The sequence below is a fragment of the Dufourea novaeangliae genome, unplaced genomic scaffold (genome assembly GCF_001272555.1).
Source record: "Dufourea novaeangliae isolate 0120121106 unplaced genomic scaffold, ASM127255v1 scaffold8, whole genome shotgun sequence".
NCBI classification, from domain to species: Eukaryota; Metazoa; Arthropoda; class Insecta; order Hymenoptera; family Halictidae; genus Dufourea; species Dufourea novaeangliae.
This window is the reverse complement of record NW_015373923.1, coordinates 3,383,654-3,452,803: the sequence shown is the minus strand read 5'-3', so window position 1 is coordinate 3,452,803 and position 69,150 is coordinate 3,383,654. Positions and strand designations below refer to the sequence as shown.

Here is a 69,150-nt window from a genome sequence, read left to right as displayed (position 1 = left end):
GAGGGGGACACTTCCGTGCCTTCCCTTTTTCCAACTTCTATGAACGCTGGCAAACGAACCGATTTTATTCCTCCAATTCGTTTCTGCCGAACGTTCGACCGTAGACGGCGTGATCTCTAGTGACTAGAGTCTAGTCCGTCGAAGCGCAGCTATGCAGCCGGGCAACCGCGATACCGGCGATAACGGGTTTTGTCTAACGGTTTCGAATTGGTTCGAGAGACACACGATCGATCGCCGAGACCGGCACGATGTTCGCGAATCGACTTCGGTTTTTCGACTTCGAACGGCAGTGAAAGACACGTGAAATTTCTTTCTTGGACGCAATCGTGTGTCTTCTTTATTTTTATACGTAATTATATTCGTAATTATATTCGTAAGTATATTCTCGAGTCACCGATTTTCGAGCAACGACCGACGATTCGCAACCGTGTCGTGCCGCGGCGCCACACGTCGATTCTCTGTAAATGAAAAACTCGACGTTGCGTAAAGTCGAAGAGAAAGTTCCTCGAACGCGTACACACTCGAGATGCTCGGACGCGCGTCACCCTTGGGATCCATCCGTGTTCCCATCCTGACGTCGCGATTGTTTACTCGAGGCTACGAGTATCGACGTTACCAGGCTCATGTGTACACTAAGTACCGTCCAGAAGAGACCGGACACTCGTATGATGATGCAAATCTGTGAAATCGTCCACCAATAATTTTACATATTTTTTATACAAAATGGTCTTTATCGATTTTTTTTTAAGGTTTGCTTATTAAGAGCAGATATATTGAAATTGTTATAGAAGAACATGAGTGATATTTATTAACAGATAATATTGATGAAATACTACGATCGAAATTCAATGAAAAAGTATATGTGAAGTGTATACAGAAGAAACACGTTTCACCTGTATTGTCTAAAATACTTTCTTACGAAACGCTTTGTTTTTCTGATATTTCCATGTCTCAAGAGAAATGCCCCACCCTGTATACCAACGGTGATCAGTAGACTGCGGATTTTATGCATTCATCACACACGCGATTATTTAATATTCAACACAGTTACAGTTTTTATAAAGTTTACTGAGATTCTTATTTTTTGCCGACTCCTCTAAAAGGCTATCAACTTTCTATCGCATTCCAATCTTTATAAATTAGTCCATAAAAATCGATATTTGCATAAATATCCGCAGTTCAGTAATCAGTAAAGGAGCGAGTACACTGGTTGCGAGGGCGGGGGACACGGGTCGACGGATCCGGACAGGTCGAGAACAGGTGAATCGGGAATGGTGGGAAGAACGCGTGACCGATCGGCTGGGATCGAGTACGGGATCGGTGTGGATCGAGGTCGCGGTCCTTGCGCGAAAAAGAAAGTCTTCCCCGCGGGACGCGGACGAGCCTGAGATCCGATAAATCAGGTGAGAGCGGGACTCAGCCCCGCGAACCAGCCCGTCAACCCGTTTTTGTCCTCCTCTTCGCTCGCGTTCTCTCTTCGCTTTCTTCGACGCCTCGTCTCGATGACCGAAATATTCGTTTAACGAGGCTCCGTGAACGGAATTCGTCAAAAAAAAATCCGAAAGTCGGCAAACGAAAAGAGCTCGCTCGCGTGCGCGCGCATGAACTGGCGCGACTTGTTCCGCGACCCGTACGTTATTACCGGCGTGCGTGCGTTCACCGTTCAGGAAAATCGAAACAGGCTAAGTATTCTCTGCGGTCCGATAGATTAATCCGTGGAATGCAACGGTTGGATTGTGAGAGGCGTAATCACGCGGCTGTTACAGGTGTACAGGATGATTCATAAATACATATCGTTACTTCAGGAGGTAAATCTACTCGACGAAACAGGTGAATGATGTTGTATGAACATTTGTCCGATATATGTTAGCACTGACGAGGTATAAGAATAGACCTTTCATCTTATGGGAGTTGGTGGCCCACCTAACCTTAGTACCGACACCGTGAAATGCTTATGATTTTAGCGACCTCTACGTTTTGAGAACGGTGAATCTGCGGTGGGTAGTGACACTAAAATGGAAATGGGGTGACCTAACCCCAGAAAAGTGGGCCGCAAAAATACATTGGATGAAATGTCTACTCGTATACTTACCTCGTCTGTGACCTTACTTTTCGAGTTATGGATGATTAAAGAAAACGTCGGATATGCACTCTTCGTGCCTGAACGCACACTACTGCACGCCGTGGTATTGAGTTCCGCACTTGTTCAAAAATACCAGGTATTCTTCGAATAGTCTGAAATCCATTCGCTGTCCTTTGTTACAGATCGTGCACATTATTCACTTGCATTGAATGCAAAATAGTTCTTAAATGGCCTCAAAAGTATAAATTATATGGGTTGAGACAGTGCACTCCGAACAGTTTCTTGAATCATCCATAACTCGAAAAGTTGTCTCACCCCAGGAATCACCCTTTTCAAGGACATACATCTATTTTGAGACACCCTGTATTTTGTATACGCACCAATCGATGCGTTTTTGTATCCTCCTTAAAAAGAAGTCTTAAAGTACTTGGGTGAAAAATTGATTAGTTCCGAAGTTATGATATCTGTCCCGAACGCCTGCATACTCAACGGCACTGTGCGACGTAACATCGGCCTAGCTCGCCGCTACGTACGTTATGTACATACTAGGCGTCGAATGCAAATACCGAAGTAACGCAGATACAATCCGCGCGTGTACACACGCACACACGGAGGATACGCGCCGATCTCTACGGCCTACATTCTCCTGGAACGTTTCTAAAGATCGGTGTTGCGTAAAGAGACGACGGGAAGCGCGAAAGTCCGTGTGTTTAAAGCGGCCCGTGTGTATATGCGACTCGTTCGAAAATAAAAAGAGTCAACAAACACGTCTGAGGACGGTTCTGGGACGTGGAGAGACGACGAAGCCGATGGGAAAGCGCGGAAGTAAAGGTGGACGATCTCGTCGTAGCGGAGCGATCGTTGCTGCGTGGTGAACATAGATCGAACCTGTTGTTCGCGTTGCACGTACGGTGATTAGACGCGGTTCGTTGGTTTCCGTTCGCGGAACGCGAATCGCTCGAATAGTTTCACGATCTCGGGAACGATCACGGAACGCGGACCTTCGCCTCGATTTCTCCCGTAACGGACCGGATGGTACGAATTTCAAGTGTACGTGTAACCGTAATCGATCGCAGATTCCCTCTGGAAAGCAGCACCCTTCTTGGTGCACCCGTCTTCTCCCTTTGTCTTGCAAAACGAACGAGGATTCATTGGTTTATATCGGAAAGCACAATTTTATTCGTGGAGAACAGAGTATATGGGATCGTCATCCTGGTCTTTGAACGGTTAATGAAATGAAATAATTGTTTGCCAAGTATATACCCGTTCGAGGAGAAAGAATTATGTTATTGTAAAAATTGAAATTTTCACGGTTATGCTATTAAAAATGGCGAAGCACTTTTTTTATTTTTAATTCGTTATTCGACATTTTGTACTTGGGCAACGAATTGCCCATCTTTGGTTTATATCGGTGCCCAAATTGTAGCACACGGACGACTTAAAACGGCTTGATCCTTTTCCTGCGAAGGGCGTATATAATACCCTCTCACATTATTTTTATTATTATGCTTTCGAATTATAACCTTTTCGAAAATACTCAAATTCATAAATTAACCAATTTCTTCATTTTCATAATGTTCGAGATTCGAAATTCGAATTTCGAATAATAAAAACCGACTAAACGCAGCTTTGTGATCCAGATCATGTGCGTCGAACAAGACGGACAAAGGGAACGGAACAAAACGTCCAACCGGTTATCATTTAACCGCTCAGTAATCCTTGTATCTCATCCCTACACCGGAATTTGATATTTTCTTTTTTGCTTCAGTCTCGTTCACGTTCCCCTAGTTTTCAAACTCGTCGTCTTTGCTGAAACGATTCGGATTCGTTCCGTTCGATCGGATGAAGATCCTTCTGAAAAATCGTTTTACCACGCGACCACAAGCAATATCGCGAGAAAAAGCCCGGCAAAATAGTGGCCTCCACGACGACGATCAGGTACGCCGGATATGTCCGATTCCGCCGGCTCGGTGAAACGGCTCGAACGAATTTCCTCGTAGCTCGAGGCGAATTCTTCGCGTTCCGAGACTCGCCCTCGGCAAAAACTCCTTTAGCTCTCGTCGAGCTCTCGTAGTTTGCCGAGAATGAGCGCGCACGCGCGTCTATTTGCTATCCAGCGTTTGTTTCTTAGCGTAGGAACCACAGAGGTACCCTCACGAGCAAACTCGGCTTCCGCTAGGGGAAAAAGTGGCGTAGAAGAAAAGTCTTCTACCACTTAGTAAATTTATTTCAAGTAGTGAAATAAATGTTAAACCGAATGTTAATTTGTCATATATTTCAGTAACTCCCAAAACTAAATGGTAGATGATCCTTCGCATACTTCACTTTTTCCCTTAACGGAAGCCGAGTTTGCTCATTTGGTCGATAGGCCGTCAAATATAATTTTTGATACAGCCTGACTATGAATCCTGGCCTATGGGAGATATTCAGAACGCGGGGTCCAGGTATTATACGTCTATGGTCGGAACTCATCCGTTTTTCGAAAATAAATATTCAGCTTAACCTCCCGAACGTCGTTGCGCTCGTTTAGTTGCAACGTCGATTATCGAGTGAAAGAAAAAAAACCAAGAAATAATAATTAAACGAACTCAGAATTACACGAGAGGAGTCGAGAGAAGATGAAGGAAAGAGAGAGAAGAAGTAGAAGCGGAGAAGAGTGGGGCAGAGAACGGCAGGTTGTGTCAAGAACCAGCACGGATGGGTTTTATTCGCGAGGCATCTGGGTCAGGCACAGTCGCGCAAGTGCACCGTGGCGCACCCATTCCTCTCGCACCTTGCGCGCATGCGCCTCATCCTAGCTCTCGATCGTAGAACTTTTGTCGACGAGCAAAATCGATCGGAAGGAAACGGGAACGAGGATGTATGTATGATTGGTGTTCGAACGATCGCCAAATAAAAGACGCGCACGGACTCCTGAGAGCGCAAAAAGTTTGCGTAATCGGCGATTCGCATCGCGATCCGAGTCGTCGTCGTCGTTAGAAATCGGCGAGTGCAGTTTCTCAGGAATTTCGGTATGCGGAAGGAAAGCTGCGCGAGTCGAGCCGAGGCAAGACAAGGCGAGGCGAGGCGAGGCATGGCGAACCGAGGGCAATGATTGAGCGAAAGGTGGAGGGAACGGAAAGGATCTGGGAGGCGGTAGTGGTAGAGCGCGAACGCGGGCGTATTATGGGGAAAGGGGTGATCCACGGAGTGCAAGGAGATGCTGGGAGAGAGAGAGAGAGAGAGAGAGAGAGAGAGAGGGGGGGGGAGAGAGAGAGCTGCAGGAGGACGCACGAGTGGAAAGCAACGACACGAAAATGGAAGCACGGAAGTTTCGGTTTATGAAGATAGCCGTCGAGCGGCCGCGAAATTTTCCTATATCTCGATTGGGTAAACGCACCAACGAATCAACTTCTAAATAGAGGGCTTAGGTACACTCCGGGCGTGCACGCCAATCAAACCTGTCAATTTTGACTTGCCAAACCAACCTCTTGATTTGATGTGTAACCGCGTGAAGTTCAATCGTTAAATACATATTTTGTTTAAGCCGTCTTCAAGGCGTCATACGTTCAGTACCGATATGTACAGATTGCTTCTGCCAATAGCAGAAGTTAGCAGTCTAGTATATGTACATACATAGAAGTTTGTGGAATGAACACTCAACAGATTTTGTAACTATGAAATTAAGAAGTAAAAATACAGACTTCACTAGTGAATGAACAATATTACTCAGGAAATGAACATTTCTAACCAATACCGTGAGAATTGTTTGAATATGAACCAAAGAATTGAATAATCCATATTTATTTATTTGGTTATTTTAATAACGTAATTTACTCGATTTCGTACATAATGTTCATTCACTGGCACGTGTTCATTTACTGGTGCACCCACCCTGCATGTTTTCTCGGGCAACTGCGTCACGACTGTCATCACCTTGGTGTGTACGCGTTCTATCCGGCATTGGTATCGACGTAGAATCGATCGTTTCAACCGTTCCCTCTTTCCTAATTCTCGAAATTTCGAACGTTGGAACTCGACGCGAAGAACGTGTGAGCGATAGGCAACCGTTGCGCGGATCGCCACAGCCCGTAACCCGACGAAACATCCTCGACGGTGACGAAAAAACCGATACGAACCGACGAAAAGTGAAAGTTGTTCGCGCGAACGATGAACGACGACGCAAAACGAGCGGGCTTGAAATTCGAACGAAGACTCGAACGGCACAATCGCCTAGCCACTGCAATATACACTCTGCGCGCTCATACCTCTGAACACCGACGAAGTATAAGAATAGACCTTTCATTTTATGGGAGTTGATGGCCCGCCTAAACTGCAGTACCGACACCTTAAAAAGCCTGTGATTTTAGTGACCTCTACGTATGAGAACGGTAAATCTACGGCGGGTAGTGACACTAAAATGGAAATGGGGCAACGTAACCTCAGAAAAGTGGGCCGCAAAAATACATTGGATGAAATGTCTATTCCTATATCTAGTCTGTGCTCTGAGGAAGCAGCGTATTCTCCTTGAAAATTCGACGAGCGGATCGTCGACGCGGAACTTTCTCTTCCACCGTGCTCCGAAACGAGATGCGAACGAAAAAAAAAGAAAGAAAAAGGAGAAACGTTCGTGCTTCGGAAGATTCTCGAACGGAAGGATAGCCGTGGAAACACTGTGGATGAGTGGAAACCGGAACTTAACGGGAGCGGCCGATCCGTCGCATTTACGGGTCTGTCTGAAAGGTAGCCGAACGAAACGAAAGGAATCGCCAGCTTAAGAAACACAGTGAATCCATCGCGATGGTTCGCCGACCGAGAGGACGAGCGCGTTCTCAACGAAACCGAGAGAAAGACGGCACTCGCGATGCGTGAGATACGTTCTCGTTAATAAGAAGCCAAGCTACGAGGCGAAAGCTCGTGGCGCGCACCATTGAGCCCGCAAGAATCACGACGTTCCAAGGGTATACCATATACTACGCGTTTTCTTTCCGCGTCGAGTCCTGTTTTCGTATTCGTTCGTTTATCCGGGCGTGACGGTCTCGTTAACGGGATAAAATCGGTCGAATTCGTATCAACAACCGAAGCTTCGACCCAGTAAGAAAAAAAGAAAACCACGGATCATTGCACTGAGGCAGTCTCGGAATTTTCTCCTCGAAGCCCCGCCCCCCTTCCACCGTCTCTGACAAAACCTGTTCAAACACATCAAATGTTACGTTATCGAGAGGAACCCATAACGTGATTCTGAATTCGATTTATTCGAAAACGTCGCTGGCGGGATAACGCTGAAACGATGAAATCGCCGTTTCGTAACAAAAATATACGCGTGTTACGCAATGGCAACGTAACGCAACACATTGGAATAATAATGTCGGCCTTGCGAAAAGTTCCTCGCCTTCTGATCTATCTCTTATTAAGGCTTTGTCGAATGTAACGTTACCATTGGTTTGCCAGGAAAGAGGTTTTTTATGGGCCTCGCATTGCCGGAAAGTAGAGAACCGTTCGTATTGGGATGTCTGACACGCAGCTACTGACCCGACATCCGTCACCGCTGAACGACACGGAACGCTAGTCCTGCCAAGATCTATTGTAAACAAAACTCGCGCACGCAGTCTCGTTGGCAGCTGGAACGTCGAACGCGCACCGCATAACGGGTCAACGTCACGCCGCGTTAACGTTCTTCCGATTTCGCTTTACTCGTCGTTCCCTATTTTCCTCTGTTTTTCCGATGCTATGTGTTTTCCGTTGTGCTTAAAACCACAGAAAATTACGATACACCGTGATAGAAAACAAATATGGACTATAGCGTCACGAACGTTAGTCGTGTATTTCAAACTGTCAACGCCGGATTAAGGGAGGGGGGCTAGGGGTGTTGTAGCCCCGGGCCCCACTTTCAAGAGGGGCCCGATCTGACAAAAAATAATTGAATGAAATTTTGTTTACTGTTTCCCCTTTGAAATAATTAAAAATTGTATTAAATATAGAAAAAATTCAGATCAAGCGTTAAATGATATTCAAGTTTACATAGAATAAATTTCAATTTTTGAAAACCCGTGGGCCTAGGCCACAAGACATTTTAATCCAGGCCTGTGAACTGTCGTTGAAAATCGAACAGCTTTCCATGAGGCGTGTACTACAATCGCGTACGAACGGAAACTAGAGAATCCTGGCTGAGAATCAAGTGTAGGCGACGTATGTTTTTTTCGCCGATGGTTAAGAGCGTCCAGTTTAACCGGACGTCCGTAATGTCTCAGCCGCTTTCGTTTCGTCGCGCTCAACGAAATTACGCGCATTGTCTTCCTAGAGACGAGAACGCGTTTTCTTCCGCGAGCATTGTTTCCCACCGCGAAATCTACGACCGTTCTCGCTACTGTTTCCGGGACACACTACAGTCGTCTCACCGTCGTCTGCTTGGGAACCGCGAAATAAACCCTGACCCGAAGGAACACATAATTTTCGTACGAAAAGAAAATTTAACATCTGTGCGCCGAGCACAGAAAACAGCGTAGTCGATGAATCGCAACTGATTTGGTGACTAACCTCATCGACGGAAGCAAACTTTATGGACGATCGATTTCAAATCATAGACGTATGTTTCAAATACAACAACGAGGAATGTTTATAATCCGTAACGGAAACGCATCTGATTGTCAGAATAACAAACATGGTACACACCGATTGTTGATTCCACTGATTCGTTGTTCCACTCGTCTTCCCATTTTGCCGCCTCATTCGACGTGAACGATCGATCGATTGGTCGATCGAAGTTTCATTGATGTCGCCTGCGAGAAAAATCGAACGCTTGTCTCGATCGGAGTGACAAACGAACGTAAAGGATAAGCCAGAGATCGAGTGTCCACCGTTGCAAGTTATCCACCAGTGACGACGTTCCTTTTCCGTACACTTTGGCACACGCGTGCTCGCACTCACCGAAACGATTTCTCCAATACGCGGGACATTCTAACACTTTGGCCTCTTACGACTTACTGTACTTAATAACTTCCGAACTTTCGGTCTTATGTTCGAATACGCGAACAGCTCGCTGTTTCCCGTCCTTTTCGCCGTCAAAACACAGAGGTCGTGGAGATAGAAAGCAGTATAGAAGTTAATCAAGAAACAGGGAAATGAAAACGGTAGAAAATTGAGAAGCAGGGAAGAAAAGAAAAAGGGAAAGAAAGAAAATAAAAATCGGAGACGTCAAACGGAACAACGTATCGAATGCTCGACGTCTCAAAGAGGAGTGCGATTCGCGCGTTCGCTATCCTCGAACGCGACGCGAAATCAGGACTGACCGGCGACCCTCGAATCCCCACCCGTAAATCCCCAATCCACAGCTAAAACCATTCTCCTACCTTTGCTCTAACTTCACTTACCTACCTACCAGCCTACTCCTACCTATCTTGCCCTATTCCCCACTACCGCGAAACGCATCGCATCGTCTCTTATTTTCACTGCCCCTCTCTTTTCCTCTACTTCTCGCCGGAACTTTTTCCTCCCTGCATTCCTTTTGATGCCCGAGCTTCTACTTGAGAATCGTTTCTCGTTCGATCGAGACATACTCTCGTCTCGCGCGTTGACTCACTTTTCTCAGACATTCGTTTCATTTTTTTTTACTATGCTGTACGTTTTACATTTTACATGAACCATTTTTGGATCTTTACAAACAACAATTACACTTCCAGAAGAAACACTGAATCTACTAGAGTATATATTTATTCCTCAAAGAGGCACTCGTGCTCATACAAATAAAGAAACCAGGTAGTTGCTATAACACTTATTTTAATTTAATGTATCTTATAAGCGATATAGGAATCTACTGTTTCAGCGCTATATAGAAACCCTGGCCATCAAATTTTGAGTTATTTGTGAGGTGGCCATGTCCACTGATACTTAGGAGCTTCCTCTACCAAATTTTCCCAAGGTTTCCATTTTACCATAGATGTTGCTAAAGTACACTCATTCTTGGCTTGCATTATAATTTCTTCGATCTGTCCGCAACCTATCTTTTCCTCTACGGCAGCCACATCAGGGTTCTGTAAAATTAACAGCATTGTATCACATTGCGCTAGGCACAGGTAAACAGAAAAATGTTCAATCATTACCTGCTCTACGATACTGCTTCTTTCTTTGATGAGTTTTTCAGTGTGTTTTCTATATGCAAATTCTGCTGGAAGAGAGCCTAAAATGCGTAAAATTTTTGCGTAGAGTATAGTTAGTTGTTGATGAGGATTTTTGCATACATCAAGACCCGTTAATCCTGTCGTCTAAAACAGAAAAATGTTAGAATGCAAGCTGTGTAAAAATCAAAACATTACACCACTATTGAAACGGTTATGTTTCGGAAGATTCTTTAACAAAGTGAGTAAAGAATCGCCAATCCAGGCGTTCATTCTCATTGATGTTTAGAGACGTATTACCTTCTTTAATGCGCCTGACATGATTGCTAACACAATCTAATCGGAAGAAAACTGATTATGCGATCGGCCCTCAAACAAATACACTTAACCCTATGAACCATATGCATGTGTAGTGGTACCACTGTATCGTGGCTCTACCATAGACTAACATGTTAATATGACCAGATACTCAGTATCTGCTTCTGGAATAATAGTCACTGCACTATAAATGCATTGCGACTGTTTATACATACACATATAACGAAAAATACATGTATTGATACTCCCTGTTGTGTCTCTTGAGAAGATATTATATATTACAGAACATAAAGTCTGGTGTTTTTAATTAATATTTAGTTCTATAGTACATAATATAATAAATGTAGTCAACAATATGTACAGTACCATCTATGATACAATGCTTAAATTACTAACTAACTAGTACTAGATTCTTGTCACGAGATGATGCCACCATACTCTTTGCTCAATTAAACGATAATTATTACTGACTTTTTAACACTTTCATGATGTTAGTAACATAAAGACAAAAATTATTAACTTCGTTAGTCGCATTATATCTTCGTTTGTTCTAAAAGCTAAACGAAGCGCACTTGATGACTTAATCCTGAAATGTTGCAAATGATATACATCAATAAATGATCTTTATGGATAACGTACATTGCATTAACAATCTTTAGTAAAAGGGCTGGATCATAATAAACAAAACCTTTTAAAGGTAGAACATTTATTTGTATGTTTTTACGAAAAAAAAGTGTTTATCGGTTAGACTTGGCGACGCGTTCGAGTTCGTCCTTCTTTTTAATCGCGTAAGAATTAGACGAACCTTTGGCAGCGTTAATAAGTTCATCGGCTAAGCATTCCGCAATTGTTTTAATGTTACGGAATGCAGCCTCCCTAGCACCAGTACACAATAACCAGATTGCTTGATTGACGCGTCTTAATGGAGACACATCTACTGCCTGTCTTCTGACTGTACCAGCACGTCCAATACGCGTTGAATCTTCCCTTGGACCAGAGTTAATAATGGCTGTCACAAGAACCTAATCAAATGCATACAAATTAATATATGCATGTATCAACATTTCCATAGGCAATAGTAACAATAGTATTACTTACCTGCAGAGGATTATCACCTGTAAGGAGGTGAATGATTTCAAAGGCGTGTTTCACAATTCTGACTGCCATCAACTTTTTGCCATTGTTTCTACCGTGCATCATTAACGAATTTGTAAGACGTTCCACTATGGGACACTGAGCTTTTCTAAATCGTTTTGCGGCATAACGTCCGGCAGAATGTGGCAGATATTTTGCATTCTTTTCTTTAACAGCGATGTAATCTTGTAGAGACATGTCATTCACCTGTACATCATCGCAATTCCAACGTCCAAATAACTTGATTTCTGGTAATTCAGCGGAAAGTGTCACTTGTAAGGGTGTTGTAGTGGGTACCACTACATCGTCAAACGTTTCCATGTCAGCCATGGTGTATCTGTAATATATAAATGGAAAGATTAAGCAATGCTAGGTTTCTTTGATCAAGAAGAATACATAGTGTCAGATGAATTTTCCAAATGTCGAGTAAAGTTTCTTCGTGTCAGATGTCAATGAAAGCAATACACTCGTGAAAAAACGCAAGTATATTTTATGCATAATCGAAACACAAACTATTATCAAATAATAGGATTATCGTAGAATTGTCATAAAAGTAGCCCACACATAAAATATAATTTGCTCTTAAGCAAAAATTTAATCCATAAAACACTTTATCCAAGTTTTGTTGATACAAAATCTACGAAAACGATGAACACATGTGGCCGTGCGGTCACATGTACGATATTTGTAACACTTTCGATTCCGAAATTTTGGAACATACACAGTACGTTCATTGTCACTGGCAATCTTTATACGTTTCTACCGTGATAATATTACTTTTTCTTGCACAACCGTTAGGAAAACTCATCGAACCTCTGAATTTCTTACCATACAACTTACGTTCACGTCTTCGTAGGAGTACGCGTGAACAGGAAAAGGCCATGACACTGGTGGCGCTTCAACCTGTGATTACCGGATTTCAATCACTCTAGTCAATTTCGATCCGTGATACTATAATAATTTAAGTTTCTAATATGTAGTGTTTATTTTGAGCGATAAATTTTGTTTTAGAATTAGTGTACATTGCTTCAGTGATTAAGCTGTTTTCTAAAAGATTCGTGAAGTCAAAACAGTTTCAAAGTACGAAGGTATTAATTTGACTACGCAGTGTTTACGGCAGTTCTGTAAACGCACAGAGACGATAGGTTTGTGAGTTGCCATTTTGTGCGTGTATTTACGATCAGTTTCGTGGGAAACGTGCACGATCCTCGGATTTTAGTGATTTTTCATTAAGCCCTCGTAATCTTCAAACAGTACAACTACGAAACGATTGTTTTTCGTGCGTGATATGTGATTCTTGTGTTGTGTCGAAGGTTAGTACCGGTTGCCGAGTAAACCGGTACATATTGTGGAGGGAAGTTCACGTTAAACTCGGAAGATGTCACTACTGAAAAATCCGAAGCAATTTCCGGTCTTTGGAAAAAAACGGTAAGATTCGTCTTTATCTTTCAATTTGTTTCGATGAATGGCGCTAGTATTAGTAATAAATAAAGCACGTGAAGACGTAATTAGGTTATTGTATGTCCACTTAGTCCCACATAAAACATAACACTCGAGGCATGGCAGCAAACAAACATGGTGTAGCAAAAAGAAATAACCAGCCCGTATTTCTATATTCCTTCGTCTACGATAATAACGTATTGTTTGGTTTATGATATATATCTCAAAGAATAATGTAACGAGAAATCGTTTATAAAAATGCCGTAAAAACAAACCTATTGTTGATTACTATTACAAACGCATTACCAAGTCATAACCAGTAAAATAATTATAACATCCTGAGCGGTATTTATCAAATGTATGGCCATTTCATTCTTTAAGGGTAGTAAAAACAACATCATAATATTATTTAAGATTAAATGTCGCTTACAGAATAGGGGTACTCTTTATTTGTACTCGAGGATTATAATGAGAGCCGTAAAGTCGTAATTTGTCATGCTTTGTCGAGCCTTCTGATCCGGAAGGGGTTCCCAGGATGATCCGAGAAAGAACTTTTGGCCTTTCTTCCACACCCTCCCTATAAATCCTGGATTCCCATCGGCCACCTAAATTCCGTTGAGCCTGCCTTGTAGCCTCCAGTCCCTTGAAACAGTTTTGGGAACACCTTACGAATTCTTCGAGTGTTTCACAAACTTCCGATGGTTTCTACCGATTCTTGGAAAATAAAGTATCGATGACATTAGAACCGATGAAAGGCCTATTGAGGGAATGAAAAATCGTATTATCAAATTTACACGAATAACAGAACGAAGAGAGAGATTCTATGTGGAATTTGAGGAACAGGAGGGAAACGGTAGGAGTTTCGTGCCGTTTAAACGTTTATAATGAAATGCGATTTATTATTCGAACCGGTACGAGAGACAGCTTCTGGGTCGTGGAATCTCTTGTACGACTTCGATACGCAGTTGGCGCGTAATAGCAAGGTACTATGAACACTACGAATTTCGTTCAACAACAAGTCCATAGATGTAGTCTTTAGAAACGTAAAGTAAAGTAGCTGGACGAGCACTGACAGTCTAACTGTGGGAGTTGGAGCCAAGGGTGTATCCTAGCAACTCGTCGAAGTCTACCGCTAGAGGGTGGTCGATCAGTAACGTAACCACAATACTCGGTGCCTACTGTACAATTTTTTCAATGCTATTTTGCTTAACTTCCTATGGGTATCGTAACTGCATAGATCAATTTATCGATGCATCTTATCGACGAACATCAAACACTACGACTAAACCGATCCCTTTTCCCGTTTATCTTTTTTATACAGACATCAAACTAACGCACCATTCCGGTGTTTCTTTCGCTACTTTATGTATACAATTTCCCGATCCATTTTACGCTCGATTACCTTTACTTTTTATTCTTCCCCTATTGTTTGAGTGCGACACAAGCAACACTATTAGAACAACAGTTTTACGGGTTCATCGGAGGATGTTCTGAAATGGAGGACGTTGAATATATTTCAGAACGTTTGTATAGAGCAGTTAATACTTACAAAGGGTGTAGTATGGGTGCATTAGACGCTTAGTGTAAACGCAGGGGAAAATACTATTCGAGCAACAAAAACAAGATTACAAAATTGGTGCATGGCGATAGACAGTAGATAGAAACGAAACAACAAGAGTGGAGAAACGAATGAAAAAGAATCGAGAAGGGAGGTTGACGAGACCACATGCTGCGAATACTCTGCTCCTCACTTTCTGTTCCCCACCCTTTGCAGATCTCCTCGGTCGCGGGCGCAGCTCTACACTTCCCTTCCGTTGGCCCACTGACGTTTAAAGGATACTCCGCGAACGGTCCACTAGCATCGAAACGTGACCAGATTTTTTTTCACAAGCAGTTCTTATTTTTCTTTTTTCGTCTCTTTCTCCCCTAGTTCATGTCGCTACTACGCAACTTGGGATTCTTTTTCGACCATTCCGCTCCAGTTTAGAAATAGAAAATACATAGAACCAAGATCGTATTCCCGCAATTCCTTTAGGGCCAATAAGAAGTAGGGAAACAAAGTGTCGGGTATGGGGCAAACACCGAAACCCAAGACAAAAAGAGAAGAAACACAAGGGTCATGATGACACGAGGTCGCAACGAACGAGTAAAAGCGATGGTTTGGTGGTCTAGAGGCGGAAAGTAAAAGGGCACAGTTTGCACAAGGCAAACGTGAACAAAAGGGGAGGGCGAAACCTCGTAACATCAAACGGTCTTCTATGTTACAGCGATGGTCACCGATCGTAGTCGAGTTTGAGGGCAAGATTTCACGAGATAAAGATGACACGCGATCAAGATTACATTGAGTTTCACGTTCGAGACCCCGCGTTACTCGATCGTGAAACTGTTCGGATTAGGTCGCTGAAAAAATCTGTCCGAATATATTTCTAAACAGACTAAATCTTTGGGGTACAAATATATACTGGCATCCAGAGATTTCACGTTGGTAATAGCATCCACGAAGAGATCGACAAGACCACGCCTATCCGGATATCGATTCGTTGACAGTGTTGCTCTTCGCTCGCTCTTCGTCCATGCCGAACTCGCAACCGACATCGTCTAATGTTTTCGTTTGTTATCCTTTCTCTTCTTCTTCTTTGCGTCGACGAATAAACGTCGAAGATTCGAAAGAAATCGAGTTGCCCCTTTCAGTTGTTTGGGGCAGCGAAGTCGGATGTTTGAACGGGCAACAATGATATTTTCGGATCGTAATGTTAACTTTCACCCGTAAAGAGACATAAATGAGAAGAATTAGGAGAGGAATTAAAGGAAGAGAAAGAACGAAAGGAAATGGATGCTGGTAAAGGACCAGTCGAAGATGAATCGACGTCGATGACTCCACGGAGAGACTCGATTCGACTCGACTCGAGTATGCGAGGATGGGTGTCGTTCTATCGAGGGGTGTTTCGTATCGACCGTTAACTCGACTCCGCCTATCGAGAGTGCTAACGCCACGCGATTTCTCACTCTTGTTTCCTTCCAAACTTGCTCGAACACAAGTATCAGCTATGCAATCTATTAGGCACACAAACACGATGAAATTCTTTGACGATTACAAATATTTCCTTCGAGCAGAGATGGGGAAACTCATTATCTAGATAAAAAGTTTCGAACAACGAATAAAAGATAAAAAAAAAGTATTTCGTCATTTTGTATAGTTTAAACGTGGAAATTTCAATTTTTATAATAAAATAATACTTCTTTATGAATGAATCGGCATTCGTCGAACAATTATTTAATCTCATTAACTGTTTAAAGCTCAGAACGACAACATTAGATACTGCTACTTTTCACTGTGTATTATTCGAAAAAAATTCTGCCCAATACTGCGTTCGAGAATGTTCATCGGATATTTATCGATCTCGTTTGGATGCATGCAAGGATGTTCATTTGTATGAACGGAGCTACTGATGGTATTACTCATGAAACGTGTTTCATATTATGTCCGATAAACGTATCGTTTGGTAAGCTATTGCAAACGAAAAAAATTACGAGCCAACGAACACGAAAACGGAGTAAATGGATGTTGGATATAATCTAAAGCGAAGACTATCAACGTACAACAGATTAAAGCCATAAAGTGCTTGGTCTAACAAAGTGTATCAGACACAGCTGTTGTTTCCTTTACGATATTGACATTGTCTCTGGCTATGTATATGCCAATAGAGTGAAAGTAAGTGGAGCATTTCACTTTTACTGTTTAATCATTTACAGTACCTTATCGTCGGAATAGCTGTCCTATTCTGTTATTGCACGATTGGTTTGCCTTCTCATTTCGACGTGGGGTAATCCTCGTTTGTCTCTTTACAATAAATGTATTTTTCTTTACACGTGGGAACATTTCAACAGTGCGAAATAATAATCGAGGATTTATTACAATAAATGTATTTTTCTTTACACGTGGGAACATTTCAACAGTGCGAAATAATAATCGAGGATTTATTACGGGTGGATTCTTAAACTTACGAGTACGAAGCAACGTTTCACAAGATTGTCGGTTGTCGGACAGAGAAAGCTATAAGTACAATAATTCGTGCTTATGATTGAATCAGCAGTTCATATTATGCGTATCGTCTCGTATATCGATTATGTTGTCTCCGTTCTTCGTTTCAATTCGCTTCTATTCCACGGGATATCGTGAATAATCGCGTTAGAGGGTATATACGTGTATAAATCTCTTGACGGCGATTTACTGGATACTTTATTGAAAAAGCAAAGTACCAATCTTGTCACGAATGTAGGTAATTCGAAATCGGATCGATGCACTATAAAAGAGCCGGTGACGTTCGGCTTACCTAACCCTGAGTATACTGAATATGGGCATATAAACGTAAGTGTACGTACATATATATGTATCAATTACATTAACGCGCTCTGATAATACAGTAATGAAATCGAAAATAGAAGTCTCTCGTTAGATAACGTTTTGTATCGATACGCATTTCATCTAAAATACTATCGTTGAAACGAGAAATAGTAAATAGAACGACGATCAAAGGAAGGAACAGGAAGGGGGGGGGATCTGATGATATCGAAAATGCGACGTGGTTTAATGGAATAACGTTACGAAAGAATCGCTACGAAATGGATTTCGACAGTAAAGTTTTGACTCGAGGCTTTAAAAGGTCAAGTTCCTCTGGAGCTATTATCAATGGGACGGGGAAACTGCTATGTCCATTTGCTCTTAACCACGAACCACGTCGTACGGTTCATTATGGGAACTAAGAATCGTTGAGGAGAAAGAGATGGTGCTCAAGCATATAGTCGTATATGCGCGTGCGTGTGTGACAGAGAAAGAGATGGAGAGAGAGAGGGCATGGGACGGTAGGGAGACAGGAAGAGAGCGAGAGGAGACGGGAACGAGAGGGAGAACAGAAGAATGAAGCAAGGGTTGAAGTGGCACGGTGCCGGGGAGGGAGAAGGTTGCGACGAGGAAAGACGCTGCAAAGAAAGGGCACAGAAACAACAAAGTGACAGAAGAAAACAAAAATGTTCTGTATCGAGTCCCCCGGATCGAGTCTATAGGAATTATGCATATGTTGCAAAATTGTTTGGAAACGAATCGTGCACGTTATTACACGATTCTCAGTTGTCCGTTCATTGCGCTTCGTGTCTGGCAGTGTATTGCGTTAATATAATTGGCGAAGGCACATACGATGTTTCAAGATCGACGAGGGGGAAAAATATCCACACACTTTTTTTTCATACATTTGAAAATACAAGACGACATACTTACTGAAACAAATGCCTTACAAAATACCGCTGTAAATTGAACGAGTTGAATTTAGTTTTATTCGTTCAACTTCTGTACACTGACGAGCAAACTCGGCTTCCACTAGGGGAAAAAGTGGCGTAGAAGAAAAGTCTTCTACCACTTGGCAAATTTATTCCAGGTAGTGAAATAAATGTTAAATCGAAGATTAATTTGGTATACATTTCAGTAATTCCAAATACCAAATGGTAGGAGACCCTTTCCCTCCGTTACTTTTTCCCCTAGAGAAAGCCGAGTTTGCTCGTCAGTGTACCGTGTTATTTGTCAGTGGTAGATATTAGAACTTGCTGCCGAAACAATGTACCGTGCTTTATGAGGTGATTTAATAGACAATACGTGGAGAGTAGGGAGAAAGGGAGAGAGCAGAGCGAAGGGTAAAACATAACAAAGGGCCAAAAAGAGAAAAAGAAAGGAAAGTTTTGTTTCGATGTACTTAAGTTCGATGATGCCGGCGAACAGGGCTGCTTCTGCTTTCGGTGAGGAATAGGAGGAGGAAAAGGTAGAAGAGAAGGAGGTTGATCTTCTAGCTCCTTCGGGCTCCTTCGTGCTCCTTCGTACTTCTCTCCAAGCTCCTTCGGCTTCTTTTCTTCTTTCCGGGTTTTGCCACGCTCACCGTGACACCACACGGCCTTCGGTAGAAGACGACGGAGGACGCCTGTGCAGAACCCTCGCCCTGCTTCTAACGGTTGCCCACCACCGGAAACCCTCGACCAAGAACCCCTTTCCTAATTCTCTGCTATTTCCTACTCCGGGTCTTTTTGTCTCCTGACTCTCGATCCACGAACATTTACAGATATCTGCATGTACTTCAACAAATTTCGAATGCTTATTCATGTATAGAGTAAATACTCTGCAGCCATAACTACGTTGTTTTACAGAGTGAATACTCTGCAACAATAACGAAATCGAACGATCAAACGTTAATTTCCCGCAGCGACCTCTCACGATCGTTCGCATTATTATTGGAAACTAAAACGAAAATCCCAGAAATGCCTGAACGGATGCTCGAAATTCGAAAACACGACAGACACGTGCAACAGTGTTTTTTACGACGATACACAACGTTTTCCATACACTCGGTCAATTATCGTCGATGATAGACCACGATGAAGTGTTTCATCGATCTGTAAGAACCGTTTCTACGACAATAGAGAAGAATTCGTGGCGACTGTTAAAGCGAGTAGAGTGGCGAATGGAGGGATCGCTACGGCCCTGTCCGAAGCCAGCCGAATACGGTCGGGAACGGCCGATCTTGGTGGAGGCCCGTAGCCATGTGTTGCGGTCTGCCGTGAGTGCTTTCTGACAAGGGAGGTGCGGTGTCTGTTTTTTCTTTACTCGTCGCAACGAGAAATCAGCGATTTTTCGAACGTACGGACAATCTGTGCACGGCCGAAGGATCGTCGAGTCGCGTCGTAGAGACTCGTGTGTGCCCGTACGCGAGAGGATCGAGACATTTCGGAAAGAAAGTGTGTGTATTTCTCGCGGCGTCGGGCAAACGAGACGACCGAGAAGGAGCTCTGGCTGCTTCGTCTTTCGATGTGTACGCGAGAGCCTATGCTCTGTGTGCCTTTGTGAGAGTGCGCGATCGAAACCCAACGACACCGATTTCCACCAGTCAAACACCGGTAGGACAGACGTTCGTGAACGGAACGCAACACCGAAACAGAGGCATCGAGTGCTAACCGAGAAAGAGAGAGTGCGCATGATAATCGTATCCTCGATAGCTGCCGGATAGAGACGCGCAGGGTGCTGCGTGCAAACATCTTTCTCTTTCTCACAGTGTCTCACTCAACCTCCTTCTCGCTCCATAAGCCCCTTTCCCCTCGTTCAGCGCCGTCCTTTTCCATCCTTCTGTTCGCGTCTTTCTCGGTACCTCACCTCTGTATCTTCTGGTGTATGTGTTCTGCTGTGTGTACGTGTATATACACGCGCGTATGTGTCAGAAGATGAGCGCGCGAGCAAACGAACAAACGAACGAGTGCGCACGGGCATGCTCGTTTCTGTGTTGGTATTAGCATCAGCCCGTTCGTCGTGTGTTTTGTGTATTCTACTCGTAGCGAGTGTCGCCTGGATGTATCAGTATTCACGGGAATAACATTCGTTAATTACACGGCCGTCAGCTCGGGTAAATTTCCTGGGCAGGATATCGTTTGGTGCCCGGGGAGCCTGGCGTGTGAGCCTTTTGGATTCATCGGAGCCCGAAACGATTTCCTCGTTGTGTTGGCGTCCGAGAAAGGAGAACTCGTGCAGTGTTAGGTACGTGTGCTGTATATTTTTCTGTTGTACACCGAGAAAGGTTGTGTACGCCGGTTTTGCTTCTGTCGTGCGTTCCGAGTTTACCGAGTGTAACGAAAAGTGGTGTGCTCGCGATGTACTCGCGTTAATAGATAAAGCGGATCCCGAGAAAGATAAAGTGCAACGACGTTGAAGGAGAGGGGGAGGGGGGAAAGAGGGAGAAAGGTGGAGTGCACGATGTGGGAAAGAGTCGACGGTGAAACGAGAGTGTGAGAGAGTGAAAAGGTGGGCAAACGAAATCTGTAAGTAACTTGCCGAAAAAGAGAGAGAGAATAAAAAAGAAAGAATTACAACATTGATCGAAGATAATCGTCTTGGATTATTCGATGAAATCTGTACGACGCACCGCGTGTAACGCGTATTTAATCGTTCTTCCGTTGTAACACGAATGGTGCAGCATCGAGATCGAGTCGAATGATTCGTTACGATCGTCTGTTTCGCGTGTGTGGTATATACATGCGTGGGGGACAGGGTCGAGAGGTGAATTAGCCGCGTGTCACGAGACACTCGACATCGCCGAGATCGGAAAATTGATCGTCTTTCTTGGGGACTGGATTACCTTGTGGAATGCACTGCCATCGACGAAACCGTACGTACGATCGACAGACGGATAGCATCGGGAGAAGGAGAAAGACTTTGAGAAAGAGTTGAATTCGGCCAGCGTGTGTACATCTAGTCGTCGATACGCGCGCACAATGGTAAGGAGCTCGTACTTCCGTCGATCGTGTACTCCTCGTGCGTGCGTGCGTGCGTGCTAGCGTTCGTACGTACTTACTTGTGTGCGCACGAGCGCGACCCTGTGCAAGCTTATATCGTTCGTGCGACGCGTATATAACTATATGCCCACCACTTGACCGTTGCGGCGTCGCAGCATGTGTGCGTACTCACGTCGCGAGGCAAAAGCGAAGCCGGTACGCGAACGTAATACGTGTCGTGCACACATTCTTGAGCCCGTCTGTAGCAAACTGCTGCTGCTGGTTGTCTTCTTTGGAACCGGTATCATGTATTTCACAGTATGATGCGCACATTACTTCTGTGCGCCATTTAAGCTTGAACCGCTCGTTTTAGTATCGTTCTCACATGATTTGATACAGTCGCAGTTAACGCGTTATCGGTTGCCTATTCGGACTTACGTTGCCCTCGAATTTTTGATCGTAGTAATCCTTGGTTTGTAGTCGTTATCTTGAAAATTTAATCGTTGAAATCCACCTCCATCAATTGATTTCAATTTTGATTCAATGTACAAAAGCCTTTGTCGACGTTACTCCCAATATTTCAAGGATACAGTGAAGGCGATGTAATATGATGCGTAATTTTCTGCTCGAATACGATGTTTGTCGCTTTTATAGGGGAGGCGTTGCGTTTCACAAACGACGCTATGTCATATCAAATTCGATCGCACTTCGTACACACTGTCACCTTCAAAAAGCTGAAACGCGTAGGCTTAGATTCCATTGAAGCATAATACGTCTATATCATCAGAGCGGGAGTGTTGTCGACGTGATTAGAATTTTTCTGCGTCTCTTTCGCATAACCTGAACGATTGAAACGAGAACGTGATAATATAGAATTCAACGGTCTTTACTAGTCGTTCAAACTTTACGAACAATGTTCCAAACTGTACTGACATGGGAACGTTCGTTGCATCGATTTTCATCCCAGTGTACACAATGCACGTATCACGACTGGAGGTTATTGTGATGTTTAGAGAGTGCGATAGTTTAATGGTCACGGGTTTTATAGCGTGCCTCGGTAATCTTTCAGCATCATCTGGACATTCGTAGAAGGTTAACTAGAGAAGTTAGTGTCGCCGAACGAAACGTAACGTATCCTATCTTTCTTTGTCGATTCTCCAGATAGAAAAAATTAAATTTCCCGCGCAACGAGACAGGCATCGAAAGATCAACGTAACGAACCACATTAGGCAATAACGTTTTGTTTAAAAGTGGCAAACACGCGTGCACGTAGCGTACGGGTACATGAACATAGGGACACATACGTGTGGCGATACGATCGCTATTGTCGGTTTATAACCAAGAGAGCGGTGAGTGAACCCAAACGATCCTCGTGGAGAGTAATTAGCGGTCGTCGTCGGTGGGGCGATGGGAGGGTTACGTTACCGACCTCGAGGTGTCGTTAACGAGCGGTTTCAACGGTTGCCCTTCCCAAGAGAACGAGTAATCGATGTTCGATCGATTCGTCGCGATCGACTGCCGTACATTTGACTTCTCTTTGACGTCTTCGGAGCCCAACGGACGGTTCACTCGCTGTCGAGCAGTTCTGAACAGTTTTCGTTCCCCCTTTTTTCCCCTACCTATCTGCGTTTAGATGCGTTTGGGCTTATCAAGATATCCCTCGACTCGTTTCACACGATTACCGTCTGTTTTGTTTTACTAACGATCGTGAAACAATTACATAAAATATACTTTGTCCGGGTTAATGGGAACAGTACGCACATAATTATAATCTGGAAGCAATTAAGCGGCCGACTTTAGACGCGCGGTTATCGAGTGGCCGTCGTATTGATAATGATAACCCTTGTCCGATGAAATCGATCGTCCGTAGCGTAGCTAAATTATCATTGTTGTTGTTTTCTTTACTCTCGAGCGTTATTGGGCGAATTACGCGATGTTATACCACGTAAGAATATTTCTATCGCAATATTCTATCGATCATTCTTTCGTTGTCACGAACGCGTGCTTGCGTCGAATACCGAACACACGTTCGCGATCGAAACGCATTAGAAATTAGTAATCGTGATGAAAGCTACGGTTAAACGAGCATTCGCTAGACGGGCGTTCGTACGCAACGGTACACCGACATTCGGTGCTAAGAGCAAAAATGCTTTCCCTCCAATTGAATTAGAAAAGTTCCCTGGACCGAGTCCAAAGGAATATCTCGTTATTCGCAACGACCGAAGGTTATTCGCGATTAGCAACGGTACAGTTGCTGGATTTGTTTTTTCGGACACAGTTCGAAAGTTTGCGTGTCCCTATTTGCATTCACGTTGTCCACGAGGTAGCGTGTCGGTAATTTTTGATTAGCTGCGCACTGGCTTACATTTTGCCAAACGTAAAGTCCACTATTTTATCTGAACGCACGTGTATAAATGACGCGATTCACGAGCAAACAATAATTCTCTCTTCGTATTTTATCCTTTCGAATTGGAACGGTGTAGGTTGCCGCGGTGACTGAATTGTCACGCGATTCAGTTCTACCTTTGTGCGGCCAACCTGAAACTCGTTTCGAATACCGTTTAAAAGTTACAGACGCAAGGACGCGACATACCGCGTTGTTCACGCTTTCTCGAATACAGTACCGATGAAGAACAACTGCCTGAAAGAAAAAATGTAACTATAATATTCCGACGAATGAGTCGTCGAAGTTCCGTGGGTCGAAATCTTTCATTTTTGGCCAAGATTGTACCCGAACGTACTACCGAAGGGTATTTGGCTTGGGACAAATTGTCCAACCGTAGAGCTCGCTTCGCCGTTTTAAACGGCCAAGATAAACAGCCGTGATGCTTTGTGGAACACGAGGCTTGATCTCCCGGGAGCGTTGTTTCCGTGAACCGTCTCCGCGCGCATACCTACTAGTTACTAGTGGCCGAACAATTTCTGGTTTACCAACGAATCATGGCCAATACTTTCACGGGGCCGGAACGTGGAGCTACGGGCAAGCACAAAATGGCTGCCAGCAGGAGCGATCGACCGTGCGTGCGTGCGAGCAAGCGAGTTAGCCGATGTTGTTTCTTCCCCTCTCCCCAGTTCCTCTCGCCGTTTCTTCCTACGATCGCGCATGCACGCGCTCCACACTCACACACGCAGAGAATACATCGAGACACACACAACACACACACACGGCCTGCTTCGTGTCTCCTTTACGCTCGTTTCCTCGCGCGAGTTTCGTTACGCCGTAACGTCTTTTTCCTTGTCCCCTCCCCCCGTCTAACCGTATACACCGATATCTTCTCTCTTCTCGTTCCGAGCTCCAATATCGCCCTTTTGCTTCTCGTGTTCTGTTCTCTCTTCGTTGATCTTCTCGTTCGCACAGCCGCTTATCTCTTCTATTGAGCCCATGCCTCCTCTTCTGGCGCATTAAATATTAAACACGGTCACACAAGGAATCGCGTGTGTATTTCACCTCCAACCCTATTCCTCGACTCTCTCTTTTTTTCTCAAGAGCACCGTTCCTTCATAGTTTCTGCAATGTTTAGCGTGGAGGTTTTCGCGCTGACCTACACCATTTTATTTGCTGATCCCGCTGCCAAAAGCGTGTAATTACGATAGTCTTTAGTGGATTCGAATAACGGAAATGTGTTCCACACACCTTTGTTTGTCGTACGAACACACGAGATAAATATCGTCGTTGAACGGTGACTTTTTAAGGGGAAGTCATGTCTGTTTTTCTGTGAATTGTACAATTTTTTAAATTGTGAATTTACGGTAATACAGTTAATTTTGTGTCTCTGGTGCTAGTAGCGGAATAACGGCGAGATAGGACAATGCTTACAAGAGGGTTTATATACGTCGCGTAACAACGATACGTCGAGGGCAACCGCGCAGCTTACGTACATCTACTAATTGCACGGCATTACGCCGCTATCGCATTCCGCGTATGCGGCTTTGTGACGTACTCTCGGTTTTTCAGAGTCGCTAAACGTCCGTCGAATGAATTTTTATCGGGTTCGTTCGAGTTTCGTTTCGCTTCATTTCTTCGTTATCGACGACGCACGTTTTGTCTCGATTGAATAACAATGTTATGCATATATCGGCATGCATGGAGATATCTTCCTTGGTACTTATTTCGTTACATACATATATGTACGTTTCGTGTTATTTGAACACTCGAACACTTGGACGAAACTGTTGTTCGCGAAAGAGGTTATATTCTTGGACAGGTCTCAAACAGAGATGGGCAAACTGATTATCTGGATAAAAAATTTCGAATAAAAGATAAAAAAAAGTATTTCGTCATTTTTAATTACTTAAAGGTGAAAATTTCAATTTTTATAATAAAATGATCCTTCTTTATGAATGAATCGACATTTTTCGAATAATTGTTTGACAATTATTGACAGCCTTAGATACTGCTGGTTTTCACTGTGTATTACTCGAATAAAATTCTGCCCAACTCTGGTCTCAAAGGTCCCCAAGATCAACTCGCGGAACGATACTTGGGGCTCAATGGTTTCGCAAATTTGATTGCCAATTCAAAAAGTTCAGTTAAAAACGTTTACGGCTAGGTCTGAATCGATGGAATCTGATGGAACCTATTTTCCGTTTTTCCTACTGCTGGTAAGACAGGGTCGGCATTTTACGTTCCCGTTGTTGGTCGACGCTGACGCAAGGGGGCGGGGAGGAAGGGGGATGGTTCTCGTGTGACAAAAACGCTCGGATAACTACGGCTGGTCCGAACGCTTGAAATTGTAGGGACACGGTGCAAAAGGGGAGCTGCAAAAGGCTTCTCGATACGAGTACAAAGAATAGGAAGGAAATGAAAGAAAGCTGTGTGTATATATATAGAACGTGGGATCGACGAGAGAGGCGGGTAATCAAATTCGAGATGGAAACACTGAAATTGTGAGGTTAGGAGATAAAAATACATAAACGTGTTGCTGCAGATGTCACCACCCCCTTTATCGATGTGTGAAATAATCTCGTTCGTTTTCTCACCCTTCTGCCCGCTCGTCGAACAAAACGAGCAACGAAATAAGGGTATGTACTCGGAATACTCGTTTACCATAACGTCTCATCGCGTTCTGTTGATCATGCCGTCGACTACCTTGGCAAGTGTCTTTGGACATCGACCCATTCGTTGTCGTTTTGGCTCCACGATCTTTTCGACTATCTTCTTTCGTCGTTCATTCTCGGTTTCTTTCGCTCGTTTCGGCCGACGAGATTCATTGCCTGCGATCGCATAAATTTCGCTCGTGATTGCGTGAATGTGCGCGTGCTGGCCGGGCAGTTCACGCGTTTCAACTTCGTCAACGAAATAGCCGATAGAGGAAGAGCACACCGAAGTGTGCGTGCCAACTACGGTTACGAGACAGTTCCGTTAACCGTCGGGCGCATTAGTAAATCGAGTCGCGCGAGTTATTAACCTCTAAGCGAATCAACAATTACTCCGGCGCGAGAACACTTGTTGGTTTCGTATAACCAACGTCGTTTCCTTCGATCCTTTCCGTCCCGTGGATCGTTCCGCTTAACATGCCCATTTTATGCCTTCGTCCAGCATTTCTGTTTGAATTGTACGTGTTCACGTGGCTAACTTCTGTTAAATACAGGACATCACACTACTTTTATTCGCGAGTTTATGGTCTCTACAGAAAGGACTTTTTTTTTAATAAACACAGGTCATTACCAATTGTTTAGTGTAATGCTTAAGGTAGCTTACACATATGGCGCTTTATACTTTTTATCAATTTTACCACTTTAATTTGAATTACTAATATTTTAAACTACCTAAAAATACTGAAATGAACAAAAATTTTTTTTTTAATTTTTGAAAAAAAAAAATTGAAAACTTCGTCGAACAAACCAAAGGAAAACAAAATGACGTTGACACTCATAGCAGACATGCGTAGAAGATACTACCAAACGCATTGAAACCTAATTTTCATTTTTATTTAATCATTAACATATCTTTCTTTCCATGCCATTTTTATGAAAATGTCATTTTTTGTAGTTAAATAAGAAGATTAACTTGTCGTGTTAAAAAAAAATTTTTATAACCTTTCGTTTTCAATAACTTTATCGTTGACCTTGCGATTTTTTGGTAGCAATCGAAAGTTGAAGCTTATAAGAATGTTCTGTTAAATTTTCCACTGAATTTATAATTATTAAAAATTTGCGTGAGCCACCTTCATTCGGAACTATATTGGAACTATATTCAACAATATTGGAATCTTTTGATATTTCTTCCTGTTCAGCGATTATAGAAGATAATATCTTAGTGCACAGATTCGAATCAGATGTTAAACATGCTGGCAATTAACGCGGCGTGGAACTCGGTCAACGGAACGATTCAGTCGAAGCAGACAGAGCTTCCTGGTTTTTGGTCGAGCAAACTGAAACACGTTCCGAACGATATTCAACGAAATTGTCGCATCGAGGGAGGGGAAAATGAATGCGTCGGGGAGAGTAGATGGGACACAGGGAGGTATGGAAATATGGGAATCGAGAAATTGGCATATGTAACGACAGAATGGATTGATACGAGTGTCGTCTGATCGAATCGGTTCGGGCTCCCTGTTTCCAGCAAATCAAGGAATATCGAGTTGACTTCAAGCTGAAATTTGTTGACCCATCTCGCTTCTCGACTTCTTGCTTGTCCATAGAAAACGGGCATCTTTCGATCAATTACCATTTCCTCTAATCTTACATTTACTGAACACTTATAGCACTATTCTAGATAAAGCATTAAGCTTATTCTAATTAAGCATTAAACATTAATCGTTGGGTGTATTAATAGAGTTTGTAAATATTTTTAAATTTTCAATACGTGGATTCTACTGTACTGCTCACTGGTCAGACCCCTTCTGGAGTATTGTTCTATAATCTGGTCACCCTATCACAAGTGTCACATCGTTTCTTTAGGGAGTGTCCAGCATAAATTTTTGCGTTTACTAGCCTATCGTGCTGGTAACCCTGTGACTTGCCATATCTACGATGACATCTTGTCTCGGTATAGTTTAACAACTTCGCATTGTCAATAATCAATATCACATTATTTATTTTCATTTTTATATACGTCCTTCTCTTGTTACCATAACTTTATACTAAAGGGTATTCATCTCGTTAATAATTGAATTAATAAATAAAAATAAATAAATCAATTACATGACCGTTGAAAATTGCTCGTTAAATACCTACATGGAAGAATAATCAAGGAAACGCGGAAAGACAAATACAAGATCGATACGAATAATAATCTGATGTAGTAAAAATGATTTTCCCTCGTGACACGAACGTCGGTAAAAATTCGAGGAATTCCAACAGCCAACTCAACCAGGAAGCTTTCCGTTGCCAAACGAAACATGTTTTTCCTTCCATTCGGAAGCACCGGCGAAAGCCCACGCGATAATCACTGGTTGTCGCTACAATGCCCACAGCGTTCGAACGTGTTTTACCTAATCTCGATCGACATTGAACGCGTTATAAATATCTATCGATAGAAACGATAGGAATAAAAACAGTAGTCGTTCGATAATAGCCAGACGGGTTAAATTAATCTACAGTGCGCCGACTCGGCGGTGTCTCTACGTAACAGTAAATATTATCGTTGTTCTCGGTAAACACGATGCTATCGTAACGACTGGATCGAGCGAGCGTGCACCGCGGGCTTTCCGAGTTTTCGAAAAGTTTCGAGGACACGCAAGGAAGCGAAAATTTCCGCGTGTCTCTTGCGACGTCTAAAGTAGGGGGGACAAAATTATTTTTCATACCATAATATGTACAAATAAACAAAACTTCATATCGTAACGTAACAGTAAACATTCAGTGAATGAATGTTTATTTTTATTTTTTTTTTCCGGGGACGCGTAGTAGCATAAAAGTTGGAAACCGCTGCCCTACAGGGATAACACCGTATCTAAATTGAAGAGAACGATCTAAAAGGAATGTTGCTTTTAAATGATATTTTTATTTAGTCCATAAATAGACATAAATATCAATATAAAGATGAATACAAACATAAAAGTAACATAAACTTTCATAATTTTTTTAAAATGCAAACATGCAACGACGACTATTCCAAAGCTGGCTTCAGTTCCGAGCATTAATCGAAGATTTACTGTATATTCCTTGAAAAGTATTCGCTAGGCGTAGACGGGGTACCAGCCGTGTCACGATGGTGGCAACGATCACGGCGGCGGCGGTGCACTCGATTAGAAAGGAAACAGGCTTTCGCCATTCCGCTTTCCACGATCGTTCAATTATTCAAGAGAGGCTATCTAGACCCGACCCGCGAGACAGTCACGACGGACAAGCGTAATGAAATATTAACTTGTCGTAATTTGAATTCAATCCGACGAGATATCCGTCCCACGCCGAATCACGGTAGAAACTGATTGGCAGGTACACTTGGGGAGGGGGCGGGGGTGAAGTAAGTGGAGAGTTAAAGAGGGGAAGACTGGGGAACGAAACGGCTGACGTCGACAGAAAATTGAGAAGTCTCGTTATTTTCGATGTACATATAGGGTTAGTCCTGGAGACATGGGCCAGTGCACAATGCTCTGAAAACGCGTTTTTACTGATCTCAAAATGTCATTGAAACTTTTGAAATGTTGATAATCAAACGTTTTCGAGATCACTGATAACGAATTTGACATAAAAAAATTCAAGACGGCGGATTCAATACTACGCACATATGGTCTGGAAACTCGGCTTTCATGGCGAAAATTCAAAAAACACACATATCGACTTTTTTTCCACGTAATATATTGGACCCACGTAATATATTCGAATTTCATTTCATTGTACATATGGTCTGGAAACTCGGCTTTCATGGCGAAAATTCAAAAAACACACATATCGACTTTTTTCCACGTAATATATTGGACCCACGTAATATATTCGAATTCCATTTCATTTTATTTTAGTTTACACTAAATTAAGCATAAATTACGTCATTGGACCGTTTATTTTGAAAGTGGTGTAAGTCCTTTTTTAAAAAAAATGAGATACGACGTAATTTATGCTTAATTTAGTGTAAACTAAAATAAAATGAAATAGAATTGGAAAATGGATTTGCACCACTTTCAAAATAAACGGTCCATATTATAATTATTCAGTGTCACTAATATAAATATCTTCGCGTTAAAAACCTTCCTCAACGTCTTACCCTATACATACGTTCGCGACGGATTTAAAATAGAAATGTTTCAGTCCCTCGTAAATTCGTTTTTTGCCCAAAGCCCGAGCCTCGGTAAAAAAACCGAGGGGCAACAATGTTTGACCTCAGTTTTGGGGATAACGGCTGGACAATAATCGTGTAGACCAAGTCAGACAATCATCGAGAGAAGTCTCTACATGCATTGTATCGCATTTACGGTGAAAGAGTGAAAGACGTAAATGGAAGAAGAGAATGTTGCACCGAATAGTTTAACTCTGTCTTACGCGTGGTTGACCGTCGTCTCCGATGGCGACGTCGACACCGACGCGCGTATACACAGTGACGCGACTGGACAGTTGCCAAATGCCACCGGTAAAATTAATCGTTCCCTGACACGAATTCCCCTCTTAGCGGGAATACCAATTTGTAGTCGGGTGGAACAACTGTTCGATGAGACGTCGTACGGAGGGGGGGGGGGTAGGAGGTCGCTGGAAAGACTATTTCCTGGCTGGTCCCGTCGATTTTATCGCGTTTTTCTTTCACGTTCATTGCTCCGTTTCGAACGTATGCATAGTTAACCCCTTGCCTTATAACATCGAGTGGGACTCGTGGTGACGATATTCAGTATTGGGTTTCATAAACATTAATATTATTCATTTTCTTTGAGTCGAAGTGAAATACTGTTCTGCATGGTATTAATATTTAACATTTCGGAGGGAATGTACACTCGCAATTAGTACATAATTACTTTTGTTTCTAGGAAGCTAGTACAGACTCGTCTCGATTATCGTCCCCAACTCAGGACAATAATCTTATAGGGAGGAACGCTTCAGACCCCAAGAATTCGTTTCTTGCCCGAAGCCTGAGCTCGGAAATAAAACGGAGGGGCAACAGAGTATGATAGGTTCCACCCCCCAGTAGGGGATAACACCTGGACAATAATCGTATAGAACAAGCCAGACGATAATCGAGAGGAGTATGTAATATAGTAAAGTATTTCCGAAGACTGTAAACGTAAAGAAAATCGAAAGGCAAGGGTTTAATTGTGTGTGCCCGTATGATGCCGTCGCAACTCGATTAAAACAGCTCTGGTTTTTTGGTTACAGATCGAAGCTAGGACGAACAGCTGGAGGACGATCGCAGTTTTAACGTCGAGCCGAGAGGGGAAATCGTGCCCGGGCCCTGGTGCTTAAAAAGACGAAAGACAAAGGATACCTGTGGAAAGCGTCTAAGGAAACGCGCTACACGGGGTGAACTTCGTTGAAGAGTCGAGAACGCGCTGGAATGAAACGTGGGCCTGACCACGATATCGGTCGTATGCGATAAAGGATACCAGGGATAGAGGGAGAGAGCGGGGGCGCGTCAGGACGAGGAGATTCGCGGTAGCGGCCGACGGTGTTGCGAAAAGTGTCGTCGTCGAAGGGACGAGGGAAGAAGACGGAAAGACGGCGGAGTCGGAGGAGGAGGAAGAGGAAAAGGAGTGCGCAGCGAAGAAGAAGAGGAACGGTGGTCGGCTGTTGTTGGTTGCGCGATAGAACCTAGGCGACGGTGGTTGAGCGGGGCCCCGCGAACGAGCGTGTCGAGGACAAGGACGGCAGCCGGAGAAGAAAGAAAGGATAGTGAAAGTAAAAAAAAAAAAAAAAAAAAGGGGGCGTTGAATATCGGAGAGAAAGAGAGGTATCCGCGAATATCGGTAGAAGGAAAGGCTGCGAGACAGTAAAGTGATGTGTTCGATGAACGAGGCGCGTCTCGCGGGCGGAGGTTGGGGTAAAACGGACGCGTGTCGCGCGCGGTGCGATTGCTTGGAATCGGTGAGAACAGGCAGGCAGTCGGTGATCAGGCTGGCGGGCGCCGGGGAAACGTTTCAAAGGGCATGGCGACCACGCCACTAGGCGGTCGCCTCCCTAACGTAAACCGCAAAGGACCATCTCCGTTCGTCGGTGGTGGTAACGGCGCTAATTACGGCAACGGTAATAATAACAGCGCCAGCGGTGGCCATAGCGGCCATAACAACAACAACAACCACGCCAATAAGAATAACAATCACAACAACAACAACAACAACAACGCTGGCCATCGCAACAACAACAGCGTTGGCGAAAGCAACAACAACCGCGTCGACGGTCACGGTAAAGTCAGCGGTGCGATCGAGACCGGCAACGATAACAGTATCGATCTTGCCGGTGGTAGTAGGGGAAGATACGGCGGCGGCGGAAATAACAACCATAACAACAACAACAACAACGGTACCAGCAGCGGGAGACACAACGGTGGACAAGTCGGCAATAACGACGGAGGAGGGGGAGGAGGAGGAGGTGGTGAGGGTCAAACGTCGAAGAGACAGGAACAACGTGGCTCGATAGGTAGAGAACATCGGGACCATCGGCATCATCACCATCACCATCATCATCATCACCATCATCACCACCATCATCATCATCAAGGTCGGGACAGGTCCTCGTCGTCGTCGTCGTCGTCGTCGTCATCGGGACAGCAGCGTGACGCTAAAGCAAGCACGGTGGCTGCAAACACCGATGAGCTGGATCCGGCCGCGACGAATGCGACCAACAACTTCGAGTACGACGACAACGAATGGGATATTGGAATCGGAGATCTAATAATCGATCTTGATGCGGACATTGAGAAGACGAGGGACGAGAAATTGAGCACAGGGACGACAGGCATGGCTTCTACGCCTGCCTCGGCAGCATCAGCTTCGAATACCACGAATCATCACCACCACCACCATCATCATCATCATCAGCTTCAAAATTCCACGAACGGCTTAAGCGCGTCCGGCTTGTCTTCGTCCGTCGCGTCATCGGGTCCGAACGGTTGCGGTCAATCATCGAACTCGCCGTCGTCGTCGTCGTCGTCGTCGTCTTCGTCGTCCTCCTCTTCGTCGGCGTCGTCCTCGTCGTCGTCGTTGTCATCGTCATCGTCTTCCTCGTTGCCGACGTCCGTGTCGTCTTCCTGCGGTCTGAATTCCTCCGGACGGTCCAACAGTCCCAATAACGGGAACGGAAACGTCGTAAGTAACGTCGTCGGCAGTAGCAGCAGCAGCAGCAGCAACGGTACCACCGGGAACGGGAACGTCGGTTCCGCGCAGATCGTTCCCGGCACGACGGGTGGTAGCAAACAGATAAACGCCGTGACGAGCGGCGTGAACGCCGCCCACGGAAATCCAGGTAATCCCGGCAAGATGGCCGTTGAACATTCGGCCACCGTCGACAAAGGCCTGAAAATGAAGATCAAACGCACGAAACCGGGCACCAAGAGTAGCGAGGCCAAACACGAGATCGTGAAATCGAACGAGATCAACGGGACCACGGTGTCGAATCAGGAGCCCGGTAGCGGGGTCGGCGGTGGTTCGGTAACGTCCTCGGCCGGTTCCGTTTCGTCCGTTACAGGGGGCTCGGGTGGTGGTGGTTCCTCGTCGACCGGCTCGGCTATCGGGCCGAACGCTCAGAACTCGGAATGCGCCGCTGGACTCGGTGGCAGTAGTGGTGCCGGTGGTGGTGTTGGTGGTGGTGTCGGTGTCGGTGGTAGTGGCGGCGGCGGCAGTGGCAGCGGCGGTGTCAGCGGCGTCGGCGGCGGCGGTGGGGGCTGCGTTACCGGTGGCGGTGGCAATGGTTCCACCGGTTGCGGTACCGTATGTACACCTGGTGGTGGGACTGGCGGTGTTGTCGGTGGTCCCGGCGCCGGTGTCGGCGTCGCTGGTGGTGTTGGCGGTGCCGGTGGTGGTAGCGGGCCAGGTGGACAGTCCTCGTCTTCTACGTCGTCATCGTCGTCTTCGTCGTCGAACAAATCGAAGCCTAGCCATTCGGCAGGGACCGCCGGCGGGACCGGAAGCACGAACTCTTCGAACGCCGGATCTAAAAGGGGGTCGAGTGGACATCGGCGGGACAAGACGCGGGACAAGCACGAGAAACCGCAGAGCAATCATGCATCGGGGCAGCAGAATAAACCGGAGATGAATGGTAGCGCTAGGCCAAGCGGTACCGGTGGAGGTGGTGGCGGTGGTGTCGCTGGGAACGGGCAGAGTCAAACGTCGAGCGGCGGACCGGGAACGGGGCCTGGACCGGGGCCTGGCTCGGGTTTCGGGGCCGGTACCGGGTCGGCGGGGGCGGTCGCGCAATCACAGGGACCGCCCGCGGCCGCGACCGCTCCCCAACAGAATCAGGGACCGCCGCCGAGCTCACGGACCGGGTTCTCCGTTTCCCAGGGGCCTAGCCCGCCGTCCAATTCCGCCGCGGCCCCCTGTCCGCCCCCGAGCCCGGCAAGCGCTACCGCCGCTGGCCCAGCCGCCAAGCCCGAGCAAACGAAACTCGCCGCGGTACCCGGTAACGGAACTTCGATCGCCACGACGCCCGACGACGCCATGGATACCGCGGCGAGTCCTCCGCCTGCCAAGAAACTGAAGACTTCCGCTTCCGAACCAAAGGTAAACGCTTCGCGCATTATTCCTCGTCGAACGTCCCAATCGCATCGGGGATTTTTTTTCTTGCTCTGTCGGCTTCTTCTCTTCTTCTCCTATTTATTCTAATGCCTTTGTTTTTTTCCTTGCTACACATATATACACGTACATACACAGGTGTTCCGCGTTCGATGCATCGGCCGATGATCGTGTTAAGTTCTATGGTCACGGGAATTATGAAACCTTTTTACCCCGGTTCGCCAGCAAGTAGTTTTCTCTTCGATTACCGATCAGCGAAGACGATTCTCTTTTGGGTTATGATTAGGAGGATGGTTTTCGCGCGCTCGGTGTCGTCGGTGGTTTCGACGGAATTGGGGATGGTCGAGAGTGGGAGGGATAGGGGGTGAAATCAATACTCTGCGGTCTCCGCCCCCGTGAGTACACGAACGAATACACAGGGACAAATACGAGTGCCGGCGAGATGCTTCTGTAGTCGGGGCCGACCGTCCAACCGTTCGTCCCGATCCGATTACCCTTTTCCACCGTTTCGCCGCAACTGTCCATTTCCTTTCAATTAAGTGCTTTTTTTTTTTTTACCGCTGTTCGTTTTTAGTTTTGACCGATCGCTGGTAACCCGTGAGATTCCATGATGGATTCCTGTAACCGATTCATCGTGTTTGTTGATGCCTAAATTGCTGATCCCCCCCCCCCCCCCCCCATGCCTCTGCCTGAGTTACACGCTTTCGTAAAGACGCTCGTACTTATCGTTCGTCGAACTCTCCCCGAACATGCATACATTTGGCGGGGATCTCGACTTTACGAATCAAGACGAATCTCCCTGCTTTGTAGCCTCCCCCGATTAGATGATGTCCTGTCCCGCGCAACGAAATGCATTACCCTCCCGTCCAATAGACAGATGGCGCGAAAGCTTGGGCGTAAATCAATATTTCTACGTTCGTTTCTAGCTGTTGATTGCTCGCTTCGTCTACGTATTCACCATTCGCGACACGAACGCGGAAGCTGACGGCCGAACGGCTGAAATCTATAACGGGGATAAACGAACGATCTCTGGCATCGTAATATCGATAGAATCGAGGCTTCGAGTACAATGAAATTTCGTATCAGCTCCGGCGATACGTACACGATGCGATCGTATCTTTGGGCAACTTGTGAATAAAGGACGATCGTGCTTTTGGATTAACACGTTTACTGCCACGTCACCCAGATATCGGTGACATCGTTTAAGGGAATAATTGAAAACAAAAGTTTTGGGTGAAATATTGAAATGAATGAAATTTCGGTCAGAATGAAATTCTCAAAGTTGTAATTTTGTTGATCAAGTTGCTCTTTTATCGCCGTTGGTTCTGGCAGTCAACGTGTTAAAGACATAGAAAAAAAAACCGTCTGTGCAATGCTATTAACCCCTTGCCCTATAATTTTCTTCACGTCTGTAATCGCTAGAATTACTTTATCATCGATAATTCCCCAGAAAAAAAAAAGGACTTCGTGTACGTATCGAAATTGTACATTTACTCTAAAAGTTAAATATTAATATCAGCAAACTAGTACTTCGCTTTGGGAAAAAAGAAAATAATTGTTGAGTTCATTTTGATATTGTCTGAGTCTGACTGGATGTCATGAGGCAACGATGAAAGAAAAAAATAAATGAGGTCTGGGATGCAAGCGGGGCTAAGTGGGTGGCGGACACGATAATCTCGTGGCACAAACCAACAATAAAAACGTTCCTCCGTCTCTGTACTCAAACACTCTTGTTGATTCTCGTTCCCCGCGGTTCACCCGTCACTGGGTTGAAAAGGGTATGGAAAATTCCTCGCAAGACGAATTGTTTTTTCGGCCCTTGGAATTCACACGATCACGGCCTGGATGGTTTTTGGTGGTGGTTTTCCGTCCGATCGCCGTTTAATCAGTTTCCCGATAAACGTTATTCGTGCTTTCACGCGCGTGTTAACCCACCACCCTGTAACATCTCGTCGGAACCGGGCAAAAAGTACGACTAGGGATGAAGGTAACGGACGACAACGAACAAATGCCAGTTAATCGGCAGACTGAAGGCAGCGCGCCGTAGGCCGATTAGCGGTTTAAGCACGGAAATATAAACGGCTGTATCGTTTGACGGTCGAGTGGAGTTAAGAGGGCGAAGAGGGGAGCAACGGCTCGCCTAGGGTATTACGCTACGTAGGGGATATACAGAGTAGTTAGTTAGGTGGGGAAACGCGAAGGAGGAACGTGTGTGTGCGTGGCGTATGAGTGTATGTATGTATTTAGAATCTCTGAGGGTATAGAATTGGTTTGCGATGAGACGTTCGATCGGTCGTGAACAAATCGAAACAAGTTCTCGCCGGTCCGAGTCGAAAACGAAGACTCTTTTCGAAACAAGTTTTTTGCGTTTCTGTAACCTCCAATAAGCGATCCTGGTAGATTTTTATAAGATGAATACAAATCTGCAAACCGTTTCTTTCCAGTCTGTTTAGTTTTTAAAAAAATCAATTTTTAAATAAATTACATGTTTTCAATTTTGGGACTGTGTCGTGGTTTCGACGTGAAATAATTTTTTGGATTATTTTTCTTTTCAATAGAGAAGCGAAATAGTTCAGCAAAACAGCGACGGCGACAGTGGTACTCAATGACGGCGGTCTCGTTTAAGCACGTTTAGCGCTTTTGTTAGGTTGAGCGGCCAGAAAAGGCGATCGCCGTTATTGAGTACCACTGTCGCCGCCGCGTGTTTTGCTGAACTGTTTCGCTTCTCTGTTGAAAAGGAAATATGTATTGTAACTTTCCTTGACAGTTTCCTCAGCAGAAACGTCTGCTTTATCGCGTGCTACGGTTAGATGTTTTCCTAGACCCTTATTTTCTGAAATAAATTGAAAAATATCAGCAAAAATCTATCTATAATATAATAACAATTTATACCATTTTGATCGTAGAGAATTATTTCGTGTCGAAAGCAACTGAATAACTATCACCGTAAAAGCACAACATAGCTCCAAAATTGAAAATATGCAATTTCAAAAAAAAAAAAAAAATAGATTTTTTCAAAAACTGAATGTGCTAGAAATAAAAGGTTTGCATATTCAAAAAAGCCTATTTAAAATAGCAAAATTTGTTACGTGTTCAACGGTGTTATCTTTCCGTTAACAAACCGTTCGATCGGGATCGGTCGAGTCGATTCGTTAGATCGACAGTGGAGAGAACCAAGACGAAGTTTTTATCGATTGCCCGTTGAAAGGGTGGTAGATGGTCGTTAGTCATCGTTATCGCGATGAAAATATACGGCACAAAGTAGATCGCGTGCAAACGAGATTCAAGCCAGGCAGGTATGTTCTCTTTACGACGCTCCGTGCTGCTGCTGCCTCATGCGGGGACAACGAGCAATTTGTAATCTAATTACAAAATCCAAATCACAGTTATAATGTAATTTCAATGTACTTTCAAGACAATTACAATTACACTTACGTTGCAATTAACTATATAGTTCACTTCAATTAATTTTCATACGGCCAATTTTAAAGGGTCCATATTTCCGAAAATACATGTTCATACAGAGTTTTTTTCAAAAACAGGGAATTTATTTAAAACAATTGCAAAATAAATGGTTGAAGATATCATTTTTTAACCGAAATAATTTTTATTTAGTACTCTTATGTCTCCACTGTAAGTACCTGCAAAGCTCATTTTGATCAGTTTCTTAGTTCAATAGTTATGATTTATTGAAAAAGGTTGACCCTAAATTTCAAACAGCTTTCAATCTACAATTTTAAAAATTTTCAAAAATCCTTCGAGATATGTTTATATATCGTTAAGGACTACAAAATATCAAAATTTGAACAAAATCGGAAATGATGCTCCAAAAAGTGTCCGATTTCGTGTGGAATTACCCTACACCAAGTTTGCAATAAAAAATACAATGTAATTGTCCCGCAAAAACATCGTAATTGCAATTTAGATTTTGTAATTAGATTACATTTTGCCCAACGTCGGATCCCGGATCGATCCTCGTTTCTTTTGAACGACCGCCAAAACTTAATCGCGAGTTGCGCGCGCAACCTCCGGATCGGTACTAATTCCGCGATCAGAATTAGTTCCTCGTTCGATCGTAAGGAAAGGACAAATTATTTTTTTTTCTTTTGTAGATGAACGAACGTATACATACTGGTTTTGCACGACTGGAACCGACGATCCACGAATCCAAGTGGAATGACACCATCGTGTTTTCCTCTTTACCTTTGAGATTCCCGGACCTCTGGGCAAAACACATACGTCAGAATTCTTATGTTGACCGCAGTGTCTCAGTCGTGGTTCATACTTCGCGAAAAACGAATTCTCTCGCGATTTTGGAATTCCTCCTGGCGGTTTTCGAAGTGATTTTTTCGACGATCTTTCGTCGTCTGTGGTCGCAACACGATTCGTTATTCGTTCGTGTACGTGTACACAGCGTGTAATACTTGGAGGCTGATTCGCGCAGCAGTAGCAAGTTTCAAATTCAATCAACCGGATCCAGTCTCGATTCACCTGTGTCGACGTGGTGAAATTTTTGTTTTTGTCTCGTGTGACCGTGGAGTTCTACGCCGTCGATGCTAAGATAGGTGAAAATACTAATAGGAATAATTAATTGTAAATATACGCGAGAAGTTGCGTAGATAAATAGGCAGAGGGAATGTCGACAAGGGAGAACAAGAGAGGCGAGGGGCAACGGGACGGAGGAAGATAGTCGGACGGCAGTGAAAGTATGTCACAGCCTCGAGAAAGATACGAAGCTCTCTGTTTTACTAATCGACGCAATGTGAAGAGGGTATCCCGAATATCGACGTTGATACCAAGAATTCGGGATATTCTTGATTGCTTCTTCTTCTTTTTTTTTTTTTTGCCACTAAATGCAAGCGAATATACCTGCCTGGAAAAAAAGAAAAAAAAACAAGCACTCGTTATGTGACTCGACGATTCCGATCGATCGGTTTCACCGTATTCATTCCTCGTTCCAAAAACCAACGATACCCGTCGACCATTCGCGTTGTAGTCGGTTGCGAATCGATCGTGTAAAATGTGAATGTCGTTTCAGGACATGTCCGACGTGTGCGTCGGGACCAGCGTGGGGACCATTACCGAGCCAGAATGTTTAGGACCCTGCGAGCCCGGAACGTCGGTTACTCTCGAGGGTATCGTCTGGCACGAAACCGAAGGAGGTAAGTCCGAACGTCCGTTGAACGCTAGGAATCCGTTTCTACCGTGCGAACATATATTTGGACCCCAGTGTATTAAGACCCCTTTTTAAAAAAATGACAGTTTACATGATTCCTGTATCAAATATTTCACTGTTTCCTATGATAAACATTATTTCGTTCTAAGTCGTCTAGCTTTTAATACAGGTACATAATAGTCTAAAAATGATATTAAGTTCATATTTTTAAAACATTGTAAAGTCCATCACATAGGGGAATTAATGCAATGTTCACGATTTCTATATATAGAGATTTGTCTTTAATATATTCAATAGTTCGAAGATAGCGATTTGTTTCTCGCACTATTATTACTGAACTGTTCCAAAGTTACAAGGTTTTCGCACCAAAGTTTGAAAAAGCATATTCTACAAGCAAAAATAAGACAAAAATGTCATACAAACATAGGCTCTAAAATGTTTGATTAAAAAGTTGTAAACAAAAATACGAAATGATTAAGAACTGCTGTTTCGTGGACACAGCATAAAAGCACATTGTTGATATCTGTTATGTTTACATAAACTCTAATCTTTACTTGCTGAGGCTGTTGATTTATTTGTTGGCTAATATCGGACATTTTCAAATAGAATTATAAGTGATTTCAACCTGTGTGATATCAGTCAACGACACCAGTTGATTATCATTTCTTATTTTTGTTTACAACATTTTAATAAAGCATTTAACAGTCTACATTTATAAGACATGTTTGTCGTATTTTTCCTTATAGAATATGCTGGTAAAGATTGGCGTGTAAAAACTCGGACACACTGTACATTTATGTGTATAAACACATATAAAAACACGTGGTTATGTTCTCCGTCTACATACTCATAAACATCCGGTATTCGATTGCAGGTGTGCTGGTGGTGAACGTAACATGGCGTGGAAAAACGTACGTGGGGACGTTGTTGGATTGCACGCGTCACGATTGGGCGCCGCCGAGATTCTGCGACTCCCCGACCAGCGATCTCGATGCACGGACGCCGAAAGGGCGCGGAAAGCGTGGACGGGCCGCGGCAAACGCGACTCCAGGCAACGATTTGAGTAATTTCACGGAGACGAGGAGTTCGGTGCACAGCAAGCTACGTAATGGCGGCGCGAAAGGCCGTCGTGGGGCACAAGGTTCGCCGGCTGCGAGTCCGAGTCCAGCGGCTTTCGTTCCACCGCGACCGGATCCCGCGGCAAAGCGAAAGTCCCGGGGACCGGAGGAGGAGGACAAGAACAAAAGACGAGCCCCGCCGCCGACACCCCCGAGCGGATCGCCTCCGGCGAGCCCGGTGTTGCTAGAGTGCCCGGAACCGAATTGCAATAAAAAGTACAAACACATCAACGGTTTAAAGTATCACCAGAGCCACGCGCACGGCTCGGCGGATGACGACGACACGAAAGAAGGCATCACGAGCATGTCAGAGAACGACGAGAGCAATATCGAAGCTCCTAGCCCAGCGACGCCGGTGAAATCCCCAGTTGACAAGCCCGAGGGCACGCCGCTCAGGCCAGTCAGTCCCCCAGCGACCAGCCTACCGCCGGAAACGCCTCCTCCACCACCCCGAGTCGCCTCGCCAAGTATAGAACCGACCGCCCCTGTGCTCGGCTCAGACAAGAGCATCGTGAAACCAGGCGTGCTCAGGTTCGGCCAGGACGACCTTCCCGCGCCACCGTCGACGATTCCAACCTCGACCAGGCAGCAGTCTGTACAGCAACAGCAGCAGCAACAAGCGCAACCGAATCAGTCGTCTTTAGGCGGTTCGAACTCACCGCAAAGCCCGAGTCCCCGAGCCAGCCAATCGCCCAGACCTATACCGTCGCCGCATCCGAGCGCGAACAACATGCCTCCGCAGTTGAATATACCGCAACCGCCGCAGCCGTCCCAGATGTCGCAACACCAACAACAAAATTCGCTTCTGCAGCAGACCCAGCAATCGTTGCAAACCAGCCAGTCGGCGATCTCGCAACAGCACCAATCCAGCCAGCAATCGCAGCAGCTGCAGTCGGCCGTTGTTCAGCAACAACAGCAACAATTGTCGTCAGCGCATCAACTCTCTGTACAGCACTCGTTGTCGGCGCAGCTTGGACAACCGACGCAAGCACACGTGGTACAGGCCGGGTTACAGCAGCAGCAGCAGCAACAACAGCCGACTGGTTTGCAGAGTATCGCGAGTCAACATCCGGGTCTTCAGGGTCTCGCCACTCAGGTGTCGCAACAGACGGCCGTGCCCCCGCAAACCGTTCATCCCGGTCAGGCTGTACAGTCGCATTTGCAACCGTATCAGAGCGTGTCGTTGCACGCGAAAATGCCACAGTTCAAGGTTAAACCGACCGCGGCTCTGATGCCCGAGCAAGACAAGAGTAAAGATCTACGCGCTGCCAAGCCGCCGAGTTACAAGAAGAAATCGAGGAAGTCGCCCGGTGGCAGTCCCCATCCGTCGCCGTTGGAAGCGCCGATCGTCGATTCCGCCCGGGAGGACGTCCAAAGCCCGGCCTATTCGGACATATCCGACGACGCAGCGCCAGTTCTCGAGGCGGAACCGGCCGACAAGTCGAAGCAGTCGCAGGAGAAGGACGGCAAGCCAACCGCAGCCACTCATCTACCGGCGCACTTCAGCATGTACCCGTATTACGGGCAACCACCCTATTTGGTACCGAGCGTTCAAGAGAGTAAACCGGTGATCGATCAGAAACCGACCGATCTCGTTCCAAAACAAGAAATGAAACCGCTGAATATTCCGCAGATGCCCACGATGGCCAGTCTGCAGAGCGTGGTGGCCGAGAAGGAGAAGAAGGAGCTGAGCCAGTCTGTTCCGCAGCCGCAGCAACAGCCCCACTACTACGGCGGTTACGGCGGTTACATGCCACCCGGCTACCCGTATCAACCGCCACAAACGGTGTCCCAGCAGCAGCAGCAGCAACAGCAGCAGCAGCAACAACAGCAGCAGCAACAACAACAGGCGCAGGAACAGGAGATGCACGAGCAAAAGGCGAAAATCAAACAGGAGCCGCAACCTCAGCAGCCCAGCCTGAAGGACAAACAGCACGAGAATCATCAGATACTGAAGGAGAGCATCGAGATGAAGAGTCAGATGAGCCCGTATCACGTTTACCACGGTTCCCAGAGTCAAAGGCCGGGACCGCCTCCCCCTCCGCCTGGCCCGATGCAAGACGACAGGAGGTATTACCTGTATCCGGGCGATCAGAGGCGAAAGGAGGAGTCGAGCAAGCAGAGCCAACAGGCGAAACCGCCGCCCCCGAGCCCGAAACATCAGCCGAAACAGGAGAAACCGCAAGATTTAGGAAAGAACGAGGACTCGAAGAGCAAACAGGAGGGCGTGAAACCGACGATGGAGACGCAAGGACCGCCGCCGCCGACGTCGCAGTACGCCTATATTCATCCGAGTTACATGCAGCCCCAGCATTACGGCGCGTTACCGTTCGATCCCGGGCATCCTGTCTATCGAGGGCTCAGTCCTATGTTGGTCTCGGGACCTTATTCCGGTAACCCGTACCTCCATCAGCTGCCGAGGTATCACGCGCCGGAGGACCTTAGCCGACCGCCCGGTGGCAAAGCGTTGGATCTGCTGCAGCACCATGCCAATCAGTATTACTCGGCGCACAAGATACACGAGCTACAGGAGCGTGCGCTGAAATCCCCGACCCCGAAGACATCGGCGGCCTCTGCGAGTCCGTCGTCCGCGGGACCAACGCCCTCGAGACCGCCGAGCGGACCGCCAAGCTCGGTGGCAGGCCAAGCGGGTGGCGCTGGTCCTGGACCGCCGCAAGCCCCCGGACAGCAATCAGGTGGGAAGCAACAAGGTCAACCGGGTGGTCAGCAATCGCAGCAACAGCCGCCCGTCGACGGTGGGAACGGATCCTTGCCGAAAGACAATCGATCGCCCCCGCCCCAACGGCACGTGCACACGCATCATCACACGCACGTGGGCTTAGGCTATCCCCTATTGACCGGACAATATCCTGCCCCTTACGGAGGTAAGCCTCTCGTCAGACCCTGACAGTAAGCGTCTCGATACGCGACAACAAATCTCGATATTAGATAGTATCGTCGACGTTCTCGCGGATCGATTCCCCGTACATTGATCGCTCATTGGGGCCCCCCCCCCCATCTCGCACGTTCTCCCCGGCCAGCCCATCGAGAAGAGTCCTCGTTACCCACTTCCGGTGGACCATGGTCGAGCGAGGACATTTGTGTACAGAAGCATTTTATTCACCCCGGAACCATTGTGTCGCGTGTCTCCATGGATTAGGCTTTCCGGACGATATTCCCCGTAGTGATTTTGCTTCGCCAGCGATCGAACACGCGCCCGTATAACCGCGACAAGCCTCGTTTTTGCGTCGTCGAAGCCTGATCGTCTAATAAATTGTACGGTACACCATATTGGTGCATGCGACTGCTGTGCGATATTTCTTGTTTCCACGATCTCGCAGAGAACACCGGAAACAAGAGTTGCGACCTCTTCACACAACCCCACCGTTTTCCATGGAAGACGTCTCGATTCCTGGCTACCGGCCACCCGTTTTTCTTTTCATTTCTGTCGCTCTATTTTGTTCGATAGGAGAGAAAAACACGTAAATTCGGACGCGTACACGCGACCAGTAGACGTCTAATGACACAAAAACGACGACATTCGACGTGTCTTCGATTAACGGATATAGGACAAACGTATGTGTATATAAAATCGCCTAGGCGTTTCACGACAACGGCGAGCGCCCGATACTGCGTCAGCTACGCCGGCAATGTACAAGCGGCATTTTTTCTTTTTTTTTTTTTTCTTTTTTTTTTTTTTAATAAACGGTACATTCAGAAGCGAATAATAGGTATATAATATATACGTGTGTAAATACGCGTTTATAAACGACTCGTCGATCGACTACGAACTGGTTATTTTGAACATAAAAATAGTAGGGAAACATAGTACCCAGCGCGGTGAAGCACCGTGGGTAAAGCGCGAATCACGCGCCACGTCTGCCCGCGGGGACAACAAGTTAGTAGAAAACGCGTAATTAGAGTTTATAGTTCAGACTGTGATAAATGCTATAAATCGTCGGGCTCGTTATCCGAGCCGTGATGGCGATCAGAGAACGGTTCGACACGTAATGAATTCTTACGCGTTGCGCATCGATAGGGAACAACAGGGGTTATAGGATAGTGGTGAAGATAATATAGCCTTACAAGACGATGATATACAGCTTTCCCGAGCGACGAACACATTTGGGTAGTCTTCCACCGAGAAGGGCTCTTTTGCTCGAGGGACAGAGAGAGAGAGAGAGAGAGAGAGAGAGAGAGAGAGAGAGAGAGAGAAAGTGAGAGGATCCACGTGCTCTCGCGAATGTTCACCGAAAAAAAAAAGAAAAAAAAACTAATCGCCGTCGCATTTCTCGAACACAGCCACAGACGCATCTACAACATGGATGCGAACACCATTCGGCGAGCTCTGACGATTCCACGACTCTACCTATCCTCCTCCCCCTGGTACCATTCATCGCGTCCCATCGCCTGTTCGCGCTACACGATCGCCGTTCTCCTGTTCTCCAACCCCCTTGTCTTCGGTATCCTTTCCATTCCGCAGCTTCCATTCACGGCCGGAATTTTGCTCACGCGAGAGACACCACCCCACCTCGATTCCTTGGGGCGATACTTGGGCTGGAGTGACGCCGAATCGCCGAGAGCGTTTCAATCGAGAACACCGCTCGGAAAACATTCAAAACGGAAGAAACAAAGAAAAAAAAAACAAAACAAAAACAAAACACTAGGCTCGCGTTCCGGAGAGAAAGATTTCTTCGTTAAACATGTTCCGAGGACGAAAACCATAACGAAGCACCGGAATCAAGAGACCGATCCGATCCGTAACGATCACGACGTGCGTATGTGTGTGTGTGAACCACAATTTGAATATATTTATAATCGATTCGAATTTCGAATTCCCGTTCAAAAGACTCTCGGAAAACACGGAACCTCGGGGCGGATCCCCCAAATTACGCGTCTCGCCTTGTCGCCACGCCATCGCGACGAGGCGACGACACGCGGAAACGCAGATCGAAAAAAAAAAAAAAAATAAAAAAAAACAAAAAAAAAAGAGAACTAATGGACCGATGTCTGTCTCTCTGTGTCTGTTGCAGCGGCAATGCTGGCGAGTCAGCAGGCCGCCGCGGTAGCCGCATCGGTGATCTCGCCATTCCCGCCCAAGTGACCCGCGGCCCCCGGTCCCGTACTAGCTGCCGGAACGGCCGGACCCAACTCCGCACAAAATCACCACACGTCTCATCATCCGCCGCCGGTCAGCGGGACGACCGGTCCGGGACATCCGCACTCTGCCGCCGCTGGCAGACAGCCCTAGGATACGACGATTCTCGAGAATACCGATAATTCGAGCCTGCCGCTTCTTCTTCTTCTTCTTCGTCGCTAAACACGCCCATCACGATCTTCGACTGGCCACCGCCGGCTACAACACACCTATCCGACAGCGTCTACCAGAGCCAGCTGTGTGTGTGTGTGTGTATGTGTGTTTCTGCGCCACCTGTTACCGCCGGCTACAACACACCTATCCGACAGCGTCTACCAGAGCCAGCTGTGTGTGTGTGTGTGTGTATGTGTGTTTCTGCGCCACCTGTCAACCCCGCCTGCCAAGTGTATAATATCGGCGGCATTTGTTTTTTAGTCGCGTTTTTTCACTGTCTCTCACATGGGAAGTTCGGTAAACTGAAAATTCCGAGTTTTTTTTAAACTTCGCAGATTTGTAGGAGACCTCAAGAGAAGTATAGCGGAATTTTTGTCTTTGGCCCAATTTCAGTTCTTTAGGGTGGAAACATACCTTGAGGGTGGATAGGTGTTTACATATTTTCCTGTATATCTTTAAAACCATCGTAGATATAAAAAAATGGTTAGAATAAAAATAGAATGGCTTTTTATGCTCCATAGAATGATGCAATTAAATTGATAATTAATAAAAGTGGGGGAGATGTTTTTATTTAAGCAAAGAATTTTTATCAATTTAATTGCACCATTCGATTTTTATTATAACCATTTCTTTATATCTACGATAGTTTTAATGATATACAGGGAAATATGGGAACACCTATCTACCTTCAAGAGATGTTTTCATCCTGAAGAACTGAAATTGGGCGAGAAACAAAAATTGCGCTATACTGTTCTTGAGGTACCCTACAAACCTGCAAAATTTAAAAAAAATCTGAATTTTCGGGTTAGCGAATTTCCTTTGTTAGTCTCGTTTGGATTATCGTGTATACGCGGATGTCGAATCGCTTGTTCAGCCTGCTTCGCGAGTTGAAAGAGGTCTGGGGGGGGACGAAGGAAGGTTTCAGAGAGCGAGTTGGCTTCTTTAGGGCGTTTCATTCGGTTAACAAGCGAGACTGGCTGCTACTCTTTCGAATTCGAGCCGAACGATTCTACTACAATCTACTGAACTCTAGAAGAATTACTATTGGTAATGTCATTCTTTGTGGTATCTTTGTGTCACTGCCTTGCAAGCAATTATTTTCTTAGTATTTGTTGTGGAACATTTCAATGACGGACGGAAGGATGATTTGGATGTTTAATGAGTGCACTGAAAATCTGTTTAAAAGAACGCAAAATTACGGAAATATCGGTATCACGACATCGTCATTATCTACTAGACGCAATTCGAGAACAATCTGGGACGAAAATTGCCCCGAGTTTTACGTAAGTCGTGTTTCGAATTTTCTTTATGTTTTCATAGTTTCTTCGATAGATCGATGAGAGAGTGGCGATAGTCCAGAACGAAGCGACCACGAAGTAAATTGCGACGGTAACGGTGGTAGGGAAAGAATATGCTAGGGACACCACGAAACTCGAATAGGCAGTGGAAGAAAAGTGTAGATGTTTGGACGGTGAACGCGTATATCGTAAACGCTCCGAGGCTCGTGTCGAACGGACGTCGCGTTGTCGACTCCTCGGAACAAACTGTTTTGTGTTCCGGTTGTCGTCGTGGAATCTCACAAAGTATTCGTGAACAAAAAACAGTGGTGTTGTTCCTTGAACACCACATGGTCGCGGGTTGGATGCGTTTGAAAGTACTCGCGCTTGGTTTAGCGAACGAGCAACGGAGGGGGGAGGGAAAAGGCTCTCGATACACCGTGGTACCATGCACGTGTTTTAGATGTCGTTATTGGACAGACAAAGACTTCCTCGATGGCCCGTACTGTTCTTCATTTTTGTACGCGTAGGGGATAGGCAATGAAGGGCGGGTCGATGTGTATCCTATTGGGTCGCGAACCCAATTTTTTTAATTATTCCAGCAACGCAAGAAAACCGCGCGCGCGTCCGCCTCCCTTTCCCAAAAATCGGCATCGAAGGCAACACATTTTTATCCTACGTAGAAAGTTTCCGAAAGGTACACTTTGTGTGTGTGTGTGTGAGTGCGAATGGGAACCGAGATACGCGTTGCGTGCGTGTGCTGTGCGTTGCGTATTGCGTGATTTCATATTTTTTTTTTTTTTTGTTCTGTTTGTTTTGTGTATACCGCGTACGAATGTGTTTTAAACGAGGAAAACGTTGTGCATAAACGGGTGGACATTATACTATTATATAGATCCTTGTATTTTATTGTAAAAAGAAACGAAAAATTGCGTATTCGCAAACTCGACATTTTTGTAGAGAAATTGTGTAAACACTTGGACGATGACACGATTCTTTGAGACGATTTGATTACCTATCGATGTATTATGTCGGTAATATATATATATATATATATAAATATATTTAAAAAAAATGGAAATAATTGAGATACTCGTCTCGTAGGACAGTATAGAGGGAAAAATCGGGATTCTAAATATGACGATGACGCGACATTAAGCGATTGTACATTTGAATACGCTAGAACGCTATTTGTTTACTAAAAATAACGGTAGTTAGCGGTACCGCGAATAATGTAGGAGAGAATGATGCTGAACGTGTACGAATGGGAGTGAGAATGAGAATGAAAGAGAGAAAGAGAGAGAGAGTAAAGGAGCGAAAGGGTGACAGAAAGAGTGAGGGGGATGAACGGCCAGACAAAACGAAGAATAAGACTAATTAATGAGAAAAGGAAAAAACCTATTAGGTATATGCTAATGCCGTCACGGATACAAGCGCATAGTATCCTGGATGGCTACCTAACGTTAGTTCAGTAACAATTATTACCCTTGTATCTTTTATTACGATTATTCATTAATAATTATCGGTTGCATTATTTTATTATTGTATCGATGAGAGACGAAAGCGTTTGTGCGACGAACGATTGGTAAACAAAAAAAAAAAAAGAAAAAAGAAAAGTAACGCGTTGCCAAGAATACGAAAATAGTTTTATCGTCCCGTGCATAGTGCCGCGAATGCCAAATAAAACAAAAAAGAGCAAGGCGTGTTTTTTTGTTCTTCTTAATTCGAATAAAAAAAAAAAAAAAAAAATACCGACGATTCATTTAGCAGAATAACAGTGAAACGAGGTGTAAACATTTGTCGCGTCTCAGTTTTAATGAGGCGTTCGAAGGAGAAATGGGGGCAGGCTTTAAAGTAAAATGCTGGTGCTGTGCTGTGATTTTTATAAAAAAAAAAAAAAAGAAACAAACAAACAAAACGCTAAAGAGAGAAAGAAGACGAATGCGATCGTGACAAATTTTTTGTGAAAACATGCAGATAGCCTAAGTACCTGGACCTGCCCTACGCTCTCCGCAAACGTAAATTCTCGTAGAATGGGGTAAAACAGAGAAAATTGAAAAAAAAAAAAGAAGGGAAATGAAAAACGAAGTTGTACGGATTGTATAGGCTGTAAAGTGTATTTGCTTTTAAACAAAATTTACTATAGATCGTTAATCGCTAATTACGCGAGGTAAAGGAGATGTCTCCAATCGTCGATTTACCAGAACGTTTAATCCATTTCGCATACTTCCAACACCGAATTCGTACTAACAGTGAAATCATCTGGAAAACAGACTGTTTGACCGAGCAGCCCATCGCATACCCGTAAAATTCGTTCTTTCTCTCAGGTGATCGACAATTTAGTATGTAACTTCGTCTTCGAAGGAAAAACTTGTTGCTCCACGGTATATCATTCTTCTTCGATATTATTATAATACATCCCACACACCTTTGATACGATCCATGTCCCTCGTGTCCTGATCTCACCCTAAAAATTCGGCCCGTGCAAACCGTAACGCGAAACAATGGATGTAATTTAGCAATTGGAGACAACTTCCAACTAAGGATATACTTTAGCGAGTACTGTGTATTTGCCACGATGTTGCATAATCCATTGCGAAAAATCCTCGGAACGAATAAAGAAAGCAAACGACAACGTGAAGACGGACTGAAATGTATCGTAACGTATCGTAATGTAATAAACAAGGACCCGTATTCTCGTCTCCTTTTTTTTTTTTTTTTTTCTAGAACGATAAAAATAGCGAGTCGTTGCGCTTTATATATTATACACTTCGAATATATGAATATACGAGTAACATTACGTACAGAAAACAAGTACAGAAATGCAGGCATCTTGTCGTTAAATTGTAAGATATTGTGTTCAAGCTCCAGAATGTATTCTGATCCCCTTCCTCAGACTACTATATATTAAATATATTGTGCACTATGCTCCAACTTGTCCATACGAATAAATACATTGAAAAATCTCACTCTTTGCGGTATCATCGATTGGAGCCATTGTTCTACGGCGCGATTCTTTTTTCCTTTAGAAATCCTGTTTTTCTTTATCATGCGAAAACATTTCATCAACGTACCGTTTGATCTACTTGGAATGCTTTTTCTCTCTCGACAGAATAACTGTAAATACTTAACGCGTAAGTATATAGAGCAATACAAATATAATTAATTTTGAAAGTAGTGTTGCGCATGAATCGTAAGTTAGTCGTGTAACACGATTCGACACACGACTCGTAGCCTATGAGTCATAGGTGCACCCACGTGTTTCGATTGATTGTGTATAGTGCGAGAACTGCAACTGTAGGTTATGCGTTATAACCTGAATGCATGATTTTGAATTAACATCTGTCTTGCACTGAGCACCGTCTGAATTATTTTCCGCATTTCGTTTAAGAAAATACGTAGGATTCGATCGGAAAAGAACTACCTGATGCAGATTCTTCGCGTAAAATGGACGAAATAGAGTACAAATTAAAATCCGCAAATCCTGTTTTGATATCACATGTGAGTTATTTGCATCTTTTACACCGAATATTTTGTTCTTGTTTTAATGCTTCGTATACAATATTTTTTTCTTTCAGGCAATATCGAAACTCTTCGATTCGATCAAGAAAAAGAGAAACGATGGTGCCAATGTTAATATTTCGCAAGTAAACCTTCGATTTTATGTTAGCGTATAAACAACATTTCATTAGATATTCTTCTGATTTTATTGTTTGTAACAGATAGCTGAATTTAAACTGCTGTCCGCAAAGCGAGACAGTGCAGACCTTGTACTCAGCGCATCCGCTTGTCAAGCTCTGATCGCGCTAGTCGAAAATGGATTGTGGGATGTCGGCGAAGCACTGACCTCCTTTGTATCCAGCATCTCTTCTATGAAGTAAGTGTATACATATGTCATTTTAGTGCACATCGTTCCTTAAATTTTTCATTAAGCTTCATAACAAGCACACCTTACGTTTTAGAAATTTTGTAGTATCTGCTACCGCTATTGGTCGCTTGTTAACTTTGATTTTAAAAAACAATAATGAAAACAATGCCATGTATCCATTTACACTACATGCACCGCAACATCCTTTTATAATGATTTTAAATCAAGATAAATACAGTTGGCAAACTGTATTAAACCAAATGATGTACATTATGAATCATCAGAATCCAGGGTGTGTAGAAAAGTGTATGTTTCTAGGATATGTTTGTGCATATACTAAATATCCCAGTATTTCAGAATCAAGAAAAACAGCATAGAAATGTTACGTCCTGTTTTTCTATATATTTTATGTAATCCTTCAAATACATTCGACTGCTGTATGCAGCCTGTTTGGAAATTATTAATTAAATCGGACCATGGCATATATTTACAGACGGAAGTCTTACTTTGGTTGCATACCGCTGACGCCCGTTCCTGTGTAAATACAAACTATCGAATTTTAGAATTCACGGAGAAAGCATTACTAGAGAAAAATAAAGGGTATTGTACAGCATTCGCACCAATAATAGCATCTGTGTCTTTGCAACTGTTAAAACATGGATCGGATCCAAGACCAAACTTCGACATATTATCTGTGATTATAGATCAGTGCGATGTAAATATAGGAAATCTTATGTTAGTATTATTGGCAGAAATAATAACTTTATGCCCAACTAGTTACTTGTGTAGCATTCTGCAAACATGTGAGTAGTCGAAATTTAAACGAAACTTGATGCTTTTTTTGTACTATAAGTTTTGTCAAATTATGTTACAGGTACGACAATAACAAAGAAAATGGTATGCAACGATATATTTCTGAGCACTTTGATGGCATCAATCTTAAAGTGGCTGGCATACCCGTCCATGTTATGTTCGGATGCTTTGGATATAGCAACAAATTTAATAAGAAATATGTTCGTTCGAGTGAAGCGTACGGCTTACGATGACACGGTGTTCACGAGTAAAACTTTCAAAACTTTCAGTTACTTCGATCCTTACGTTCAGTTCCACGTGGAGATCGTGCGTAGTCTGAATGTCTGCAACTCAAATGATATTTTACTCTGGTTGAAGGGTATGTCGCAAGTACCAATCGATTTGAAGCACAAATGTAAACTGTTATTGTCCGGACTATTTTTACAAACAACACATCCAGAAGCAGCTAAGTTAAGCTGCAGCATACTTGTGGATGTTTGCAGAGAAATCAAAAGTTTCGAATCACATTTGCTGTCTCTATTATTATGTAAATTGGCCAAGAGTAAAAGCACCACAGAATTAAGGTACTTGCTGCCTGTTGTACCAGAGTTAGTAACTATGAGAGAAAACGTTCCGATTGTTACCCACACTTTGGACTCGCTACTGCAGGGTGATAGCCAATTAAAATATTGTGCCATCGAGCTGTATCTGAAAACATTGAAAGCACAACCAAGGTGTTGCCGGTTTGTGTTGGCTGCAATAATTGATCTAACGAAAACCGATCCTTCTTGGTATTCGAACGCAATCTGTACAAGAGCTATGAAGTATATTTGTGAAAATCATCCTGAACATGGAGAAACATTGGTACCATTGCTGTCACAAATATTAAATCGTTCAACAGACATAAATGGTGGAACCGCAAGCGCACTCGCTATTAAAAGTATTTCTGCGCTTTGTAAAGCTTCTGTAATAGATATTTCTTCAACCTGGAGAGTATTAGCCCCAAAAATGGAGAAAGAGAAACGTGCCGTTGTCTTAGAGAGTCTTTGCGAATTGTTCGGTGATATTATTTCGTATCCGTCGTCTCTGGCTATCGAAGAGCATGATCAACTGATTACTGGTATAGTTTCGAATTTGTGGAAATACGCGATGTGTAACGATACCAGAGTAATCGAATCTGCGCTTAAATCACTGTGTTGTTATCGTCTAGAGCATATGTCTCTGGAAACATTACCTGCAGACTTTCGATCGCATCTTATAACACAAAAAACGGGTCCCGTAACGTCAACGGATGTTCCAACAAAACCGGAAGATGTATTTCAATACATCCCCTCCACTTGTTGGATAGAAATGCTTCAGAAAATAAATAAAACAGCGTTGTCCGTTGCTGGAGATCTGTTAATTTCATTCGTGAACGAAGAAGTGTCTAATTTTCGATCAGGAATTTATATTTGGCCTCACGGGGAGCCTGAGAATTTTAAATATTTGCCGAAACAAAGCGTAATAAGAGGTGTCGGTGAATATTTGAGACGATCTAACAAAGCTGAATCTAATAATCATCGTATTATTACGGAATGCCTGAGAATTTTTGCTCAAAGATACCCAAAACCGTTGCCAAATGTTAATTGGAATATCCTCAAAGATACTGCCGTTCTATCACCCGAAGCTAAAAAATATGCTTTTTCCATCGCTTGTTACAATGCGCAGGTATCTTTGTCTGCCAGATCTATTATAGAAGATTATTTGTCCACGTATAAATCAGAAACTAACCCCGATGTCCACCTAAACAACGAGTGCTTCATGCTGTATTCGAATCTTGAAGATTTGTGTCAAGTCGTCGAACCGAATAACATTAAACCGTTCTTAAAAACCACATTGAAATATGTACTACAGAAAATGAATTTCAATAACGAGCATTTTATAAACTTATTCGGTTCTATTATGTCTGCATATGCTCGAACTTTAAGAAGCCAAGACATGAGCGACAAGAATTTCACCCTCCTATCCATCTTACTGGAGAAACTTTTCTATAGAGTAGATTTAACTTGCGAACGTTTCAAGCCTTATATTACAGCAGTTCTGGAGTTGTCGACAAAGCACTTGGAGAAAGTTACATCTCCTAGAACATGGTTGGAAATAACAATTAATGAATTAAAAAATGCCATCGTGATTAGAGCTGAATTCATTATAAAGAAATGCCCTGAATCTCCTTTAACGTGGTTGAACGAACTCATCGACGAAACAGCATCCATACCTAGGTAAATGTAAAGTACTGTTGCGTGTTATAATTTGACACAATTCTCTTGAATACCACTATACATAAAAACTCATTTTAATATTTTTCCAAAGCGTACAGGTGTATCTTCTCGAAACTATTCAAAGAATACACAGGGAAATGCAATTTGTGAAGTCCATCACAAATTGGATAGTAGATTTTATGACACAGATTCAAGGATTATTGCTCGAATCGTCGCAGGACAATAGTAACAAAGTACAATTTTACTGCAGCGTTTTATTCGTGTCTATCATCAGTGTGTCTGGCATCGATTGCACATTAATGAAACAAGATTCATTGGCCACATCTACGAACGTCCGAGTCGAGTTGTTTCCTCATGCTATCTCGATCCTTTCTGATAGGCAAGATTGGAAGCATGTGATTCCTCAGGTATGCTGCAATTACATATGTCTCTGTGCATCGGTTAATGCTTTAAAACTAGTGAATTCTTTTCTCTAGGAAGAATGTTGTGAAAGCTGACAAACATTTCGTTTCTCTTACATGTTCTAGATCATGGAATGGTTAAACAACATGAGAACAAGTACTATTCCTAGTATGTACAAGCTCATATTTCATCGTTCATTAATTTCTGTAAGACATAATTCATATTATAAGGAGGTATGGTCGAAATATTTATCGATTAAGACTGAAGTGTAAATATAAATTATATATATTACAAGGAAACAATTTTTACAATAAATGTGTTTATACAAATTGCAGATTTAACATAAGAAATTAAAACAAGAAAACATGAAGTCATACTATGAAACATATCTAATACTGTAGAACACCTTTTTGCTTGCACACCTTGTGCCAGTTTTCATAATGCTAAACAGATGTTTCACTATTATCTAGAGTCATAACTGTCAATGTGTTGGGTCTTGATCCACTTAATGTATGGTCTTCTGGCATTTTCATTCGAGGCTCTAATATATTTCGTTTTGTCTCAACACTTTTCTTTATAGGTGTACGACTTGGACTAGATTTTCTACTACTTGGATAAGATTTTAGTAGACGGGCTCTAAAAAAACAAAACAGTTGAATTTAAACATATATGCGATTACATTATAATAAGCACTCTATTAAAAGCACTTACGCATCCATTAATTTAAGAAACAATCGCGTGTATTCTTGGTACTCTTCATCTCCAAATTCTGTCGGATCATGCCTAGCATGTTCGTACAAATCGCAAAATTGATGAATTAACCGTTGCCCGCTTTCATTTAGCGGAGTGGCTAATGTAGAAAGAAAATAAGCTCTTAAATTTTCAGACGGATGTCTCTTGAGACAACTATCATATTTTGTAATTTCCGCTTCTACAAGAACAAAATATTAACCATCGATTTAAGGTTTAATTTTTAATTTGTTACAATAAACGTGTAGGTATAATTACCCAATACTTTGACGTCGTCTACTGCTTTTAGTCTATAGTAATGTGGCGAAACTTGCGCGTGAGGTGTCACGATGAATCGTGGATCGCTAATAAGTTGTGGTTCGTATTGGATTCTAGGTATTACTTCAATTCGCCTTTCAATTTCCTTCTTTAGTGACTAAAAAATTGAACGAAGTCTTCATTTGTAACAGGAATACTATGAACAACGTAACTATTCGTACCTTTTTGGCATCGTGTCCAATAGGAATATGAGGGCCACGACGTGATCGCAAGGCAAATCTCATAATCTGACGTTTTGCAAAAATAAACAATAATAATATTGTTAACACGCCAGCCGCAATAAATATTACTATTGTCACACCGGAAAGTTCTTCAGTCATGTTTACATTATAGTGCACCGGCAGTTAATCTATGCATCCCACTCAGGCAATTTGACTCACTTGACTTGAGTTACCAAGTAAAATAAGAGCTCTCTTTTTTCGTGATGTCCAGTGGTATGTGATGAAAACCAAAAGAAAATCGTACTAATCGCGATAACATATCTTTTCCCATGATGTTAAACTATTTGTTAAAGCCTACAGAATCGATGTTCTGCATACAAAATTGCCAGCTTTGACATCTTCAATACGTGTTTTTTAAAAACATTGACAATTCGATGCGTGATTCCTCTGTATACTGAATTATCAATCTCTACGAAACAACGTATCTAACACGAACGAAATATATAATGCTCCATTCGTGCTAATAATACCCAAAATTCGTGATTTATACAGGGTCTCTGGCGCCTCCACCGGGGGTTCTATGACCCCTGTTACCAAACTACTACCACCGACTAGGTATAGAATAGACCTATCATCCAATGCTTTTTTCTGTCCCACGTTCATAGGGCTACGTAGCCCTGTTACCATTTTAGTGTCAATATCCGACGTTACCGATAAAGCATGAATTCTGAGTATTATTAGCACCAATGAAGTGTTATATATTCCATTCATATTAGTGATTCGATCACGTTCGTTCTCAATTACGGTAATTTTTCACAGTGATTCGTGATTTCTCGTGATCGTTTCTGATTGGTGGAGAAACCTAACAGTTCTTTACACGCGACACATAATCTGTATATTTTATGTTTTATATTAATCCCTGACTTTTTATACTATCGGTATTTCAGAACATGAGACACGAAGTCCCATAAGGTGATAGGTCTATCCTATACCTAGTCGGTGCTACTACACAGGTCTATACTCACCATTCGATACGAGTATTTTTGTTCGATACCTACTTGGTATCGCAACCGCAGGTATCGATACCAACAGTACTCGGTATCGAAACAAAAGCACATAAAGCTCAATGTTTATCGGTAACATTGAGCGTGACACAAGAATAGTAGTGGGGTGCTAGCGCCCCAGAAAATCAAGCTACAAACATGCATTGGATGTTACTGAAGTCTATTCTTATTGCTCCAAATAAGATGCTATTCGGAATGAGCTCTTTGTTGATATAAGCGCCTACGCGATTTTCAGTAATTCATTTGGGGAAATTACGTTTCTAGTGTTGCGTATTCGCAACTGGTAATATTTAGAATCAAGCGCCATCTGTTCAGAATTTTAGGAATAAGTACATGTAACTACACTGTCATCTGTAGGCGCAGATTCAAATTAGGCGCGGCAAATATGAATTGTACAACAGCGTAACTGAGGCAATGAATCAGGGTATTAGATAACTAATTATTGATTAAATGTCAAAATGATAACATTGATGACTAGAAATTACTCGTATTTGATATTTACTTTTCTAAATAGTAGAAAAGCACAAATAACTTTAATGTATTGTTAATTCAAGTTTATTGTTCATTTTATAATTTTGTTAACAAGTTCAAATACAAGTTCCTGAGTTTTATTTCATTTATCGAGTATTTATTGAAGTTAACTCGAGAAGAGCGTATCAGCGCTCCACGGGGACCCGAACCCTGCCTAAATTCGCAATTACAAAATCTTTATTAAACGGCCACGCAACACTAGTATTACATTATTGGTGATTGTTATCAAGCCCAATAAGTACATCTATAATGTAAGTACTTCATGACTATTAAATGGTGTAAACGAGGTGGTGAGAGTGTGTCGAGAATAGAAAAACATTCAAATTTGTTTACATTCCTATAATTTAAACGTTGCGTGATAATAAAATGTCGACATTCATGACTTTTCTTGGTAAGTTTGTATTTGTTAAATAATAAATCATTCTGATAGAAGATCACAATTCAACATTAGAAATGCCGGGTATATATTTCATCTCATTGCGTATTGCGTTATGTACCGTAAAACAGGATAATTCTCTTTCTAAAAGATTGTAGATTGTATACAACCCTAAGCATAATGTTTACTCACGAATGGTAGCATGCAGTATTATTCATTTTAGTTAAAGATAATTCTACACATGTTATTCGTTTCAGTTAAGAATGGAATAAGTTACAGTAATAATGACGACCGTTTCAGCACGCGATTAGACCTCTCATTGGTCCGTTCGTGATGGCAGGACCGTAACTGTTTACAAGAACCCCAAACATCCATCAAACTTATCTTTTTCATTCTTCTAAACAAAATACTGCATTAACCTCTTCAGACCTAGTACATATTACAATGAACGGTGTTTTTAACGTTTATTTTGAAGTTTGGATTTTGTCCCAAATAAAAGAATTCCATAAAAAAATTTTTCCTGAAAAAAGTCAGGTTTGAAGAGGTTAAATTCTTGTGCTTTAGGATGACAAAACATTTCACTAAATTTTTTTTATTAATTAATAGTACAATAATCAAGTGGAGTTTGTAGAAGGCCGATTTTGTGTGAGACTGAATAAATTCTCTTAGTCAAGCAATACACTTACTCTCGTGAAACGGTCTGGTAAAAGTAACGTATTTTGTGACTTGCTCAATCCTTAGCTCAAACAGATAATATTTTGCCTACATTGCCCTCTGCATTTGTTATTTATACTATATTCGTAACGTTTGGTATTAATTAAAATTCGTTAATGCAGAGCTACTTAAAAAGTTACTAGTTACTACTGTTCATCCATGATAAAATAAAATTCTTTAGCGTGAATAGACAGGGATCGTCACGTGATCACCACATCTCAACATTTTCCCGCGCGAATTATCGTACTTGCTTAGAAGTGCTTACAAGAAACCTTTTTGTGTAAGCATTCAGTTCTGTGCTTCCAAGTAAAATGCCGCGGTAAATCTCAATAACATCAAATTACTCCGTGTTTCGCAGAATTTCTTTTTTTTAGTGTAGTTATTACTTATTAAGTCTGAAATGAGTAAGTCTGCTTATTTTGAAAACTAAATACTTGTGGTGCCACGAGATATACTTGAAAATTTTACATGGCTTGTGGTGGAGTAGGTTAACGTGTGTGAACAGTATTTAAAGTGTTAGTTCTTATTTTAAATTAAAACGCAATTATTTCTTTGAAAAGTTTGATACTTTTCTTTATTGCTTGTTGACGGTAAGCAATTCAATACGAATTTCAAAGCGATTAAGAATATTTACATACTTTAGAGAATAGATTTCTATTGATACTACTTTTTCATTATTTATTATGTTCATGAAGGAAAATCTGTGGTCACAGTATTAACAAAAATGGCTACTCCATGTACATTATTCAAACGGCCTTTTACAGTATGCCTAGAGGGAAATATAGGAAGTGGTAAAACAACATTTTTGAGTCATTTTAAGAAATTCAAGAATGTAACGGTACTGCAAGAACCTGTAGAGCTTTGGCGAAATAAAGCTGGAACTAACTTACTAGTAAAACTTTATAAATTTAAATGTAGTAGCATTACATTGTATTAGTGTGCAAACAAATGGGATAACAAATATGTTTTGTCCATGTTTAGGAATTGATGTACACTGACCCTACCCGATATGCTTTTTTATTTCAATCCTATGTACAGCTAACAATGCTTAAATTACACACACATGAAACTTCATTCCCATATAAAATCATGGAAAGATCAGTGTATAGTGCAAGATGTTTTATTGAAAGTATGAAACGTTCAAAAACATTGAAAGACATAGAGACTGTCATCTTAGAAGATTGGTACGATTGGTGTATAACAAATTGTCATATAGAAACAGATTTAATAGGTAACGTATCAGTTTCGTACATAATTATATTTTTATTATTCAATACGGGAATGTTAATTACTTATATTAAATATTTGTGTTTATTTTAAAAACAGTATACTTAAGGACATCCCCGGAGATTGTATACCAGAGGATGAAAGAAAGAGCAAGAATGGAAGAAAATTCTGTGTCATTAGAATATTTGAAACAAATTCATGACATTCATGAAGAATGGCTTTATCATCAAACGTTATTTACTGTACCAGCACCAGTTTTAGTGTTGGATGGAAACAAGAGTCTAAAGGAGATGTTAACTGAATTTGAACATTGTAAAAATCAGATTTTTAGTACAAGAATAGAAGATAATAATCTAGGTGCTACGTTATCTTCGGCGCGTATAAGAAGATAATCACACGCATATAATTCTTGGTATTCATTTTTTTATATTCAGTGATATTAAAATATTATATTTTTCGACGAAAACAATGTTCTTGAGTAAGGCAAAAGCCATTTTTTTCCGTCCAGGGGGGGAGGGAGGGGGCAAGTGCCCTCTCTGGCTACACCCATGATGGCTTGATCAGTAAACAAAAAAATGACGATATCATAACGTATCAAACTTGGAATATATGAAATGTATCAAGTAGAATCTTTTCGAGAAGAGACTAATCGTTTTGCACAATCGTATTCTTGAGAGGCCCATAATAGGTTTGTTAAGTTACCAATTTCCGCATCTTTCGTGTTAGCCTGTTTCCAGTCTAAGAGTATCTGATATATTACCTGGAAATTAAAACATTCATTAGCAAATATTCTTATAAGAAGAAAAACAATTGTATATTTGTAAATAACAATTTAATGTACTTCGCTTATTCCTCTGAATTTATAATTTTCTTCGAATTGTTCGATTTGACCATCTGAATATAATAGCCTTCTGGCAATGTCTTTCCAGCCGTGTCCAATGTGGGTCTTAATAATGAATATATCCTCCAATGTGATTTCATCGGTACACGTGCTTAAGCGTTCGACATCCGCGGGCATTTGTTGTGTACTCGATTTCGGCCAGGAACCCTGCGACGACGTCGTATTTTTCGTAGGAAATTGATTAACATTGCAAATGTAACTAGTTCTTGAGCCGATGTTCACTCCATTCGAATTAATTATATTGTAATTCACAATGCGTGCTCCTTGCGCTAAGAACAGGAATACAACTTCAAATATTGGTCACTTAATTACGAATGATCGAATTAGACTGTATAGCTTTAACAACTGCAGTATACTTACTGTTGTACTTGCACTGTTTTGATTTTGTTTTTGTTTTAACATTAGGTTTGTTACGTTGCTTTTCATCACTGGTAGGAAACTTAATTTCGTCAAAGTCTTGTTTTGTCTCCGAAGGTCGAGTATTCGTAGGTGCAGAACCAGTGATCAAAGATTTGTCGCCTTCCGATTTCGTCTTTGCTTTGCCGCTTCCTTCAACGGTGTTTAAATTATGAGTATATCCTTTGATTTCTACTCGAGGTGGTCCAGGTATTGCATCCGTCGTTAACATATGAAATCTTCGAGATAAGCCCGTAAGTATCGGCATTTTCCTCAAAGATACTTATCAGTATGAAAAACTGTTTCCTATTTTACAAATATATTTGTTTTTTCTTCTTTCTAATGGAACAACAATAATATTTATATCAGCATAGAAATCAAATGTACACCATATCATGACTCCAATCTTCGGAAATTTATTTACACATGTATTAAGCACCAAACAATTGACCGCACCCTTTTTGGTCAATCCGCATTCATATTTGATACTTATCTTGGAGATATGTGGCAATTGTGTTAACAAGTTTCTTTAATTTCTACTTCAACTAATGTTCGTTTGGAATAATAGATATGATACGCGTCAAATCGACAATATCTGTAATACAACAATTTATATAAAAAAATAGTTGCGTTACCATCATCTGTTTTATCGTCTACCGAATGGATATTGAAATAAACAAAAACAGAAACAATTTTTATGAAATTATGTACAAAATGTATCATTAAGCGAGTAGAACACAGAGTGGATAAAATTATGTTTTTTTCTTTAATGTTAGATGCTTCTGATTATACAATTTAAAATAACTTGAATTTCATTCCGTAACTTTGTAAAACGTAAAAATGTAACAGGTTTGATTTCGTTTGATTAATGACACCATCAATGGCATTGTCAAAATGCCCGGATTGTATGTATATATTAATGTATTTGAGTAAACATAATAAAATATATTACTGCGTCTTATACATACGGTTTGTATTTCCCATATGTATTCGGCATATCGATATGTATATAAAGTTTTTAAATTCAAAACACTACAATTCATGTGACAACAAAGGAATCCTACAGTCACAAATTTTTAGTCTACGAAAAGTTAAAATGTTCTTTACCCGATTTTCATCTGGCCAATTTGTCTTACTTCGTAGGAAAAGTTTTATTTGTACTTGTTTCCAGCAATATTATCCGCAAATACGATCGTTGAACACTCCCTCAGTTATTTTGACATTAACCTCTCGAAGATATATTCTTATGCAGTGTACGCACGTATTGTCTGCGATCTCGACTGATCGTTTGTACAACCAGTATGTATATACATATGTACATACATACGTGGTGACGTATAACGTGTTCCATGGGGTTTAACCTAATGAGAATTAAATGTGTTTATTATCATTATTATCTTTGTTTGAGAATTAAATGCAATTATTGCTATGTCCTCGTTTTTCATGCGTAACAGATTCAAGCAAGTGTACTTATCTAAAAACGAAAAAATTATCAGAAATTCTTTTTCTAATTTGTTGATCTCTAACATTGGCGGGAATTCCCGTATTTGGTTTCAGATTTATTATTTAATACTTGCCAATTTTCAGATGAAAACATAAAAAGCATAGTGGTTTCAATTATTCGAAGTCGTTTGCTCTTTAATTTTCATTACGAGTATTAATTTTATACGGACAGCAGATAATAAGATAATTTATTATCAAGAATATGAATAAAAAAAATGTTTTGAAAGATTATGTATTATCACAGTATTCTCTGGAGAAGATAAAATTGATTAAAGAAAAATTGAAAAAAGACACAAATGAGGCTGATCCTTTGTGGACCTGTATAATGGGAAAGGTTGGTGTTAGTAATAAAGACAGCATAAATCTTAAATTACTAAAAATGTATTATTTAGGAGGAAGAAGAAATATGTCTAAGTGAAAATGAAAGTACAGACAAAAATGATGAAAGTGACAATGATAGTTCATCCAGATTGCACGATTACATTCAGCAACCATCTACTCAATTTTATTTTACTCAATTTGAAAAAGATTTGAACACAGAAGTTAAACAAACATCTCTAGAAACATGTGATATTGTGGAGTGTCTTGTTGAAGGTTTAGAGCATACTAATGGAAAATTGGATTTAAGTATACTAGAAAATTTAAAGGATGAAGAATTTGTGGATATAGTCTGTGACTTAGAAAAAAAATTAAACATAACAGGTACCTATAATCTATGCTGCTCTTTGAATAATATGACTTCAGAACAAAGAATGAAATACACAACTGTCTTTCATACCTATTTATTGTTACCGAAGGTAATGTTTATTTTTTCAATTTATAAAGATTAGATTGTTATATTACCTAATATAATTGTTTACATTAGACAAGTAATGTTATTTAAGCCTTGTTGTAGATAATTGCTATAGAAGAACCTTCAAAAATGTTATTATCTGTTATCACAGAAAGTGTACAAAAATTTCCAGATGACATACAAAAATTAATTTTTATCCCCCTGTTAAATGTTGATTTAAAAGACACAACAATTGTCAATGCTATAGTGAATGCTTTTGAACCACAAAGAAACCCTGCTCTCATTATGTATGTATTAGTGGTATTAGTGTCTACTAATTATGTTGAAATACGTTTCACTGTACGACTGATTAATATTAACCATACTTGTAGGGAATGTTTATCTTATATAAAAGAACTTAAGTCATGGCACCTTCCTATTCTACAAAATCTTATGACTGTTAAAACAGATACTGTTACAAATGAAAAATTCATACGTATGTTATCTGAAAAAGCATATGACTTTTCAACAGATAAAAATTTTGGAAAATTAGTGTTATTATTCATAAAGACGAATCTAAATTTTTCAGAACAACAGAAGCTTTTATTGTGGGAAATAACTAATATAAATCAAACATTTTTTAAAAGACCTATAGAAAATATCTTGAAGGGTATATAGTATAATTAGTAATTAATTGATTATTGAACAACATTGACATGAGGAGTGCAATGTGTAAATTTGTTGGTCTAATCGTTAATAAAGATTTATTACCTCTCACGTTAAATATTTTAATCATTCCCTGATTAAAGAAAGTAAATATTTTCTTCACTGGCGTTTCTTATTAATAATTGTTAATCCGTAAGAATAAATTGGTAAAAACACCAATAGCGTCATCTAGGGCGAAAGATCAAACTACTAGTTAATAGTAATTAAATTATTCAAACTTTCTAAGATATATATATACAACAGTAGACGCTCGATAATTGATCATCTCGGGGCTGTAGAGGGCCAAATTTCTACGAACTGATCATGTAACGAGCGTCAAATCGCGCGCTTTCCCCACCAATCGTCCGTTCATATGCGAGATATAGCAATTTATAGGGTGAGCTGAATGTACGCACTTATTGTTCATCTTAATTACATATCTCCATTATTTTAAAAGATATCAAAAAGTTTATTCACAGAAGTGAGTTAGTATGGATTGTCATTACATAACAGTAATAATTTCTTCATAAGTGGAGAATCTTCTTAAATTTGAAGGTTAATTATATTTTCATTTTAATGATACTGTGTGTGTTTCAAAACTTTAAGAAAGTGTCAGTAAAAATACCACTAGACATTGTATATCAATAGGTACTTTCCATCTAAAACGAAGTAAAATAAATTTTCGGAAATAGCCTGGGATACGTACACGGTTGAATTCATTCATTAGTCGTAGGCTACAATAGAATGTATATATTCGAAATTTTGGTCAAAGAGAGGCACGAAACATATGGCTTTGGCATTGTTTATAACCATCGGAGTGCTGTGGAATGAAATTTCCGAGAATTCGTCCTTGTACGTCTGTTTTTCCGTTTTACGAAGGTCCGTGCCCGTTGAGCTAATTGCTTGTATACGTCAAAAAAAAAAGGTCGTACGGCGCTGAATATTCTATTACGTTGAAATAGAAATTGGAGTGAGCAGGAAGGGTAGTTATCCTCGCCCGCCGACCCACCAATCACGGTCCCCCCAAGATAGCCGAATCAACAGATCGCGACATCGCGACCAGCCGAAGACGGCCTAAGGGTCATTCGTCTCGAAGAAGTTAGTGTGATAAGACGTGACGTGAGTTTGCTCCCGTCGAAGAGTCGGTACGTGATCTTTACCTCTCACATCTAATCGTTTATACTAATTATTAGTGCCTTCGTTAGCTCTCTATCGTTACTTTCGTTTAATATTTATTCATTTTAGAGTAAATTGTCGTAAATTAATTCGATATTACGGGACATGGTGATCGGTTTTCACGACTTTCTTTGTCCACTTCTTATCCAATATTTTACGGCACACCTCGAGCACAATAGTTCTTTATTTGTAACGAAACCATTGGTAATTTGATGTAACTGCTTGGAGTAAACGCGTTTATTTTCTGTTTCAGAGGACCGGCTGGAACAACACACCGAAACATTGGTGAAACATGGTAATTTGTTGCAACAAATAGGTGACAATCTATTATATATTTTTATTTTATCGTGCTTCTATTGTGTTTGGCTGTAAGCGTGATCGCGATTTTGTGATTTATTGTGCAAAGATCGAACGAGAATTCTTCCGGCAAGTATGTATACTTTGAATTTAAATGCGCAATTGTGGAATTCAAAATGGCTGCCGTGGCCGTTAGAAATTTAAACATTACTTTCGAACATTTAAATTCGAAATATTCGCAATTTACTGTGTCACGGTCGCGATATTGTTTTAATATTAATAATTTCATCTGTCTATCTTTATGGAATCATCGTGTTTGCATTTGCATACAGTTTCGGTTGTAAGTTTGATTATTCGAAAATGCGTAATTCATCGTGCTCATCGAAGCACGGGTAAATAACGAAACGTTGATATTTGCAATGATTTTCGGAATATTTACAAAAATCGGGACGCGGTTTAGATAGAGAAAATGAACGTGCTTACAGCTCTAACAACAAATGTCTTTAATATAATACATAAATATTAAATATAATAATATATATAACAGATTTAATATATTTATATTCAATTGAATAATTATTTTGTAATATTTAATAATATTTGAACTCATGGTAATTATTGAAAGGCAGTATTTTCTCGACAAACACTTGGTAGGATACAGAAACTAAAACAGTAGGCAGGCACAAGTGTGCCTTGTATTTCCCATGTACTTTTCTTTCAGAGAATTTTGTGGCCGCGCGCAATGCGGTCGAATAGAATCAGTGTTTATATCGTACAAGATTTTTGATTTATGCGGAGCGAACTGGCTCCGTGTAGAATCTCACCGGAGATGCTAGGTTTTCGTGAAATTAGAGTCAGTGTTTATTGCGTGTTATCAATTACTGTCAGAGTGTCGGGACACTTTTTACTTTTTGAGTCGCGAAAGTAGAGTCAGTGCATCACCGAAGAAAATATTTTTGCGCAGCTCTGTTTACAGAGGATGTAAGTATCTTTATATTCTATTGTTTACACTATTCAATTGAAACAGCTAGAATTTTGAGAAGAGGTTGTAACGATTTCTGTTCCTTTTTTATCAGATTCATCAGGTGCTGTATAAACGACCGTTGCAGAGGATGTCCTCGGGCGAAGCTCCACCAGCCAAGACTGTAAGCATTTTTAAATTTCATTACTTACATTATTCAACCGAAATAGCGAAAGTTTTGAAAAGAGATTATAACGCATTTTGTTCCTTTTTTTTCCAGATTCCTAGAGTCTTAGACGGAGCCCTTCTGTCATCGGGTGAGTCGCATGCTTTTATTCCTCCAGTCCCCAATCATGTCGTAGGACGATTGGTCCAAAGCGACACGGGTGACTGGTTGTATACGTGCTTAATATTGCGAGTACAGTGAACGCGGATATGCAATCATATCCGCGAGTAGTGACATCGATCTGTTGTATTTTTTAGATAGGCTAGGGTCTTCTTGTACGCCGCGTTTATTATTAATAATATAATTCAGAAATATTTTGTATTGAAAGTATATTTATAAACGAATCATTAACATAACATGAAATTATTGATTAATATTGATCTTTGATATTTTGAGACCAGAAGTCCTATTCATTACAACAATTGATATTTTTCTATTAATCGAGAACGTGGTACTATATTATTCAGTTAACTAGAGAATACAGTAACTTGATGGCAATTAGTCGTATATTTATTGTCATATCGAAAACGATTACACTAAAATTATTCTATTAATGTCTTTTCATCAATCAAGACGATTACATAAAAATTATTCTAGTGTTGTTTACAAGTACGGTCAATTGATTGAAAAATAATACTGAACACATTAATGTATGAAATATATGTCGACGAATATAGAATCGAAAGAACAGGAACCACGCCGATATGTTTAAAGTAAAGGGAAAAACATTGTGGTGCCTTTTTATATGTGCATGTTACATACAGCAGTTAGCGCAATACCACGAGACGCGGCAGCATGTTTCAAAAATTGGAACCAGTATTGCAGGTTTCATTCGTATTTGTTAATCATAATAAAGTATCGGTCAATAAAACGAATACGTGTTGATTTATACACCCTCGTGAAAAACCTGGTGTTATGGAATAATTTAACATGGGTGCACACGTGTTAAATTATTGCACTATCATTATCGTGGCCGGTCGTTTTGATGTCAATAGCAAAGAATTTTACCCAATTTTACGTACACACCGGTAGTAATATGTATATCGAAACGTGCTGGCGTGTACTCACGACCACTTTAATGGAGTGTGAGCGTTAAATGCAGGGAAGGTACTACTGTGTTTTAGCAGCGTCTTTCTTAAACATATCGTTATGGTAGACGTACATATGTACTCAGAAGAAATGAATATTTGTAAAGTCTATCCTTTAAAAAGGACAGAGCCAGAGGTGTCCATCTACCACTTGCGAGCAGCATTCTTCCCTTCCGGAGGTACCCCCACTACGGGACTCTGGTTGACTCGCTCGAGTCAATCTGAGGTCGGTAGTCGGGGAAACCCACGAGGGGAGGCTTGTAATTGCTTGTAGCTCGTGGGTGGCATTTGGACAACTCTGGTAATAGAGTAAATTTTTATGATTGTTAGCGTGTTAATCACTTTTGATTTCACCCGTTAGTGTGTTCTTTATTATTCTCAAAAGTTTCACCGTCATTTGTAATGAAATAAGAAAATTAATATAAAGTAAATTTATTTATCATTTAAATGCAGTATTAGTAAAATGTACAAACAAGCATTGCATATTGGTCAGTGATGCTTCATGAATATTCTTATTTGTATGGAAGATATATTTGTCTTCATTTATATCTTTAATACAAATAGGAATATTCAAGAAGCATCACTGACCAATATATAATGCTTGTTTGTATATTTTACTAATGAAACTGTGAAGAATTATATCGAATACGTACTACCACGTTACTCGAAGACAGATATAAAAATTAAGTAGCGCATTTTGATACACACAGATTGAGCTAGAACGTAACGTTCTAGACATATGTGATATTAGAGACCGTGTACAAGAAGGCATTTCGCGACGGGTAGATCTCTGAGTCAAAATGACCTGTCTGTGATAC

General features: G+C 42.1%; 8 protein-coding genes across 12 annotated transcripts in view; 4 read left to right on the top strand and 4 right to left on the bottom strand.

Annotated features, from left to right (window-relative positions):
* Positions 1 to 9,793: 9,793 nt before the first annotated feature.
* On the bottom strand, positions 9,794 to 10,562 carry LOC107194896 (NADH dehydrogenase [ubiquinone] 1 alpha subcomplex subunit 5). The gene is made up of 3 exons (XM_015584609.1): positions 10,477 to 10,562; positions 10,162 to 10,323; positions 9,794 to 10,092 (listed from the first exon to the last, which is right to left on the bottom strand). The coding sequence occupies exons 1-3, from the start codon at positions 10,495 to 10,497 to the stop codon at positions 9,919 to 9,921; spliced, it is 357 nt and encodes a 118-aa protein (XP_015440095.1). The 5' UTR covers positions 10,498 to 10,562; the 3' UTR covers positions 9,794 to 9,918.
* A 621-nt stretch (positions 10,563 to 11,183) lies between these two features.
* LOC107194670 (40S ribosomal protein S5) lies at positions 11,184 to 12,510 on the bottom strand. Of its 2 annotated transcripts, none has more exons than XM_015584322.1 (3): positions 12,469 to 12,510; positions 11,593 to 11,965; positions 11,184 to 11,516 (listed from the first exon to the last, which is right to left on the bottom strand). In XM_015584322.1, exons 2-3 carry the CDS (start codon positions 11,956 to 11,958, stop codon positions 11,232 to 11,234), a joined length of 651 nt encoding a protein of 216 aa, XP_015439808.1. In that variant the 5' UTR covers positions 11,959 to 11,965; positions 12,469 to 12,510; the 3' UTR covers positions 11,184 to 11,231. The 2 variants fall into 2 exon arrangements, with proteins under 2 accessions (XP_015439808.1, XP_015439809.1); XM_015584323.1 differs by having other exon boundaries at positions 12,457 to 12,497.
* A 19,614-nt stretch (positions 12,511 to 32,124) lies between these two features.
* Positions 32,125 to 46,227, top strand: LOC107194976 (zinc finger protein 608-like). Of its 2 annotated transcripts, none has more exons than XM_015584704.1 (3): positions 32,125 to 33,539; positions 40,003 to 40,126; positions 41,015 to 46,227. In XM_015584704.1, the coding sequence occupies exons 1-3, from the start codon at positions 32,382 to 32,384 to the stop codon at positions 44,164 to 44,166; spliced, it is 4,434 nt and encodes a 1,477-aa protein (XP_015440190.1). In that variant the 5' UTR covers positions 32,125 to 32,381; the 3' UTR covers positions 44,167 to 46,227. The 2 variants fall into 2 exon arrangements, with proteins under 2 accessions (XP_015440190.1, XP_015440189.1); XM_015584703.1 differs by having other exon boundaries at positions 32,125 to 34,952.
* A 5,066-nt stretch (positions 46,228 to 51,293) lies between these two features.
* LOC107194782 (focadhesin) lies at positions 51,294 to 55,438 on the top strand. The gene is made up of 8 exons (XM_015584476.1): positions 51,294 to 51,347; positions 51,425 to 51,493; positions 51,569 to 51,723; positions 51,809 to 52,006; positions 52,072 to 52,517; positions 52,589 to 54,764; positions 54,856 to 55,171; positions 55,292 to 55,438. Exons 1-8 carry the CDS (start codon positions 51,294 to 51,296, stop codon positions 55,436 to 55,438), a joined length of 3,561 nt encoding a protein of 1,186 aa, XP_015439962.1.
* LOC107194783 (uncharacterized protein C1orf43 homolog) lies at positions 55,436 to 56,772 on the bottom strand. The gene is made up of 4 exons (XM_015584477.1): positions 56,396 to 56,772; positions 56,175 to 56,331; positions 55,878 to 56,097; positions 55,436 to 55,802 (listed from the first exon to the last, which is right to left on the bottom strand). Exons 1-4 carry the CDS (start codon positions 56,552 to 56,554, stop codon positions 55,610 to 55,612), a joined length of 729 nt encoding a protein of 242 aa, XP_015439963.1. The 5' UTR covers positions 56,555 to 56,772; the 3' UTR covers positions 55,436 to 55,609.
* Positions 56,773 to 58,272: 1,500 nt separating this feature from the next.
* LOC107194711 (deoxynucleoside kinase) lies at positions 58,273 to 60,772 on the top strand. 3 transcript variants are annotated; one of them, XM_015584378.1, is made up of 4 exons: positions 58,273 to 58,381; positions 59,845 to 59,972; positions 60,062 to 60,311; positions 60,407 to 60,772. In XM_015584378.1, the coding sequence occupies exons 1-4, from the start codon at positions 58,357 to 58,359 to the stop codon at positions 60,697 to 60,699; spliced, it is 696 nt and encodes a 231-aa protein (XP_015439864.1). In that variant the 5' UTR covers positions 58,273 to 58,356; the 3' UTR covers positions 60,700 to 60,772. The 3 variants fall into 3 exon arrangements, with proteins under 3 accessions (XP_015439864.1, XP_015439862.1, XP_015439863.1); XM_015584376.1 differs by having other exon boundaries at positions 59,776 to 59,972; XM_015584377.1 differs by lacking the exon at positions 58,273 to 58,381 and adding an exon at positions 59,429 to 59,670 and having other exon boundaries at positions 59,776 to 59,972.
* A 15-nt stretch (positions 60,773 to 60,787) lies between these two features.
* Positions 60,788 to 62,083, bottom strand: LOC107194710. The gene is made up of 4 exons (XM_015584375.1): positions 62,029 to 62,083; positions 61,569 to 61,943; positions 61,149 to 61,477; positions 60,788 to 61,067 (listed from the first exon to the last, which is right to left on the bottom strand). Exons 2-4 carry the CDS (start codon positions 61,870 to 61,872, stop codon positions 60,927 to 60,929), a joined length of 774 nt encoding a protein of 257 aa, XP_015439861.1. The 5' UTR covers positions 61,873 to 61,943; positions 62,029 to 62,083; the 3' UTR covers positions 60,788 to 60,926.
* A 1,226-nt stretch (positions 62,084 to 63,309) lies between these two features.
* LOC107194573 overlaps positions 63,310 to 69,150 on the top strand; it is a 9,460-nt gene continuing 3,619 nt past the window's right edge. The window contains exons 1-8 of the mRNA XM_015584214.1: positions 63,310 to 63,441; positions 63,500 to 63,904; positions 64,003 to 64,187; positions 64,272 to 64,549; positions 66,014 to 66,076; positions 67,034 to 67,038; positions 67,134 to 67,202; positions 67,299 to 67,335. Of these exons, the coding sequence (XP_015439700.1) occupies positions 63,310 to 63,441; positions 63,500 to 63,904; positions 64,003 to 64,187; positions 64,272 to 64,549; positions 66,014 to 66,076; positions 67,034 to 67,038; positions 67,134 to 67,202; positions 67,299 to 67,335 (1,174 nt within the window). The remainder of the gene's footprint in view (positions 63,442 to 63,499; positions 63,905 to 64,002; positions 64,188 to 64,271; positions 64,550 to 66,013; positions 66,077 to 67,033; positions 67,039 to 67,133; positions 67,203 to 67,298; positions 67,336 to 69,150) is intronic.

Excerpts from the sequence above, each read along its gene's own strand:
- LOC107194896 (XM_015584609.1), bottom strand. The coding sequence starts at position 10,497 with ATGTCAGGCGCATTAAAGAAG. Across the intron at positions 10,324-10,476 it reads TGTCAGGCGCATTAAAGAAG|ACGACAGGATTAACGGGTCT; the intron begins GTAATACGTCTC and ends TTTCTGTTTTAG. Across the intron at positions 10,093-10,161 it reads GAAGCAGTATCGTAGAGCAG|AACCCTGATGTGGCTGCCGT; the intron begins GTAATGATTGAA and ends TTAATTTTACAG.
- LOC107194670 (XM_015584322.1), bottom strand. The coding sequence starts at position 11,958 with ATGGCTGACATGGAAACGTTTGACGATGTAGTGGTACCCACTACAACA. Across the intron at positions 11,517-11,592 it reads CAGGTGATAATCCTCTGCAG|GTTCTTGTGACAGCCATTAT; the intron begins GTAAGTAATACT and ends GCATTTGATTAG.
- LOC107194976 (XM_015584703.1), top strand. The coding sequence starts at position 32,382 with ATGGCGACCACGCCACTAGGCGGTCGCCTCCCTAACGTAAACCGCAAA. Across the intron at positions 34,953-40,002 it reads CTTCCGCTTCCGAACCAAAG|GACATGTCCGACGTGTGCGT; the intron begins GTAAACGCTTCG and ends ATGTCGTTTCAG. Across the intron at positions 40,127-41,014 it reads CTGGCACGAAACCGAAGGAG|GTGTGCTGGTGGTGAACGTA; the intron begins GTAAGTCCGAAC and ends ATTCGATTGCAG.
- LOC107194782 (XM_015584476.1), top strand. The coding sequence starts at position 51,294 with ATGGACGAAATAGAGTACAAATTAAAATCCGCAAATCCTGTTTTGATA. Across the intron at positions 52,007-52,071 it reads ATGAATCATCAGAATCCAGG|AATCAAGAAAAACAGCATAG; the intron begins GTGTGTAGAAAA and ends CCAGTATTTCAG. Across the intron at positions 54,765-54,855 it reads GAAACAGCATCCATACCTAG|CGTACAGGTGTATCTTCTCG; the intron begins GTAAATGTAAAG and ends ATTTTTCCAAAG.
- LOC107194783 (XM_015584477.1), bottom strand. The coding sequence starts at position 56,554 with ATGACTGAAGAACTTTCCGGTGTGACAATAGTAATATTTATTGCGGCT. Across the intron at positions 56,332-56,395 it reads TTGGACACGATGCCAAAAAG|TCACTAAAGAAGGAAATTGA; the intron begins GTACGAATAGTT and ends TCAATTTTTTAG. Across the intron at positions 55,803-55,877 it reads TTTCTTAAATTAATGGATGC|AGCCCGTCTACTAAAATCTT; the intron begins GTAAGTGCTTTT and ends TTGTTTTTTTAG.
- LOC107194711 (XM_015584376.1), top strand. The coding sequence starts at position 58,357 with ATGTCGACATTCATGACTTTTCTTG. Across the intron at positions 58,382-59,775 it reads GACATTCATGACTTTTCTTG|GAAAATCTGTGGTCACAGTA; the intron begins GTAAGTTTGTAT and ends ATGTTCATGAAG. Across the intron at positions 60,312-60,406 it reads TATAGAAACAGATTTAATAG|TATACTTAAGGACATCCCCG; the intron begins GTAACGTATCAG and ends TTTTAAAAACAG.
- LOC107194710 (XM_015584375.1), bottom strand. The coding sequence starts at position 61,872 with ATGCCGATACTTACGGGCTTATCTCGAAGATTTCATATGTTAACGACG. Across the intron at positions 61,478-61,568 it reads AAAACAGTGCAAGTACAACA|CGCAAGGAGCACGCATTGTG; the intron begins GTAAGTATACTG and ends TCCTGTTCTTAG. Across the intron at positions 61,068-61,148 it reads AATTCAGAGGAATAAGCGAA|GTAATATATCAGATACTCTT; the intron begins GTACATTAAATT and ends TTTAATTTCCAG.